The sequence below is a fragment of the Mixophyes fleayi genome, chromosome 5 (genome assembly GCF_038048845.1).
Source record: "Mixophyes fleayi isolate aMixFle1 chromosome 5, aMixFle1.hap1, whole genome shotgun sequence".
NCBI lineage: Eukaryota > Metazoa > Chordata > Amphibia > Anura > Limnodynastidae > Mixophyes > Mixophyes fleayi.
The window spans coordinates 156,142,151-156,214,239 of record NC_134406.1 but is presented as its reverse complement, the minus strand read 5'-3'; positions in this window follow the sequence as shown (position 1 = coordinate 156,214,239).

Here is a 72,089-nt window from a genome sequence, read left to right as displayed (position 1 = left end):
TGGTTTGCAATGTGAACTTAGGGCTACATTTACTAAACTGAGATGTTGCCTATAGCAACCAATCAGAATATACCTTTACTTTATTTATTGCATTCCACAAAATGACAGCTAAAATCTGATTGGTTGCTATAGGCAACATGTCCACTTTTTAAAGCACGCAGTTTAGTCAAAATACCCCAGCATGTACTACACAGAGGGAGTACTAAAATAGTATTAGTTTACCCCAAAGCACGGTCTAGCAGCATTTGGATGACTAAATTTTCATATTTGTAGGTTAAAAATACTTTGCTTATTTAGCCCCCTCAACCATACATAGTCCAAATGATAATGGGTATTAAAAGTATAATAAGTGCATCCTTAAGCAGGTAGCATAGGACAAGAAATCAGGAATGGAAACATTGTGAAAGAATCTGTAGTTGTTAAAGATTATTCTTTCCTATCCAGTGTTCAGAATGCAATATACAAACATATTATATCCTATATACTTACCGTCATTTTTCATACACAGGGCCCTCTTCATACCAGGCACCTCAGGCGGAGTCCCTGCAAATGTCCCCTGAGTCAGATGAGCAAACCATAATCACCCTGGAAACAGTGGATGCCCCTGTGTCTGGCCTCCAGGATGTTGCACCTGGCCCTGCTGAAGCCCCAGCACACCACCAACCTGCACCTCCAAGTATGGACCCAGCCAGAGAAATGGCGCTGTCTATTGGTGCATTCCAGCAGCAGCAAACAATGTTCATGGAGAGCCAAACTCGCCACATGTCCCAAATTGCGGGCCATTTGAGGCGGTTACACCGCACAAATAGCCAGATACCTGCTGCAATCAACCGTCTGGCTAATGCATGGGAACAAACCAATGTGTAGATGGCCCAAATGACTGGGGCTGTGGAGGCATTACATTCATCCGTTCGTGAGGGGAATGCGAACGTGACCCGGCTGGCAGGCCAACTACAGCAGGAACTCATTGCCCGCTTGCCGGCACCTTTTTCATCCGCCACCACCAGTACAGCTAGTACGCCAAGCAGATCGGCACAGAGTACTCCTCCAAGGAGAGGTGCTCGCACCAGGGGTGGGCGGGGGAGAGGAGAGAGTGGGCCAAAACATAGCGATATGCCAGCAAAAAGGCACCGCTAGTGCTAAAACATTATTATTACCTAATAGTTTGTGTAAGTATTATACTTTCTTATTTATTGTGTTGTAATGCAATAAATGCAGTTAAATTTCTATGGTGTCAGTGTTTCTTTTCTACTAATTAAACAAGAGTATACTGATGTTTAAAAAAAACTATGCACTCAAATCACTTACACATTGACCTCTGACTGTCACTTTCCAGGGATGTTCATATTTACCACATGAGGAGCACACACTATCCTCATTTTAAAGGTTCCAATGTACAAAACAATTTAAATAAAAAAATCCATTGCACTCACATCAAACACATTTTAGAGCAATAAATGTTTTTCCTATTCTGCACTTACATGTGAAGTAGTTTGTAATGAGACAGACTCTAATCTGCCTTTCGCCCTCTGTGCTCTGCACATCACCAGATGTGACACGGACCCCTTCTTCTTCACTGTCTACTGCAATAATCGGTGGGGTAAGTTGATGTAATGCTAGATTACGTATCAAACAGCCAGCCAGGATAATATCAGACCCCTTTTCGGGTGCATACATAGCCACCCAACCAGATTATTCTAGTAACCTGAACCTAGTTTACCAAAGTACAAAGGTACGCTATAACACACCTCTACTAGTGGGTATGTGCCTCATTGAATTTGTGCTGTGCAGATGTGTGAGGATGCAGCAGAGGAGTCATCAGCCAGAAACCCATTCTTTATTTAGTAAATTTAGAATTGCTTTTACACTTTGTTAAGGGATTTGTTGCAATATTAAAATAAAAAACAACAAATGTGGAAATCAGTAAATAAATTGCATGGTGGGAAAACACAAGAGAAAAAGAAACCAAAAAAACACTGCAATTACAAGACACTGGCCTTTTAACATATACAATCCCAAAGGAACAAACTTTGTACATGAAATGGCCCTTTCCCTTCTGTTCTGATTGACCAAATACCTGAAACAGCACACTGTTTGAACAATCTCGCCGCTCACAAGCAGCGCTTTCATTTTGGTCTTTTTTCCGGCGGCTTTATAAACCCCCTAATAGTAAATCTGTCTGTTTGTATGTTGAACATTGTTGAAACGATCATGGCGCTTTATACAGAGGTGGGTTTGAAAACATCATTTCTGGCTGTTTGGACGGCGGGTTTAGCCTTAGCAAATCCGGCGATGGCTAAACCGCCTCCAAACCCACCGAAAGTCGACGGGTTTACAAACACGCCTGTTAGTAAATCTAGCCCCTAGGCTTCTCGCTCCAAATGTATATTTCATCCCATTAGACATTGCTGTAATTCTTAAGTTAGGTAACAGTACACGTCTCTGCTAACCCGCATGTGTTTACAACATTCAATAGGCATGTATTCATTTTTTTTTTTTCCTATTTCAGTCCACAAAAATACCTTCTTCAGGCCATGACAGTCGCTTTCCATGGGGAAGATATGTGGCCGCATCATGCGGTATTTGGGCAAGATTCCCACATATCAAAAACAAATCAATCAGGATCTCAAATTATTAGACGACCTGTACGTTTGATTTTTTTGGTTAAAAAAAAATTATATATGTTTTTTTGAAAAAAGTTGTTATTAATATATTCTATTCAAACACAATCATTGGCGTGGGTGTCTTTATTAATTTATTACAATGTGGTTATTAGGACAATATAGAATGGAGATTTCAAAAATAACATTTATTTAAAGTGGATAGTTTTGTTACTACTACCTCATCATTTACACATTTATATAGCCCCACTAAATCTGCCTCCCTGTACAGATAAGGCAATCTGTTCCACATACATAAGGCAGGAACCAAACTCATGACCCCAGAACTGGATGGCAGAGGTGTTAAACCCTAAGTCACCATGCAGACCCAATGTTGGCTGCAGTGTTTTTCTGGACAAGATTGGGACATAACATACAAGCAGGATTTGAAAAAACAAGATTGACAGATGCTAATTGCATTTCACAACAACACCCCCCCCTCCAAAAGGTAGATCATTCATAGTAAGATCATACACATAAGGTGCCCTGGGGGCGTGAAACATTAAGGAAGGTATATGGCAAGTGCCAAACCAAATTAACACCTTCCCCAAACCATCTTGCATTGAAGGGGGAAATTAATGTGAAATATATGATTTCCGATTAAAATTAGAAAAGAGCATAGCCTACATCAACTTAAAATCAAAGTAAACCAACAAAAACATGGAAGAGAACATACAAAGTCCACATATATAAGGTAACAAGTTAACCCGTGCATGATACTCATGCATTCTAGTCAAATCAAGCTACTTAAGGTATTAAAAAGGTTCTTGTCATGCATTTGGGCCATAGCCCAGGCCTCAACCACCAACCACTCCCCATTGTCACCCCAGGCAACCACCAACCACTCCCAACTGTCATTTCTCCTTCAAGAAATATATATATATATATATTTTTTACATCTTTATAAACACTTTTAACAATTAACAAATTAAATTAACAAATTAAAACCATCTTAGTATACCAAATTTCAGCCCTTTCTGAATTTTTTTTTCCACACACAGACTAAGAATTTAGTAGTTCAGTGTATAACTCCGCCCAGCAGGTGGCGCTGCAGCTTGGTTTTATTTTTTCAACACACACACACACACACACACACACACAGACAGACAGACTAACACACGCCACTAGACATTTATATATTAGATGGTTGGGAATTGAACCCCAGTGCAGTAAGGCAGTAGTCTGAGTGACTAAACCACCAGGCTGCTCAACTGTGATCTGCATTGATGTTTTGATAATCTGAGTACCTGACATAACACATACAAGTCGTAGATGGAGAAAAAACCCAGAATTCCAGACAATGTTGCATTTTAGTTCAAGAAAGACCCCTAAAAATAAAACCCGCCCACTCTGAGTCTTAGGCCATTCATATGGATGCACATAATAATGTGAATGTGACATGTGGGGCATCTTCCATTTTGAAAGTAAAACATTGTAATAAAATCAAAATGCACCTTGGCCTAACAAAGTTGCATTGGAGGGTGATATACATCTAAAATAGGAGGACAGATTTATCATTGTGGTAGAGCATGTAGTAGATCACATTTGAATGACAGAGTAAATATTAATCTAGCAAGTGTTTGTGTGTTACATAAAAAGAAAGCATTATTTTATCTAAATACTATCCTAATTGTACACCTTGCGAATTTTCAAAAAAATGCCTGGTTTGTGCACAGTTCCTATTGTGTTCCTTTATTTAATGATTCAGGCCCACAAACTGCACACAGATGCTAAGGCCATGTTTGGTATTCGAACTTATGACTCCAGTGTTGAGAGACAGAAGTGCAAACCACTAAAGTACCTGTGCAGATTGTAACTGGCATATATTTTTTAATAAAAAGGAAGAGTACTATTATCTAGCTCTTCCATCTGCTGCACGCATGCTGTATTGTTGTGCTTCTCACTCTATTCTATAGAATGTATTTATTTTACCAAATGAATGTTGCCTTAGTAGTTAGCCAATCCACCTTCCAGCAATGGAGTCATGAGTTATATTCCTGACTCATGACCTTTATCTGTATGTATTGATTATGGAAGAGTAGGCTAAGCATTTTGTAACGTAGATGATATACATTTTTAAAATACACTACTGTTTATTTATTTATTTTAATATGCATGTTTATTTATGCTATAGGTTTATTATGAGATTAATCTGCATCCACATACCTACTTAATCAAACTGTTTATAAGATCTTTCATGTAGGTGATTAAGATGGTGTGTTAATTTAGCTCATTAAAAACAAATCAAAATCATTTGTCCAACATTCTATAAACTTTTAAGTGTTAAACATAAAAATTAGGTTACAACTGTGTTGCATAATACACTCCGATTGTGTTTTTACATTTGTAAACAAGCTCCTCGCACCTCCCACATTTGCTATTATATAACACACCTTCTTGACTTAAAAAAAGAAGCGAAAATTAAGAAGATGGCTAACATCCGTTGCATGTTATCTTCCATTGCGTAAAGCACTGAAGGTGGGCGTGTTTTTGAACTTTTCGTTCCTTATTGATTTGCAAATTTATTATCTCCCCGTTTGTTCTTAACATATTCATCGCAACTTACAATGAGAAAAGATAAGATCCGATCGTTAATGAATCAGTCCCTAAATGCTTAACCTTACTTTTATGTATGTTAAACTTCACCTTCCATGTGGCGACCCAATCATCCAGTTTACTCAAGTCTCTCTACAGAGAAATTACATCTTGATTTTATTATCTTGCAAAGTTTGGTGCCAGCTGCAAAAATGGAAACTTTGCTCTCTAAACCATCACCAAGATAAAATATATAAAATATATTAAAATAAAATAAATAAAATAATATAATATAATAATATAATCATAAATAAAAAGAACTAGCACCAGCACAGAACCTTGAAGTACACCACTTAAAACTTTTGACCAATTAGAAATTGTTCCATTTATCATCACTCTCTGTTCCTTATTCTCCAACCAGTTTTCGACCCAAGTAAAAATGTTGTTCCCTAGACCCAATGTGTTGTAGACCCAGTGTGTTGTACATGGATGAGATAATGTGGAGGTTGTTGATGATTGTTTTGAAGTATGGCAGCCACCAGTGTTACTACCAGCAGATTTCCATGATAAGCGAATTGTCATGCCAGGGCTTAAGATGAAAAAAAACCACATCTTGTCTTTGGAAATATTTTTATCCAAAGTCAGACAACATTTATCAAGGCATCTGTAGCCTATTTTAGACCAAAATGAGTAAAGGTAGTGGCATTGAACATCTAGGCACCACCTCCCTATTATGGCATTGCAGCGAGTTTATTCAAGTTGTGTTTCCAAACTTGGCAAATTATGAATAGTAGCAAGTAGCCTTGCATCAGCTACCAGCTGAATGGATATACATTTGCAATCCTCACCGGTGTCAACACCTTCATCATCATCCTCTTCATGAATACATAGTGCAGCATTCAATTATCACATTTCAAATAAATCCCCTAATGCAATAGATGAATCCTAAGAAACATCCTTGCACACTACAGCTGCTACTGCTACTGCTACTAAGGGTTAGAAATCTATACCGAAGAGAATCAAGATGAGTAAGCATTTTACACAATTGTCTGTGAAGTAAGTGTTTACAAGAGGAAACAAGTATAACAGTCAGCATCCTGTTGCACAGCAGATCACTAATGCCATACAGCTATGTTAGCATTGGATGTGCATCCAATTTCCATCACCAATGCATCAGGTTATAGACAATTAGTTGAGGCCATGTGTCCATTTAAATTCCTTCTCTCCAGAATATCAATTTCACAGCTGTACTGTGATGTTAAGAAAACATTCAGTCCATAGAAAATGTTACTGCACCGGCAGTCCACTTAACTATGGATATGTGGATAAGCGGTCCTAGTTAAAATTAAGACTATATGACTGTAACAACCCACCATCGCCATCAGCAGCAGCATCAGCACCAGTAGATTCACCATCATCCTCCTCATACTCTCTGCGTAGTAGACCTAGCACTCAATGCCAGGTCATTCACAGGCAAGTTAATCTGTGTATCGCTGGTTCCATAAAGAAACATTCTGGTATCAATCTGTTGGAAAAACTAAGGAATGTGATAGAAAAAAGACTCACCCTACTAAAGACTCTCCTCATTGCTGATAATGGAGCCAACATTGTGTGTGCATTACGACTTGGAGAATTTCAGCACACACTATGCTTTGTACACACAAAAAACTTGGTGCAAAATTCCATAAAAATTGAGGTGCAGTAGATGCTGTTTGCGGCCTTTAAAATTTCTGCCCATTTTAGATCACGGTCGCATGGAGAACGTTGCAGTGGCTGCAATAAAAGTGTCATCTGCCATGCTACGAACTGAAGCAAGAGGTAGTAACAAGGTGGAATTCCACACATTATATGCTTCAGCGACTATAGGAAAAGCAACAAGCCATCAAGACCTTCACAGATAACCATGAGATTTAAAGAGCGGGGACATATTATCATATGCCAGCACATTGGAGATTCATTACTGTTTTATGCAAGTTACTGAAACCCTTTGATTTTGTAACAAATGAAGTGAGCTCAGACACTGCCAAAGTGAGTCAAGTCAAGAAGCTGAAGGAGGGGATGAAAGCTAGCTATTCGGTAAAGTATGTTGGCCTGGTGGATCAAGTTCTTTATTCACTTCACCAGGGTCCAAGGGTTTGCAGCATATTAAAATCAGATCACTACATTTTGGCAAACATGCATGATCCTAGGTTTAAGTCATATGTCATGTCAGAATGACACAAATTTTCACAGATGTAAATAGCTCCTTGTGAGCAATCTGTGACCTCAAGTCAAACTAGACATGTTCCATGCTTCGGCTTACACTAATTATGAATCAACAGCACAGCAGCAAACAAATGTGAAAAGTTATGACATCTGGTCAGGCTTAAAAGACATGTCCAAATATATGGACACATCTACCATGTCTCATTCGAATATACCATGTCTTAGTAGAATGGTGGAGGATTACTATAATGATAAAGTAGAAGTTAGCATCGCAGATAGTCCCTTTTAAATTCTGGGAAGGAAAAGGGGATATTTGAAGCCACTTGTACAAACTAGTTATTGTGTAATTAAGCTGCCCACCCTCCAGTGTGTACTCGGAAAGAGTGTTTAGCGCAGCTGGGAAAGTTGTAAGTGATCATCGGAGGAGACTACTTCCAAAAAATTTAGAAAAATGGTGTTCATCAAACGGAACTACATATTGTATGAAGAACACCACCAATTACCAACTGAATGTGTAGACTCCAATGGGGATTAATTTATATTGTGTAATGATGATGATCATGATATCAGTGATGAGGATGATGATGAGGATGATGACATGGCCATTAAGATAGAGTAAGATGACTACTGATAGCCAAATGACAAATGGTAAGTTGTAAAAAAATAAAATAAACTGCTTTCTATTCTGTCTAGTTTATCGACCAACAACCAAAATGTTCTCTTTTGTGGTGGCCGAAACAAATCAAGAACTTCAGCCAATAAAAGCCCCTGTCACTGAAGTGCTTGGTTTGTTAAACTATGTGCATGTCCTTTTTAATATATCAGTGTGTGGGTGAATGGGCTTGTGTAAATGTTGACAATTTAAGTGTCAGTAGTATTATTAGGTCACCAGTTCACATTGTGGGCAGTATGATTAGGTAGACAATTCAAATGTTGACAGTATTAAAATACAGTTAGGAACAGAGCTAGGTATGTGGTTAAGGACAGAGAATAGGGGCAGGTCTAGGGAAAGGGATATGGACAGGTCTAGGGACAGGGTTAGGGATAGGGACAGGTCTAGGGACAGGATTAGGGATAAGGACAGTGTTTGGGATGGGGACAGTGATAAAGTTAAGGATAATACTGTCTACATTTGAATTGTCAAACTAATAAATACTGTCTACATTTCAATTGTTGTCCTAATAATTCTGTCAGTGTCATTATATTGTTGACTTCATAATCCTGTGTATTCTGCTGCCCACCAATCATATTATGTCAATCCTGTAGCAGTCAAACACATGTATGTATCACACCTGGATGGGAGGCCCCAGTGCAATGCCATCTTGCACCATTCTACATTGTGCTCTTATTGTGTCATCATTTGTTAAATAATATCCACTGGTGCTGACTCTGTCTGTCTAATGAGCTCTGATACTGCCGCTGCTGTCCCCTTTTCAATATATTGCTACTGCTGACCCGCTCTAATATATTTCCTGCAGACCCTCTCCAATGTATTTGCAAATGACCCTCTCCAATGTGTCACACATGCTGCCTAACAGGTACCTAATTAGTGTATCTTCTATTTTCAAAGAAAATTGTAATTGACATCTTCTATGAGGATGATGATGAGGAAGATGACCACTATTATCCAAATGCCCATGATTCATTTGTTGACATCCGTATCTAATCGTTTGTCGGAGCCCAAGCAAATGAAACACTTAAGCCACAAAAGGGACAGTCCCTGTCACTAGAGTGCTTGGTTTTTTAACAATGTACATATCCTTTTCAACATATGGGTGGGTAGCTGGCACCAAGACAAATGCAATCCTGCAAGATTTTGGCTCCTTCTCTTTTCCTCAAGAATCTTCTGAAGCCTTCATTGTAGTACATTCTTGCATCAAAATTCCCTTTTTTGGGGGGCTTTTTGTAACATATTGCAATGACTAAATGTTTTCAGCATGTTACTAGTACTAAAATAAATAAAAGGAGGGTGCAAAACAGATATATACATGGTTAAATGTTTATAGCTCTTTTGTGAATGTGTTGAATATAGATGCATGGAGGCAAATCTCAATCTTGCAAATGAAACGATGTGCCAAAGTAAGATGAAGAATTCTTACCCTACAATTTCCCTATCAAAGTCCCGGGACCCAGGATGCTATAAATTTTAAAATATGAGGAAAAACAGCTGAAAATGACATTATTTTACCAATTTTTCACAGTTTTTAATTAAATCCGGATCCAAAATCTTTTGCAAAACTGGTTCTGAAGCCGAAACACGAGGGTCAGCGCATGTCACTAGCATTTACAGTACTACTTAACACTCCTTCATTTCATGTATATTAACACATAAGAAAATCAACTTATCAAGTCAGTGAGAACAGTTAAACAATTTTTGAGAGCATTCGCCCCATTTCATAATTCAGAAAAATACAAAGAATATTTGAACTGGGACAACAGTATAACAAGGTAAAAAAAAATAAAGAAAAAGTGGTATTCTGACATTGTCACACCGTGAACTGACAACTGTTTTTGTTATTTTATAAACTGTTGAGCATCAAATACTTTACTTTATTGCAAATAAACTGAAATGGCATTGTTTCTATAGAGGGCAACTATTTCTGTGGAGATTAACCTAATAATAATTTATTATGATACTCGCCTACCCTCCCAGAAAGTCTGAGCATGTCCGGGAAACTCACAATTTTCAAGTAGCTTCACGCGATTCCTTAGGAGAATAGGTCTTTCTCCCAGATCCCACTTACTTCCTGGCGAAGAGGGTAGAATGGCTGCCTCACTAACGCAATTCACTGCAAATTGCCTCATGTCTTACATTGGCTAAATAATGCAATCGCGCCATTGTATCATGGGGCAAGATATAATTTACTCGATTTCACACCCTTTTGCTCTTGTCCCTTTTCCCCCCCTGGGATCTCCTGGAGAGGACAAAATAAAATAAAATATGGGGTAAAATGTGAAATAAAGTGTCTTAATTATAAACAGTTCATTTGGGTGAAACAATTGAAACACATTCAAGGAGCACTTCTGTCATTTAATAATCCAATAAAGACATAAGGGACTTGGTTCATCAAGGAACATAAATGACAATTTTGTGTGTATAATCGGCAAATTTGATCTGTGCATGCGCAGAACAAGACCAAGCGCAACGAAACACAGTAATGTTCAATTCATCTGCAAGGACACTTACTACTGTTTACGATTTCTGGGAAGGAATCAGGCGATGAAGTGCATTCACTCGTAATCAATGTACAGTAAGGCATGCCAAACTCGAGTGCACACAATCACGTATGATTCAAGCTTTCGATTTTGATTTTATGCCATATCTCTTCCTAGAGCTACAGGGCTAGTCTAAGTCTAATAACCTGTGTTTGCAAACACGTGAGACTGCAAAAATGTATTTTATGCATACTTGCCAACTCTCCCGGAATGTCCGGGAGACTCCCGAAATCTGGGTACGTCTCCCGGACTCCCGGGAGAGCAGGCAAGTATCCCGCATACTGGAATTTAGTTGCCAAAATGAAGTGATTCACGGAGAATCGCGTCATTTTGGCCCCGCCCTCGGTGACAAAATTACGTTTCCCTCCCTTGGGTGGGACCAAAATGACTCGATTGGCCGCCCCACCCCCTCCCACTCTCCAAACACGCCCCCTGTCCGGGGTCTCCCGGAATTTACTTGTCAAAGGTTGGCAAGTATGATTTTATGTTCAGAAGAAATTAAAAGTTTTATCATGGAAAAAATATTTTATAAAACTTTTTCTAACTGTTTTAACAATAATACCTCTGTTATTAACAGGTAACTTTTATTTAACTTTTTTTTTACCATGCAGTCTTTGAGAATTTATATTCCACATACGTATCGGACGTATCCTGCAGTGTTCTATGTAGCAGAGTAAAGCATACCTACACCCATATTCATACGCACATGTCTTCAGATGCGCTCCTTGTTGAATTTTGGCGTACACATGCCCGAATTCCGTTCGCTCAGTATGCGTACCTTGATGAATCAGGCCCCTGATTTGCAGCCAAATATGTTACAGGAAGTACTGCAAGTGCTGGTTTGATGTGGTGCAATTTGTGAAAAAACATCATTAAACAATACCTTTGAGTTAGCCGTTAGTGTCTGGGTCACAGAATGTTTAAACTCTACATGCTGCAACGTTTTCCTACCTAAAAATAAGCACACCAAAATTAGAATCAATGGTCTGATACCACAAATGGTCATTAGAAGTATACCGTGAGAAATTAATCTCTGCTGAAGACTATAGGAGTTTTGTTTGGAGGGACAATGGTGAAGCTAAGCTATGTTTTGGAAGATGGATAGCCAAATCAGAAAAGAATGTTGAGTAGGGTGCAGCAGGTTGACTGAAAAAAGAACAGAAATGTGTAGTGGAAAGTGTCTGTATAAATTAATTGCAGGAAGGAGAGGCAGATTAAACACCTCCCACAAAGTCTTTATAATGTGTCGATGTATGAATTATTATTATTTGTAAAAAATCAGTGAAATATATTCTGTGTGCAAGTGAACAGAATATTTATATAGTTTTTATATATTTATACATTTATTTTACATTGTGTTCACGATTTCAACTTAAATTATTGAAGATTTTGTAGAATATGATTAAAAAAAAATTCAAAATTTTTGCTGAAATTAAATAAATTATGTAGAATGTTGTTGTTCAGATGTGGTACATACCTATTATAGGGGTATTTTTTATGGTCTAGTCTAATTATATAATTTGTATGTTCAATTAAAAACTCAAGTGTACCAATTACAACATTTTTCAAAAAAAAGAAATTAATCTCCTCTCAGGTTTGAATATCTTACTGGGGTCTGTGCGCTCCGTACGGTCTCAGTTTTACTTGTAAATGCACAGTTATCAATCCACACTCCTGCCAATAGTCCCAAATTTCCATGAACTGTGATATTTTATTGGGGTCAAAAGGGCCTTGGATTATTGAAAAGTGAGTGAAGTCTAAGCTGATTGTGTTTTGAGTGGGTCAGGGTATGATTTGGTTGAACCAGTGAGTTTAGGCATTCTAGAAAATGTTTTGTAATAAGGAATATTGGCAGTTATGAATAAAAGTAGAGCTCCCATACTCTCAGAGTCTTACAGTATACCTCCTCCCATAGCCCAAGAGTGGGAGCACGTCACTTGCAGGATGCAACCACTACCACTAAACTAGTAAACATAGACAAAAATGATTTCGGTCCAATAATTCTGGAAATCAGATAAATGCTCCCTGTTGCTCCCTACAATCGCCAACATGCCATGCAAGTAGATATGAGCAATATTTTTAAAACTATTTCTTAAAATGTTGGCCTTATTCTAAATTTAGGTGTGGAATTTCAGTTTCTCAGATGCTAATTTGGTCTTAAGTGATCATTTTAGAATTTCCTTTCTTTTTTATATTTTAGCCTGGAATTCTCCCTTATTATATGCAAAATTGCAATAAAACATAATGGACACCTCTGTGAAACAAGTTGTTTAACCACAAAATTTTATTGGCACAAAATTGAACATGCTCATTGAAAACACTCAAGTTCTATAAAAAGTTTTCAATATTCAACCAACAAATGAAGACAGAACGAATTCGCTGTACGTTGAACTTATTAAGCATATGTCAACTCCACTTAACAAATGTGAAACCAAGGTTCAAGACTTTTTAAACCTGCTCAAATAGGCTCAAATCTTTCGAGAAGATTATTTAAAATTTCACATAGATTTGACAAACTAGTTTGAGAACTGTCTTCAAATCAGTTTGAGCTTTGTAATGGGATGGCCAATAGCAAGGCAATTACAATATGATCATTTAATTACTTACCTCAATAAATAGCAACCTGCAAATAGAGTTTCCTTTTTGAACCCATAATCTATTATTTATAAAGAGCTGCTATATTACGCTGCTCTGTACTTTGAGTGAGTCATGATACAAGCAAGATATATACAATGGCTTGAAACAGAAGGTAAAGAGGAACCTTCTCAAATGAGCTTACAATCTGAAAGCTTTAGGGAACCCTTGACACATAAGGTACAGTAACAACAATCATAGCTGATGATGTCGAAAGTGCATGTGGGTACTGTAAAGCAACAGCATTATTTTCACCAATAATAAGCAGTCATTGGCACCTGACATTTCTCAGCAGCTACTTGTGGTGCTGCACGGTTGGATCAAGGAGAAACAGCAGGAGGCAGAGACATGAAACATGAAAGTCTCTATAGAAATCCTAAAACAGTCAACCATAACTATCCCTCACCATTTATTCAAACTAACACTCCCTTTTTCTCGGCTCCAGTTTCTTTGCTGCTCTAAATTAACTCTGTGTTAGACATGTGTAGCACTATATATTATTCAGACAGATGCAATAGAAGATATCCTAGATGTGAGATTTACAATCATACACACACAGAGGCGCACGGAGGATTGTCGGGGGCCGCCGACCCAAAAAAAAACCAGAGAGAGAGCGCCGCGGCTGCTGTATAGGACAGTGGCCACTTAGTTAGCACAGGGGGGGTTTCTAGAGACTCAGAAACCCCCCTGCGTACACCACTGACACAATGGGGCTGATGCAGAGCTTACTGTATAAAAAAAGCGTAAGCAAACCTGGTGTATCATTGACCATATGCAGAGATAAACACATCTCGAGAAGTCAGCTCCACATTGTCAGCATATGCGACACATTTCCCCTAAATGCTGGAGTATTTCCAGCCATATGTAGAACACATGCTTACAAGCAGCAGTCAGTATTTGTAGCAATTGCACCTGGTTTATGGCAGGCGTATTTACACTTCAGCCAAAGCTGCATGGAAATGTTTATATCCTCAATTATTTATATTACATTATATTATATTATATTATATTATATTATATTAACCCTTTTGCATGGGGATTTATAGTTTACTTACACATCCCTATTACTACCCTATTATTTTATAAATCACTTTACGTTTATGAATTATATTGTAAAAGCTATTTTTGGAGCTACTTACCGTGCTAATTCCCTTGTTGCCATTAGGGTCTAATGAAGAAACAAATATACTATTAAAGCTAATATCATAATAACCATTTAAAAACTACCTTCATTATCACTCACACATGGTAGATTTCAATTTAAACGCAGTTTTTAGAAAGATAATTCCATTTCAATGTCTGCTCTATTTACTCTGATTACCACAGTATAATACAGGTAAGAATGAATAATATATTATATAAAGAAAGGAACTCCACAAAGACTCATTAAAGATAATATGTATTATTAACGATAGGTAATATCATTAACAGTATTTACACATATAATAACAGTGTAGAACGCATAATTCATTTCACATGAAATACAATGCATTACCTACTACAGCTATTTTATACATGTTTAAATGTTCCAATCTTATCTATGTTACTAAGTAAACATGATATTACTATATGTGTATATGTGTGTATATCAGATTTCAGTGTGTGTGTGCAATCAGATTGTAAGGTACACATACAATGTCTTAAAATCTAATTGTACACATGCAGTGTTTTACAATCTGATTGCTTACATGCACATGCACACCCTTTAACAATGTTATTGTGTGTGTATGTTAGTGTGGGCACAATTAGATTGTTAAAGTGTGTGTGTGTGTGTGTGTATACAATTAGATTGCAAGTCACTGCATATGTACAATTTGATTGTAAGACATTGTATGTGTACAATCTGATTGCATATAGATTGTAAGACTGTGTGTGCAATTAGATTGTAAGACAGTATATGTGTGTCTTAAAATCTGATTACACACAGATTGTAAGACAGTGTGTGTGTGTGTGTGTGTGGAATATGATTGTTAAAGTGTGTGCGAGTGTGTATGCAATCAGATTGTAAGACACTGTTTATGTACAAATAGCTTGTAAGACATTGTATGTGTACCTTACAATCTGATTGCACAGATATTTTATATTTTAATAATGTACAAGGCAATAATTTGCTCTTATGAGCTATTCATTTTGTAATAAAATCATTTTATAATTATTGAGAGATCTGTGCTGGCTCAGAAACGTATTATGCTATGGTAATCCTTTTTTGAGTTTCAGTACAGTATGGTCTGCAAAGAAGACTTAGGACTATAATAAGATAAACCCTTTACTTATTGATTTTTCGTGCGAGGCCACTCTTATGAAATTATAATTCACTTTAAAGTCTACAGATTTACACTATGTTTGGCTCTTCTGTTTTTTGTATCCATTTTAGGCATGCATCTGCAAATAGGTTCTCTGTGATGTGAAGCTGCCTACTGTATGTGTTTTTTTATTTTCATTTTTATTATTGAACACTTGTTAGTCACTATTATTATTACTGCAGAAGCACACGCAAACAACTTCTTCCTTTCTATGCAGTTTTATTGTCAGTATGGTAAATGTATTTGATACCATAACCGCTAGCTATACAAAGACCAGCCCACTTCCCCAGCATTGGTCTCCCTAAACAATGAAACAAACAAGGTTTTATACATGATACTCCTCCCAAAGCCCTAGCTTGATGGGCAGGTGACACACCCACCTTCCCTTTAAGAGGAAACTCCCATCAATGGTTCTATTTGCACTGACACACCCTGTCTGTTTGCTGTGAGGAAGGACTTTCCAAACCATGTAAGTTAACCAAACTTTAAACTATAGTTTGTCACAGAAGTCTTTACCTGGTTTATTTTCAATCTACTAATCTAATTTTACTCTGCTTGCATGCGTTCCCTGCATATTGCCAGCTAAATACCTCCCTTTGCTACTATATATATATATATATATATATATATATATATATATATATATATATAATATGAAAATTTCTGTAGTTTAGTATGTTACTTTATTTATTCTTTTTTTCATCCATTTTTTCTTATTGTATACCTTACTTATTGTTAATCTTATTATGTGTTTTTTAAGATCCATCAATACACACAGTTATAGTGTGTAAAAAGTTTGTATTTATTTTATTCAGGAAGACAGACAATCTAATTAACTAACCTACACATGGAGCCTGATTAATCAGTGGGATGTCATCTTGTGTAGCTCATAAATAGGAATTTTGTTTTAATGACAATTCGCTTTGGGAAAGTCTTCCTTGATCGAAATGAAACGTGTCAGTGTTACATCCCAGATGCAAAGACCCGACTTTCTGACAAATTGGCAGTGTTTGTCAGATGGAATTTAATACCTCTGGTCCATGTTCTATCATCTGAGGATCAAAGAGGTCCATGTATCCGCTACATAGTCGCAGTTACCTGACTGAATTGAGTGCTTGCGGTCCTTGTTCTACTATTGGAGGATCAAAGAGGTGCAGTCACCCTCTACCTAGACGGTAACCTTTTTTTGATGTCATGGCTGTGATAATTATGCATGCATGCTTAGCGTATATGTCCCTCTGTAGGGTTGGCCATGAGTCGAATCTGGGTAACATGCATTTGCACTTAATTATTTATTTGAACTGCTAATACCACATTACGTGAAGGACTCAGCCCTAAATACCGAATCATGAGAATTTTGCTGTTCTAATATCTCCGTTCTGTTTTATCAGTGGGATCTGTGTGAACACAATAATTTTCTATATTGGACTTAATATCTTCTCCCTAAATATCAGTGTTTTGAGGATCCTTTAGGAGAATCTCCATATGCAAAGTTCAATAGGACTGTGTTGGCTATAAATTTTGATCAAATTGTTGGGAATCTGCCCTGGATTGTTCATATTTTATTATTTTTATTTCTTTATCTATTTCATTTGGTTTATATGTTGTTATTGATGGTATGTTTTTTTTCTATGTAATTATTACATTTTAATTGTATAGAGACCCTCTTTGGTTTTGTTTGGATACTGAATAGTTTATCTGGACATTTAGTACTTTCATATTATATCCATACAGCGCAGCTCTGGTTTCTTCATTTTTGTTCCACATGATGACTGCCTTTGAGTTCAGCTCAGTGGCCAACCTAGCTTACCATTGGGTTTTATGGCTGTATAAATCTGGTTGGCCTTGATGGAAAAGAGCAAGTCATTCTTCTTACTGGCAATGGGATGATGTTTCCTACACAGGGGGGCCTGGCACGCCTCACTATGGGCAAAATGAGGTTTTTACCTTTTATACCTCTGAATATCACCATATGCCTTTGTGCCATTATCACCACATGGTTGATTTTGTGGTTGAAACTTTTGTGTGCAGAAATTTGAGTTTTCACTCTTTTATAGGTTTATATTATTGCTATTAATATGTACTTTCCATAAGGCATGTTTCATAGCCAACACTTTCATTATATGGCTACATTCTGACAAGCTTATATGTACATTTAAACATCATTCTATTAAAGGCAAGCAGATAATAGGAAATATTTGATAATGGCAGGTGGGAACAGCTATAGCCAGGGCGTTATCAGTATACCTGATGATTGATGATTGGTTGATACAAGTTTATTTGTCCAACTTTATTATCTTTCGGTTTGACTTGGCATAGCATATTACTTTGTCAGGGCAAACAGCGAGCGTCGCATCCACTAGGGATATAGGGTCCTCCATTTATATGTCCATGTTACTAGAGCACTAATTCATGTGTCCTGCTTACCTAAACTTATAGGTCACTAATGTGGGTTTACAATGCGGATGCAGCCTGCGAGGGTCGGTGAGGATCAATCCTTATAATCCAATCTCCATGTCCGATGACTCACCCATGCTATTTTTCAGTACATCTATCACTGTATATGGATATTCTGAGGAAGTTGCAAAATTTTAGAGTAGTATGTGTATGCCGCACAATATGCGAGGACTAGCCAGTTTTCCTCACCTACCCACCACTCTGTGGCTTGTGTATTACTGGTCATACCTAGTCTGCAAGAATGAAACTATTTTGGGTGTTATCATAATAGAATCAGAATTTGCGTTGACTCATAAAACCATTGTGCATAATCTATATCTCCCTTTTTGGGCTCTCAAATCCAATGTTCCTGGTTGGCCCAGCCTAATTTCACCTGATTTGTCCAGTTTCAAATTTGGTCACCCAATCTAGAGACTCATTGTTCCAATAATTGTGTATATCTAAAGCATGTCTGACAGCTCTTCATTCATTCTTTACTAGACCATACATACCCTATATTGATTCCTAATTTGTGGACATATTATGCCATACTTTTTATGCAGAGCCATAAGAACGTGTTTATGTCAGATTATAGTTTTTCACTCAATATATTTTACACAAGGGGAGGTTTTAGTGGATGCTGTAGATTAACGGGGTTGTCATGCATCCGTGTTTTACTAAGCAGGATAACTGGTGCTCGCCATCCATTTAGATAATCTCTCTAGTGCTCTCTGGTAATTGTGCAACACAATGTAACACTTATTACCTATACTTATTTTGATTCCAAGGACCTATTATCATGGCTGCCAAGAGGAATTCAGGGCCCTGGTACGACAAATTCATGGGGCCCCCTTTATAGTCGAGCATGCTAAAAAATGTTTCAGCGCAAAATTTTTCAGTGGTGTGGTCATGCATTTGGGGGCGTGGCAATGCGCCATTGGGGCGTGGCTAACACATCAAAATCACTAGGCTCTGAATTCACCGGAGCGTTACATATCTCCAAGCACTCCTGACTTTCAGGACATCTAGCATCACAGTGTAGTATAGAAAGAATGCAGTGTGTACACAGAGTTCAGTCTTGGCCTGCACCTTACATTGGGCAGAGTACTCGCCAAAAATTGGCATTGTCCCTACTAGAATCCAAACATTTCACATATGTCCTGCTCTCTCCTACCTGTTCTTCTCAATTTCACCACCTGTGGCTGCAGGTTTATTTAGATGCGGCTTGTCTGGATGCTGGAATGCTGGGGGCCCTATTTGGGAAAAAAATGGCTACATTTAGATAATTCCAAACAACCCTGGGGTTAAATCAATACCACCCACGATTAATAATTAGGCTTTCCTCCAGCTCCAACATTACAATAATGTGCCCCTTCATCATCTCCATGCCTTATGCTCGCACTGCACCGTCCATGCTGCTTTTGCCCCCTTCATCTGGCTCCCCTTCATCACAATATACTATGCTGCTCCCCCCCCTTTTTCAATCCCACTGTGCCATGCCTCCCTCCCTTTTTAACCCCACTGTGCCATGCTGCTCCATTTTGTAACCCCTCTGTTCCATGCCCCCCCGTTTTTAACCCCACTGTGCATTACTCCCCCCATTTTTTAACCCCACGGGGCCATGCTCTCCCATTTTTTAACCCCACTGTGCCATGCTCTCCCCCGTTTTTTTACCCCACTGTGCCATGCTCTCCCCTGTTTTTTCACCCCACTGTGCCATGCTGCCCCCCTGTTTTTTCACCCCACTGTGCCTTGCTGCCTCCTGTTTTTTAACCCCACTGTGCCATGCTGCCCCTTTTTTTAACCCCACTGTGTCATGCTGCCCCCTCCGTTTTTTAACCCCTCTGTGCCATGCCCCCATTTTTTAACCCCTCTGTGCCATCCCCCCCATTTTTTAACCTCTCTGTGCCATGCCCCCCCATTTTTTAACCCCTCTGTGCCATGCCCCCCCATGAAAATGATATGAACGTGATATGAGGCCTTTACGCCCGGCATTCAGTCTGAATGGAGCAGAGAGGAGGGACTCCGGCGCCGCGATCACATGAGTATTTTTATTTTCTATTTATTTTTTTAACTACCCTGCTCCCCCCACCAATGACCAAGACCCCCCCCCCCCGCCGCAAAAAAAAAAAATAACACAAGAAAAAAAATTTCGTTTTGAAAATAAAAAATTACAAAAAAAAAATCATCGGCAGCGAGGGCCCGGGCCTGGCCCCCTGGCATGCGCGGGCCCAGGTAATTAGTACCAGCTCCCTTCCCTTCTCAGCGGCACTGCTTACTATAACACACTGTTAGACAATACTTTAATAATGAGTTCATTCCACAGTAAAATATTTTCACATATTGCACTTTCCACAATTCAAATACTTTTTATGACACACTATCTTCAGTGCACCACTTGTCTTCTCTTCTGTGTTATGGTCTGGGTGGTAATACTCCCATTACTATATATACTGATCGAATGCACTGGAGACATTCGCCTTTTGACTAAAATTCAGAGGAATGAGAAGCACCGTTTGCTAGACAGAACCATATGTCAGGTTTATTTGGCATGGAGTAAGTAGCCTTAAACTGCAGGATCCCTACACACTGCTTTTCTCCACTGATTAAACTACAAGAGGGAGCAACCTTTCCACCATCCATGAAGTTTTTTCCAAAGCTCCAAGGCATGCAGCACCCATTTAATTAGGATTGGGACAGCTACCCCTGTGGCTTTGGACCTGTCTTACTTTAAGACTTTAATAAGAAATAGGCAGCTTTTAGTCCACAGGGAGATGTTGCATATACTGTTACACATGGAATTTTCTACCCTTAATACATTTAGCAGCAATTTCTATACAGACCATTGCGTTAATCGGCTTAGAACTAGGGCACCCATTTTATTAGGTTTGGGGCAGCTACCGCTGCCCCAAACGGTAGAGTGGTCTTCCTTTGAAGTGATAAGGCATTCATGATGATGATAGCCTGTTAGCTATAGGAATTCGTAGCACAGTCTAAACATGCTGCAAGGTCCAGGTTGATTGTTACATACAGGTTAATCAAAGGCACATATATTCCAAATTCACAGGTCCATGAACATACCCCTGATGAAATGTCAATCTGATGCAATTTTAGGAGGTCCATGGATTTTATCAGCTTGGACTGGAAGCACAATAACTCCCAGTTTAGGATTGTGAAAGTTACTGCTGTAGCTATAGATGGGCCTACCATAGCAGCGTTACAGAACTTAGGGTGGTAGAAGTCAGATGCCTCCTTGACATTTATCAGGCCTACTGACACTGTGTGGAGGTAATCAGTGAATTCAAATGAAAGCCCAGAGTGATCTGTATGTATGATTTAGTTGTGTTCCCCCTTGAGGGGGAGCTCTGTTTGTTTCATGCCTGTGGGCCCCCTTCACAAAATTCCAGTTTAATGCACTATTGAAGCATTTATTAAAGTACGCGGATTTAGACCTGGCCTTCTATGGCACCCATTCCGTTCAGATTGAGGCAGCTACTGCTGCAGTCGAGGAGAGCCGTTCCATTGCCGCAATTAAATCACTTGGCAGATGGAGGTCTGATGCCTACAAGTTGTACATAAACCTGAGAAGTACTGCACTTGTGTTTGTTTTCCCCTTCCCCTCCTTCGGTGACCCAGGGAGTGGCTGCTTTTGATTTTAGCAAGGGCATTTTCCCATTTTCTCTTTGGATCAATGCCTGATAAGCTACGTGCCTTTGGAGTTTTTCAGAGTTTTTACCTGCATTTGGGTTACCACTCACCCTAATTTGTTTTTCCTCCTTCCCAGGTGGTTGCCCCACTTTGGCGTGGAGGCTGGTGTTATGCAGATACAGCCTTGCTGAGCTTGATGTGTGCCTACATTTGTTTTGGTTTTAGATTCAACTTGTAAGATGATTCAGATATGGTTGGTTAGACACTCCTTTTGTGTACAGGTCATTTAGGCATGATGCTGGTTCAGGATTGGTCTGCTTTCTCTCTGCTGGTGGAAGTGAGATGGCTAGGTAGGAGAGGTGAGGTTTAGGTAGCATTTCTCCCCTTTTTGTCTGAAGCAGCATGTCATGGAGGTTCCCCTTTTACTGGACATTCATTTGGGGGTAATGATTGGTAATGGCAAATTCTTGGATTTCTTGATCTCCATTAGAGTGGATCTGTGCCATTCAGTCTTGATGGCCAGGGGTGTGCTTTTGCTGGATATGGTGTTATACCCAGACACCTGGCGGGCCAGTAACCTTTTTCCTCTAATGAAGATCTTTAGCACATGTAGTTAGTTCCCTTGGGATGTAGTGATTCACTACCCATTAATGACGTTGGAGCAGGCTCAGCTGTTTCAAGCTTACTGATAAAGGCATTTTTTTGTTCATTGAGCAGTTGTATTGGAAATTGAGGAAGTTAGTGTGGCAACTTGGTGGCGGACTGGGTGTCATTTAAAGAAATGCAGCATTGGCAGGAAAATGTTTGCAGTCAGCGACTAATACATATCATATGCTATCATAATACATATGCTATCGCTTATTGGCCACAGGTCACTGCCATTTTTGAACTTACGTGGCTCTTTGTCCCTTTGTGTGGGTTATCCTTTGACCTGCTTTGTGTGGGCACGTCGTTGAGTCCAGAAGGGGAATAGTCACTCTAATGCCAGATTTAGCACCAGTCAAATTGTAATGGAGCATATATTGGGGCCAGTGGTTATTGTTGGATAGCAATACACTGTTTTGATTCAGATATTAGTTTTTAGCTGACCTGCAAAGGCCATAATTTATGCTAATCAATAAACTGTGACCTTTTTGCAAAAATTTTAATTTGGGTCAGTGTCTTTATTTCTGATGTGTGTATTAAGGGTTAAAAGGTAGAATGGTTTGTGCAATGAAGAGAGGCATCAACAATATTTAGTTTATTTGTTTTTAGTTGGTATATGGGCGTATATGGGTGATATTCGGCGACTTTGCAGAGGAAATTTAAAATGGTAATCGCTTTCAAGGCAAAACTTTCCTTGAAAGTGATTGCCATTTTAAATTTCCGCCGAATATCAGCGACTTGCAGAATCCACTACTTAATACATTTATCCCCAGGAAGCACTACAACATTTGGTAATTTGGCTGACAATGTGCAATTAAAAGTAAAACAGCTGGATAGACACATGATGCCTACCTTTGAGATAATATATAGTGGTCAGATATTCATCAGCTCTTCTGCCCACTATAAAATTCCACCAAAACAAACCCAAAAAATATTTTAGAATGCTGTCAAAAACAGTTAAAAATTATTAAATATATGCATAATACAGAGCTGGACATCATGTGGGCCTTGCAAAATCGTAATGCAGGTGTCCTAAAGCGAGCTCAGGGAAGACAAAAACCTCCAGTGGAGCAGAACTCCACGGGAGATTTCTGTCCTCCCTGAGCAAGCCTTAGAAATAATAATGGCAAAAATATATTAATATTTGGGTCAAAGAATATGTATGGGTGTGTGCAAAGTGTAATTGGAAAATATAGAAGTAGATCATTTCCATGCAATTTCTTTGAAGAATGTAAAATGGTAGCAGAAGAAAAGAAAATTTGTAGATGATATCTCAACATAAATTTAACATGCATAAAAGTGATGTAGTATACATACAATGTTATAATGAAGTAGAGGGGGTGGAGAAGCATATTTTAGAGAAGTAAAATCTTATGGATATGTCCTATATATGGACACATGGCCTTTTCCATTCCACAAAAGGACTAGAATGTAATCAGCTCAGACATAATGGTTTTTTGGTCTCACTCTATACTTCAATGGGATCCATTCAGTGATATTCCACACTTTGGAAGAGAAATGCATTTCTAGGCCTACCCCGAGCAATGTAATAAAAAGCTTTACATACAATAAATGTACACATTAAATATCCAGCGTGCATTATTCTCTGACTAATAAATGCAATAAATTAGGCTAAAATGAGCAGTAATTTAAGAGAAAAGTTGAAAACTATTATTTAACAAAGGAGGCAGTTCTAAAATGGCAGGAGCTTGGACTTTGAAGTCAGGTTTACACTTTTGCACAGTGTACCTCTGGATATTTTTTCACATCTTTGCATATCTAGGCACACTTTAAGTTTGAGTAGCTGTCTCCTCAGAGCAGAGTGTAGGTGTTCACCTTGATGTGTGCTGCACATGCATAAGTGTAACACCAAGGCATTTTGTGATGTGCCTCAAAGAGAACTTCATAGGTAAGGTCCATAGTTTGCAGGGGCCACTGTCCTGACACTGTCGCCACCTGCAAATACTTGAGAGATATGGATTGTATAGAGAAATTATGAGCAACAGGCAGCCCTGAGAGCCTTTCCCTGGCACCCCCAGCTCTTCTATGCTATATGCCCCTTCAAGTTTCACCTACATCCCCAGCTCTTATTAAATGAAAGATGTGACTGTGGGTAATGCCCAGCATGTTTTATAACAGAGAATGAAACTAATGTTAGTATTGTTATTTGCCCATAACAGCTACCATCACATGACCTCCTCCGCACATTGTGAGCAGCACATCTGAGTTCAGAGGAAGAGGGACAACACTTGGATTGCCTCATTTGTCAGAGTTGTGGGTTGAATGTGAGACACCATGGAGTCAAGCAATCAGCCATTTTTTTATATGTTTAAAATAAAATTCATTCTAAAATTATATACCTTACGTAAGTTATTTATGACATCTTCATATTTAATTTTAATTTCTTTGAAATTAAACAGTTTTTTTCCTTTTCAGTCACTGCTATGAGAAATGGCTTAATAGCAAAATTAGGAATCTAACTAATCTGATTGCTTGTGGTTTGATTCATGCAATTTTGTGTAATTAACCCACCTCCAAGTGCTGTTAAAATAAATGTACATTTTTACACAGTATCCTTGGGTCTAGATTTGATGGAAGGATCTGTGTTGCACGTATTAAAGCTTTGTAAGGAACAAAGACTTAATAAAATTATACCACATCAGCTGGAAAGAGTTATGTGATTCCTTCCTAGCAACAACAGGTTGACAAATTGAAACCTCTCTACAGAATTACACTGTGACTGTTTCAACTACACCTAACTTCAACAGCTGGTGGATAATCTGGTTGTTCAGAAGTCACACTAAATTGTTAGATTTGTTTTCTATAGCTTGTAACAGTTATTTACCTTACAATAAAAGACTGCTGATATGGTATTCCAAATTGGTGTATAATTAAATATAATGTTTTAATGTATTAATGAGATAAAGGGGAATGTATAGCTTTTATGAAGGCTAGTGGGCCATTGAAGTGCATCAGATTGACCAAGACTGATATAGCCAAAACAGCTAATATTTAGGGATTCCACCACACAAAAATCTAAAGATATTTTTTTGACAATAAAAAAATATGTATATACCAAAAGAGGTTTCATTTAATTTAATAACCAGAAGAAAGAGACAGGGGAATTTGGCAAAAAAAAAAAAAAGAGGAGCTGCTCTTACTAATGAATAGCTGTATATAGAGGTATTGGTATAAACATGAACATAAGCAAAACTGTAAAAAGCACTTTGAAAATGTGCAGATGTTGCCAATAGCAACCAATCATATTCTAGCTATCGTTTTGTAGAATGTACTAAATAAATAACTAGAATCTGATTGGTTGCTCTAGGCAACATCTCCACTTTTTCAAACCTGCAGTTTAGTAAATATACCCTTTAATATCTCTCAGATTCCCTTCTTATATACCACCCAAATGCCAGCACACAGAACTACATTAAATGACTATTTATTAACTATAAAATAAAATAAAAAAAAGTAGCTTAAACATAGAAAGCCTAATACATTGTACAAGTGGCGCCGTCTTAAAATAGCAGGTTAAGAAAAGCAAACCTAATGTGCAGCTTGAAAGTGATATCACCGTTACCTGGCAGCTTCTTCATTCGTCTGCTGGGTTTCTGGTCACTGTTTCCAGCTGTCGGTATTACTAGTGTGCCGGGGAATACACCTTTGGTGTATTCCTGTTGGCGAATCTGGTATTGGCGATCCGGTCATCGTAAAAAGATACCCCACCCCGATCACCATCCAACCTCATGGAGCCTGAGCAAGTTTGCCAAGAAGAATAGACTAAAATTCCAGTGTCTACATGTACAAAACTGAAAGACACTTACCCAATTAGACTCAGTGCTATTATTGCTGCCAAAGGTTGTTCTACCTAGCAGCATTTTAGACACTATGGGCCTGATTCATCAAGGCATGCATACTAAGCACACGCCTGAATTCGACAAGCAATTAATCAGAAGATATGTACCCTGATGAACTCTGGTGAAGTGTGATCTGCTCTACTAAACAAGACACTGCAGGATACTTTCAATGTGGAATATACATTCGCAATTGAGGGCACAGAACAAAAATAATTAATGTTACCTGTTAATAATAAAGCATTGACAAGACAGTTTAAAAAAAAGTTTATTTTTTACTTTTTCCGTGAAATACATTTATTAGGATTATCTTAAAGTTTACTGAACATAAAATACATTTTACAGTTGCTTCTGATTGCAACAAACACATGTTATAGCATGCATATGAGATTGTTATCACTAGTGATCAGTACTTAGCCTAGCCCTGTAGCTGGAGCAAGAGATATGGCAGACAAATGGGTAACTTTTTTAGATGCCTGAGGCTTAAATCAGACATGTCTGTGTGCGCTCGAGTTTGGCATTCCTTACTGTACATTGGGTGGGGAGAGGTTGTTCACCCGTATTCACAGTACTGCATAAAGGTAATTGCCATTGAACACCAATGGAGCTGAATAATGGAAAAAAATCAGCTTGTCTTTTGAGAGGTTTATTCACTACCATAGTTGAAAATTTGCATTAAACCCATAACAATCAATCAAATATTTGCTTTCTTGTCTAGCCTGCACCAAACACATGAAAGTTAATTAAATATTGATTACTATGGTTTTGTGTTGTAGGGTATTATTGATGTAATATTTTTTGCTTTGTTTAGTAAGCTAACACTTTTGTGATGTATAATATGTGGCAGTGAGAGGTTGTTTATAGTTATATATTCTGGACATTAACAAGTCATACAATGTTACTTAAACATCTTGGTATGATATTTGTACCTGCGTCAGTTGACACCTTCATTCTAGGAGAACTATTCTTTGATTGTCAAGCAACATTGAAATACAAAAGTGAAATACAAATACAAAAGTGTGGTGTCCCTAAGCTGCCCTACTAGTAATAGGAAACCACCTTTCCATATGTGAGAATATAAAGTGAAAAAGGAATCTATCAATGGAGCTAAACAGTAGATACAAAAATGAAAAAGAATAGTCACTAATGTCTATAAAGTTTCAAAACAATGAAAAATAAAAAAATATAGAAAGAACATATAGGGACTAATTCATCAAGGGATTATTACGGTGTGCTTTGTGCATTTGTTTCCGAGCGCATGTAATTCGGTTCTGTGCCAGAATTCAACTAGGAGCGAATCTGAAGATACGTGCACTGATGAATACAGGTGTAGGTCTGTTCTGCTGTACTATACAATACACTGCAGGATACATCCAATACCTATGTAGAATATAAATTCTAAAAAGACACAGAAAAAAAATTAATTATTGTCACCTGTAAATAATATAGGCAAATTTCCCCCAGACTCCTGACCTAAGTTGGAGAAACAGTGGGAACATTTAGACACTTATACATAATTAGTGGGAATGAACCCTAGACGCTCAGTACTGGTTGATAGTCATGAATTTAGATTATCAAATAACGAAAGCCAATTAAATAGTTTAACATAAATGTGGATAAGCTCATCACTCACATAACTAACTCCAGGGACAGGTTGGGCCAGACCAAAAAAAGACTACTTTGGGCCGGTCCTTCCGTAGTCTCTATTGGTGGCTGGCCCCTCCTCTGGGACCTTCTCCCATTGGCTGTGGTCCATCCCCCCTCCCTCCCTTCCACTTTCATTTAGGTATTTAGCTTGTTGAAATTTCATCCCTGTTCTTCCCTGGACTAATTTAAATCCTATTGGATAATACAGTAACTTATTCTATAGGATCTGATTTACTTCAGCTCTCCATATTTTAACATTGGGATGGTTTTAATTAGAGATGAGCGGGTCCGGATTTGTCAAATCAGAACACCCCCGAACAGTGCCGATCCGAGCCTGATCCGAACACTGTTCGGGTATTCCCGCCGATCACAAAACTCAGAACGAGGCAAAACCTCATCATCGCGCCGTCGGATCTCGCGAGATCCAGATTTATATTATTCCCCCGCTTGCCGCCGCCATCTTCACTCGGGCATTGGAGAGGGAAGAGGGAGTGTGTGTTAGTGGTGTCCTCTGTCCTGCTCAGTCCAGTGGTGGTGTCCTGTGCTCTGTCCTGCTCAGTCCAGTGGTGGTGCTGCCATAATTCCAGTGGTGCTGTCCTGTGTCCAGTCCAGTGGTACAACCATTTAAATCCAGTGGTGCTGTCCTGTGCTGTGCTGCTGTATAAGTCCACTGATCCTGCCGTATAAGTCCAGTGGTACTGCTATGTAAGTTCACTGATCCTGCCTTATAAGTCCAGTGGTACTGCTGTTTAAGTTCACTGATCCTGCCGTATAAGTCCAGTGGTACTGCTATATAAGTCCACTGATCCTGCCGTATAAGTCCAGTGGTACTGCTATATAAGTTCACTGAGCCTGCCGTAAATTATTGGTTTGTTAAAGTGCGCATGTCCTATTTCACCAACATAAGGGTGGGTGGGAGGGCCCAAGGACAATTCCATCTTGCACCTCTTTTTTTGGCATTATGTGCTCTTTGGGGCCTAGCTTTTCAAACTGCCATCCTGTCTGCCACTGCAGTGCCACTCCTAGATGGGCCACGTGTTTGTGCTGCCCACTTGTGTCGCTTAGCTTAGTCATCCAGCTACCTCGGTGCAACCTTTTGGCCTAAAAACAATATTGTGAGGTGTGAGGTGTTCAGAATAGACTGGAAATGAGTGAAAATGAATGTTATTGAGGTTAATAATAGCGTAGGAGTAAAAAAAAAAAAAAAATCTGGATTTTAGCAGTTTTTATGCTTTTTAAAAAATAAAAAATCAGAACCCAAAACTCAAAACCTTGGGGGGGGGGGGTGTGTTTTGGCAAAACCCATTAGAACCCAAAACCTGAAGGTAATCAGAACTCAAAACCCAAAACACGAAAAGTGGCCGGTGCACATCCCTAGTTTTAATGAGACCTATTTCTATGGGACATATATCTTCTCAATTTCGGTCAAGGATTCCCTAAGGAAAGTAATAATGCATTTTGTGCTGTAATTTCTGGATATATATTAGTCCTAGTGGTGCCACATTATTCTGAAGCCTTCTGCTCAAGACAATTTGATTTTATATTATTTTATGTTTTTTTATTTTTCTGTATGGTGGTGTTTTTATATTTTTACATTTGTATGTATTAGTTTGTTTATTGCTATAGGTACTATTTCTCCAAATTGTTTTGCCCAATAAATTATACTGTGTTGATATGAGATAACTATTCATACAGTTGCAATTACTCTATTAACTGGAGACTCCATGACGGGTGTTTTTATTTTCACCGTACTTTTTGTTTTAACTTGTATGGTTTTATATGCAGGGCTATACAATGGGTCCTGAAATAGCAGCAGTGTAAATGATTCCCCTGGATATTGTTCTGACCCTGAGAAAGCCCATTCTTTATCCCTGAATATTTGGTATTTTAACCCCATCTAATAGCGCAGAAGTTTATCCTTTTGGAAGTTGTTTGTTTTCACATGTGATTGTGTTAAACACTTGTGTATTTGGTTGGGTTCCTCTGGTATTGGTTGCCCGAACCCACCAGCTAGTTGGGGCAGAAAGCACCATGAGTAACTGCAGTTATGGACTCCAAAGGCACCCTTCACAAGAAAATGTAAGAAATAGGCCCTTCTGATTTGGGATTTCTTGCTAATCAAGTATGGTTTGTCTCCACAATGGAGTACCTAGCCAGATTACTCAATGATAAGTTGTCTGTCTTTCACAAGCCTTGAAGTATCTGGTACCAATATAAAAACTCTCCTCTTCCAGAAAATGGAGAAAAAATTAGATACTCTGGTTTCTACTTTACCAATCCTAACCTCATTCTCCACTCCTCCTCCTTACAATCACTTTTATTTTCATTTCTTGCTCACCCTCACCCACTATCCTATACATACTGTTCAACTATTATTTCATTACGCTGTATTTTCTTTTCTTGTATTTACCTACTTGTCAATAAATATAAAAATATAAATAAAGAGATATTAAAAAAGTATTAATTTACAGGTATTACATTATCTTTTTAGGGATTTACTGACGTTATAACACTAGTAAGCAATATAAATGGAATCTAATGAGATCTGACATGCAATGCATAAGAAATAATAACATGAATGTAGTGTATGATGCCAATAACAAAATTAATAAGTGCACTTCACAAAGCACACAGTGATACAATATACAATAAAGAACAGCATGAGTGTAGTGTAGTATATTATATGATTAATAATGAATTAACTGTGAGTTAGCTTCCATGAGCTAGCTTAATTGAAAAATTTGCCATATGCTCCGTGGCATACACCTTGCTCTGAATCTTCACACAGCCATATCTTGTGCTGGCCTCATATGTAGAGGTGGCCATATATATGTTTGATGTCATCCTGTGCCAGTATATAGTATTCCACTGTTGCAGACCTGGATGCATCTTGAGATTTCACATGTGTGTTATTTTGCCATATATTGTTAGTACAAATGCGTCAACTGTGCATGAGTCATACTGTTTACTAATAGCATTTCTTAAAAGTAATTTAGCTAGCTATCCCAGACTAGTAACCTTTCGTCTAAAACATATAGGACCTCAAGAACAGATAGATGCATTTTACATAAATAATGAAGACATAAAATATGTGCAAACAACCCTCCCAAAATAGAAGTATACTGAGCTCCATGTATCTTAAGATAAGTGTAACTTAGCATATTAAGTAAAATATGATGCTGGAGGAATATATGTTTAAAACATATTTTGTGGAAGAGAGACTCAACTTGATGGTGATGACTTGCGTGTTAACCCCTTGACTGCTAAGGAAGAGTGATTTTTTTTCCTCTACATTGCATGCATACAGTCCATTAAAGTCTATGGGAAATGTTAGGGATAAGGGAAGGCTAGTTTAGAGTTTCGATTTTAAAGTTCCTGAGATTTAAAATGCTGGTGGTAACCTTATTTAAAAGAGGAAAACCCCTTATGGTACCCCTGTTTATCATTTTCTGATCAGCAGACAATAAATATGGGATGAGCCCAAAAGTTCTGAGAGAAGCTTCTGTGGCAAAGGGGTTAATGTGGTAATGTGAAACCACTTTGACTCTTCCCATACACCTGGGGTGGAGGTTGTGGTGTATAAAATATTTATTTGATGTAAATGTATTTTTTACTTGTATAGTACTGGTTCTTCTAAATCATGGCACCTCTATACTGCTTGTGTATCCTGTAGCACTTGTAGAACTACAAGTGCAAGCAGGGCCTACTGAGACCTGTAGTGCACTTATTAAAAAATACAATGAAATAAACAGGCATCACCACAAGTACTTTAGTAAGAAAAAAAAAAGACTCCTCACCATATACCCTCTTTTATCAATTTATTGCTCACCTAAATTCACTGGAGCTTCTCTTGTTCTTTCAGCTTCAATCCATTGGGATACAGAAAAAAAACACATGTACAATGAGGAAATGCTCTTTGTGGAGCTGCTTGTCATTTTCTATAAAATATAGAGCTGCTATGCTCTGACTGGATAGGATTAATCTCAATGACCTATATTGATACAATGTTATTTCTTGATAAAATATATCAATTGCTAAAAGTTGCAAATCTGCCCTAATCTATAGCAACAAGGCAGACATTTGCATTTTGTTTTCTAACTGGTACTAGACAGATTAAAGCTGATGTTAGTAAATAAGCCTCATTCTATATTTGCAGTAATGAACCAACTCTAAGGCTGGGTTCACATTACGGAAAAATTCTCATGATTAGATATCATTAATGATTTTACCAATGACTGAAAAAAACAAGTCTCGATCAGCATGTAGATTCATGTGTACACACTAAACACTTTTTGCAAAATATACCTTCAGATCTGTGCTCTTCACCTGTCATAACCATCGGCTGAAAAGATTGTGACTCTGCACACTCTTTAGAGATCTAAGGACACTGTTGGTCGTGAATACACACGCTGAATTGGAACAACATTGTTTCTTTGTTGAAGAGGATTTCTACTTTGGTTTAAAAATCAAATTAAATGATAGGATGTGCTTTGGAGAAGTAATAGTTCATTGCTGATGTGTACACACTATTATGTTATTGGGGCGAATGGTCGTTTATTGTGTGGTTGTCCCGATAATCAACTGAAAACCCTGTAGTGTGTACTCAACTTTAGTATGTAATCACTCTACAATCCAGTTGTATATTGTGGCTGGATCACTTATAAATAACTTATTGTATAAATATAGTTAAATTATTAGTGCAGTGCACCAATTTATATGATTGCAAATGTACTGATTTTGATACTGTGTTATATTTGTATATTGAAAATGTACGAATTTCTGATGCAGTAGCCATGGTGGAGAAAATGTTTTATGTAAGAAAGGAGGAAAAGAAATCCTAAATTAAGTTAATTAATTATTTCATCTCAGAAGTGACAAACACCTGCTTTGGCCTGAAGGCTCGGCAGGAGGTTGTTACCTTCCTTTCATGTGTAGTTTTCATCCTGTATCTTAAAACCTGTCTGAATAATGCAACCAGCAAGTTTAGGAGATAACAAGTGGGTGTAAATTTTGTAAAATTTGCATTGCATTTAAATCCAAGTTTGAAGAACATATTGCATCCGGATACTAAAGATCTGATGTAATATCTTCAACTTTGCGGGGCCATCTGGGATCAGGGGGAAGTGTTACACATTGACAAGATGTGTGTCAGAATGTGTATAAAAATAGCACTGTTTGACCATATAATGTTTCACTTTCCATCTGTACACTTCAGGAACATCACGAGTACCTGAAACTGGTGTGTAAAAGTTCTTGTCAGGAATCTTGAGCATTAAACGATACTGCATGAAAATTCTGCCTGCGGCCTGTAACCAACAGATAAGAACTTACATTCTGATACATTCCCCAACTGTCCAGTATTGAACCCAATGTTCCAGGGGCAAAGCTCTGCAGTCCTGATCCATAGTAAGTGGTCAGGAGTTTACAGGAGTTACCAGCCAGCCCACAGCAAAGAGGCATTACAGGAGCTATACCAACTACCCAAGAAGTAAACGGTTCTGGATGCTGCAAATGAGTCCAGTGGTGGCAGCTGAATTCTGCTATAACTATTGCACAGTTGTCAATCGCAGTCAGCAAATGTCTGGTGGTAAGGTGACACCAGTAGGATTGCTCAGTAACAGTTGGTTACTGATGGTGAGAAGGAAACCAGGATAAAATGTGCATGAAGAACATCCCTCCATTCCTCCTTCCCCCCCTACAGACCGGGTGGCGAAGTAAGCCCATTGGGTCACATATATAAAGAAGATCTATCAGGTGAAGCATTTTATGTGTAATTTGTAAATTAAGCTGTTTATATAATTGTATTATGACCTGTAGTTTGACTTGATTATAGATACAGAATATGACTGTATGAATTTATAATAATTATATTAACTAAAAAAACAAATCACTGTTAGACATGTCAACTCCCCCATGAATCAATTGCCATTTACAAGATCATAATTAATTAAAATAAAAGTACTTTTTTAATTTCTGCCCGCCAACATTATTTCATTAACATTAAGTAGTGATATTTATGTATAAACTCAAATTGCCAAAAAACAATAATAAATCACTGTAGTCATAAATTGCAACAAATATAATATGTTAATCCTAGCAAATGGAGCTTTAAGTTAATCTAGATTCTTTTATCGACTTGTATACGACACTAAATAGAATGTATAGGAACATGTCAAGTAATAATATTAAATTGAATCCATTAAAGTACATTTGCATTTTACTTACATATATTTTTTTTTACAGAAACAGGTATTTGAATATAATTCAGCTTATTCCTTGTTCTGCTTGTCAATCACTCCACAATAGCTTATTCCAGTGACCCTTCTCTAAAGCTGTTTTTAATCTGCATAATTTCATATTTTGCTATAAAATCAAGAAAAGTCTCCCTTTGTCAAACAGGTACATTAGATTTGACATTTTACTAGAAACTATTTTGATTTTAAACCATGCTGATCTACAGTGTTTAAATTATATTGTGAGTAGATCTAAATTGTAGAATGTGAATTGAGTTTCCTTTTAAGATTTAATTAATGATATTTATATTGTTTATATGAAGTAAATGTACTGTCATTAATGTTCTATTGTTGATGTAAAAACTCCTTTGTTTCATTGTGAAATTATCATGTACTTTGCATGCATTATATACCTGAAATTTTATACACATACAACACATGCAGCTGTCATGTAAAATGCTATATGCCATTAGCGAGAAACAGAAGCAGTGAGGAAGAATCTGACCCTGTTGCATACAGCTTATTATGTATAGTAGATAATGCACATAAGGGCTTGTATCATAGATAAACACAAAGGTTGGATAGCTACTGGTGAATTAATGTCCTTTTATGGAACAGAAGATATTGGAAGACATGAAGACTTAGGATTTGTTTAAATTTGTGACTTTCAATTTGTTAACGTATCCAAAATCAACTCCGGGGTAGCAATATGACTGTGAAGATCCAATATGTTTTTAAGTGCTGGATTACTTTGAGGTTAAAATGAGAGGGTAATGATTATTGGGTCACCCTCTGCTACAAAATGTTCAGTTCCATATAGATTAGCACTGATTTTGACTGCTATGATAAAGAATGGCCCAATATTAGACAAAACCATTATGGATGGTGTATAATCGATACCTCTTGGGGGCTTATTTATTACCCTAGTATTTATAGACACCAGAGTACTTGGCGCTCATTATATTTGCATAGATTTTGAAACTACATATTTAAATGTGAATGCACATTCTGAGAGTAGAAAAGACCCAGTGGTGGAACTGCCAAGGGTGCAGAGGTTGTGGCCGCTATGTGGCCCACAGGTGAGGAGGCCCAAGCAAGGACTGCGCCCATCCCCTCCACCACGGAAGACCCTATTGCACTTTTGGGACCCTAACATCACTCTCCACTGCATGATTTTTTTATCTCTTTATTTATTTATTTATTTACTGTACTTTGGTTTATATGTTACTGAACTGTGTCCTTAAGTGACCAGGACTTCAATTAACTCCTCACAACCATTCCAATGCAGACATCCATTTTCTGTAATGCTTACTATGCAAATAAGAAGATTACTGTTGAATATCCTATCACTTTCTGCCTGTGTACCAGCTCTTCCCCCAGTCATTTACCAGTACAGAAATAATAACTGTAATGTTATTTGTAAACTTATTGGTTTACAATTTGTCTATCACCCATTCCTGCAGTTATTGCCATGTACAGTAAGATGCAGTTAGGAGGCAGAGTGCTGAAAAGAAGAAGCTCCAAAGGATCAAGTGTTGTCTCAATTTATGTAATATTAAAAGTATAAATACAATGCACGTACAAATGAGTATAATAGGCAGAGTGTGGTTTAACTCTTTGACCAGTGTCCTTTTGCTATGCATTGTGGAAATGGTCTACTTCAACAGGCAAATGGAGAACACTTTGTGGTAGTACTAATACAATTTAAATAGAGTGCATACAAAAAATCTAGAATTTGCATACTAAGACCCTGATACAAATTCAAAAACATGAAAGACATAAATATAAACTGGAAATGATTTAATCAACTTTCTTTCATTAAAACCAAAATTGTCATTAAAACCATTCGGTACAAGAGTGTTAAGAGTGTGGATCCAAGTGCCATATTTCCTAAAAGTAACTAAAACAATACGTCTTCCCTCTCCCCGATCATTCAGAGGGATATTTTCAGTTCCAAAACATGTAAAATGTATTGGGTCAGCATTATGAACTAGAATAAAGTGGCAACATATGGCATGAGTAGTTGTTTTAATTTTATTATTCCATTTATATTCATATATACTCTCACAGAGTGTTCTGACAGTCTGGTCTGTTTCCCACATATACATTGCAAGAGATAACTAACATAAGAGGACTAACAGTTTAAATTCCCTTTTAAATAAACATTCTAAAAAATATAAACTGGTACTAAAAAACATAAACTAGTCTAATTTATTATGACCATAAATGCATATTTTACACCTGCATGAGTGAATTTGTTTAAGCTAATGATATTTTCAAATTTATTTTTAGTAGGAGCAAAATTGAATCCCTTTGGAAAGAACTGAAAACCAGTGAGAATTAATGGTAAAATTTTAAAAATACCCATATCATTTAACTCTTGATAACTGATTTATTTCTTTTTACAGCCTATTTTTTCACCTAGGGTTCTTTTTTGTATAACCTGTTTTTATCAAGGAGAAAATGTAACAGATAAAACAATTCAAACTTAAAATATCTGGGACAAATAACATACTTCATCCTCAATTTTTTAAAGAAGTCAAACAATAAAAATAAGATAATGGTAAGTAAACACATGAACAAAACAAGTTGGGGAAAAGAAGAGAACGAAAAGGGGAATTGAATGACGGAAGACTTTCTGGGCTAATAAATAAATCAAATAAAAGTACAACAATATATGTGTTTTAATAATCCAAAGTCAGCATTGAAAGTTCCTATCTGGAGAATATTAATCAAGCTAATAGCCTCATTCACAAGTGAACAGTAAAAAGGTGATTCTTTACATTCAATCCAACGTAACCATAGTGCTGTGCATTCTGAGAATTATTCTTTGTTGAACATGGTAAATTCATCCATAACTCTATATAAATCAATCCATCTAAACCATTCCTTCATACTTCGGGGATTGGGAAATTTACAGTATATCAGAATTAACAATGTGGCAGCGGTATTCAAATGTCTTAGCAATGCATTTTTATATTTAATAATGTGGACAGCTGAGAGAATGAACAACCAAAAATCAAGTGTTTAGAATGGCTAACAGAATCTGAGTGATATAAATGTTGATTGTGTGGGTAGTGCAAAAAAAAGTGCTGATTGTGCAAATAATGGGGAATTAATCTGTTCTCTCAAGATCACAGAGCTGATTGAAATCTTGGTAGTGGATAACCGAACACCACTACTAGGTGAATTATTCACACCATGCGCTGTGGTGCTTATAGTGAGTAATGTTGAAATTGTATGTATAGTAAAATCACTGTTCTGATGGGAAACACAAGAATAAGATGTAGGGAATTATATAGAAGAGAGACATTTGATTCTAATATATTACTTTCACCCACTTTAACTTTATCCAGTTCCTAAGTTGTTATTCTATTTTCCTTATTTTTATTATTTTCACCTAATTTTTATATTTAATATTTGTGGTCTCCTAATTCAAATCCCCTTCATTTATGATAATTCATCACATTTTCTTATTGGAAAATTGTACTGCATCACTATAGGAGAGAGATTTTTGTGGAAAATTGTCAAAGGCAAACCCATTGTACCCTATATGAAGACAACTCCATTTTATAGAATTTCCATTTTTATAATTACTCTCCCTGTCAACTGTATTATTTATTTGTTTAATGATTTCATTTTCTAACTGTGATTAATGGTCAGTAAGGTCAGTATTTAAATGAATAAATTTATAAGAGTTAATATGAGGTATATTACAAATGTTTCCCAGCTCTTTCTGAATATGATTAAGGGCTTTAATCTCTAATTAATCAGATTATCAATTAACTGAAAGACACACTGATTATGTGCATCAGCCCACTTACCATTAAAATCTGCATCATTTAATCCATGTGCAGCCATTTAAAAAAAAAATTAAATCCATTGAGGTAATATTAGTATCACAATAATTCATGAGTGCATATTTGTTCCAAAAGCATTACAATTCTTTCTCTACTAAGGTGGAACACATCCTAAAGACGCTATCTATATCTAAACAAAATCCTCATTATGGTGGCGTGATTCAAGTACAGTACACATCTTTCTGTGTACATTGAATTTAGATTTCCTATATAACACATTGCACAGTACATACAGCTTACTGTCCATACAGTATGCTGCAGTTCTATATATTATTTCAGCTTAGAAACTCAGTGGAAATTTACAAAAATTGAAAGTCATGTTTTTTCATTTGCAATTTGCTGGTTGATGTCAAACTACTGTACTTTTCAGTGGTAATTGTATCACCGATGCTAAAAAATATGACACGCTTTATTCCTACAAAAAAAAAATCCGAAATGTGAGAAAAACGTTTTACTTTTTGTCTGTGTAGGTTTTTTACAGGGGGAAGGTTGATGTCTGCTCGGTGGAATGCACATGTGAAATTTTAAGAAAACCTTCTACCATTGTGAATCTCAGTTCTCTGCCTAAGACCATATTTTCAAAACAGATATTTATATTTACTGTACTAATTAATGTACACTTACAAAAGAAATGTGCCATCTCCAATACTGGACCTTTATACGAGGGCCCTGCTATCATTGGAGTGTTTCTACACCACCAAACATTTTGATATTTTGCATGTTTATAGTAAAAATATTACACAACTTACTTTTCATGTTTGTGTAACTGGGAGGTGTTTTACAGGGAGGTGTTGTCAGACTGGTGAGGGATGTTTTACAGGAGCTTGTTATCAATTAGTTGTGGGGGTATTTGTATGGAGTTTTACTGTAGTTTTTTATTAATTGGGATGTTTGTGGGTGACAGGTATTTTATTATAATAAAATACAACATATTTGTTTGTTTGCCAGGAACTACTATTTTACAAAAAAAATATGCAAAATGCACACAATCTTTTATACTGTTAACTAGAATTATAAAATCATACATTACATTTAAGGGTGATGCATGTACAATTTATTTTGTAAAGTACAAACCATGATATAGTGGAGAAACACATAATGGAAAAGTATTCATTTAAAGTATAACATTTATTTTTATTTTTGGAAGATTGCCTTCAGCATTGTGTTAGTGAGGGATTCTCTCAAATATCAGTATCAAATATCACCTAATGCAGTGTATCAGTGCTTGTTAGATTGTAACTATTACTTTATTATAATGTGCAACAGTGATTGACTGTTACATCTGCTTCTAGTATGGAGAGCTGAGCACACACACTGATTGTATGACTGACCTGCTTTGCTTTCTATTCTGATACAGTTAATACTGCATATATTAAGTGGCAAACAGAAACTGGTTTTCGCCACTCATAGGCTGGATTGGTTTTGCTATTAGAAATATTTACTATTGAATGGACAGAGAGGTGCCTACTCCCTAACGTATAACATAATTGTTACAGCATGCAAGTTTAGATTAATTGCCAGCCAGCTTCATTGGGTAATAACTGGAGCTTTGAGTCATCTTTTGATCAGTGAGGGACTATATCTTCTGGCCTGTACTAATGCTATTCAGTACATAACAATTCTATAAGCATTTACTGGCAATCCTCTTGGTATAACAATATTTTATATTGGCATTACATTATTATATTTGAATATGTGGAAATACTTTGATAATTTATTTTAATTGTTATCCATAAATGTTATATCTTTTTTCTATATTTTTATTATATTTATTGAGAATGGTTGATACTTTATATACAGCCATTATAAATATTTTCAATGAAATCAGTGTATTTTGTTTTATCTGCATACTTCTCGGTATAACAATATTTTTTATTGGCCTTACATTATTAAAGTCTAATATGTAAAAACACTTAGATAATTGATTTTAATGGTTATACATAAATATTATACCTTTATTTATCTTTTGATGACTCTTATTGGGAATGGTTAATACTTTACACAGCCATTATAGATATTGTCAGTGCTCTGATATGATATCCTTTCCTAGTGGAAATTTATTGTACTAATTTATTTAAAGAACTGTAATTGTTACAGTGTGTGTTGAGATTATATATAATAGATAGAACTAACCAGTATTAAACAGTCCATTTTTGCATCTGGAGCGCTGCTGGATTTGCCAAGCTGGGACTTAAGGCTGCCTCTGGACACTCCAGCACATACCTGGTTTCTCAGGAACCTCCATGTGACTCCCACAGTGTTCCCACAAGAAGGTAAGAGGACTGTTATATGACCACCAACTGGCAGTCAGAATCCAACACATTTTACTCCCCACCACACACAATGTACTCTAAAATAAACTATCTTCTAGCTGGACGACAAATTTTCATATCTATCAGATGACATGGTATCACCATGCTTCTATTTAAACATCAATTCTCCTAGAAAATACCCCATCCATAAAATGATCCTGGCATTTTGATAAATGCTTAATTTAAGATACAGGACTCAAGGACCAAATTGACATAGCGATTGGGGATTATATTTCATTTAATGACAAACAAGATGCATCTAATATTTCAATATTTGAGGCACTCAAGTGTGATATTAAGGGTAAAGAAACAAAGAAAGGCCCAAAGAATACAACACTTAAAAAAAAATAATCTTAAAACACTGTATAACCCAGACGCATGCGTTCTCAACACCCAATAGGAAAAGCCCAGGCCTTGACAGGTTTTCAATATTCTACAACTTTTAACTTTATCTCTGTTGTTACAATGATCCATTAACAAAATATCGAAAGATGAAATATTTTCACCCCAATCTCCCAAAACCATGTAACAGTAATTAATAAGGAGGGGAAGGACCCATCACAATGTTCTAATTATAGGCCAGTTTCTTTGTGAAATATTGATATCAAATTATTTACTAAATACCTCATCATGCATCTTAAGACGCTTTTAGGGCCGGACTGGCCATCTGGCACTTCTGGCAAATGCCAGAAGGAAGGGCCGATGGCTGGACGGGACGGCCCGACAGTTCTTTGCTTCCTGGTGGCTACCTCTGTTGCACGCTGCTCTGCTCTATCCCCTCTTATGCTGCTTCCAAATGTATTTTTCCTGAATGGAGGAGGGGATCGCAGGGGGGGGGGGTCGTGGGGGTGCCGCGATTCTCGCAGGAGGGGGAGGCACGGGGGTGCCACAATTCTCATGGGGGGGCGGGGCCTGTGTGACTCGCATGTAGAAATTTGTGTAATTAGGTGTGAGTGGTGGTCTAGTGTATGTGCCACACTGAAACAATGAGACATAAGTAGTCCAATAGCTATCCAAGAGGATAGGCTTGCTAAGTATGTCAATCTAACTGATTAATACATTGGGCCACTTTAAACAGCTCTGTTCTTTCCTCTTGCCAATTTTAATGTATTTCACATAGGTAAAATCACTTATGTTCAGTCTATTGGATAATTGACACTTGTAGGCTTGCTGTTACGCTAATACCTACTACTGTATAGTGTAACTGATACCGTCCGTTAAAAGAAAACTTCAATGTGGTGAGAATTTTACTAAAGTGCCGTGATTCTCGTGCGGAGGGCAGGGGGGTGCCACGAGAGGGGGGGGGGGGGTCATGAGTGTGAGATAGCCAGGGGGTAGGGGGTGCAGGAAGAGGTGTGAGAGAGCCGGGGGGAAAGGGGTGCAGGGAGGGGGTGAGAGAGCCAGAGGGGAAGGGGGAGCAGGAAGAGGTGTGAGAGAGCCAAGGGGAAGGAGTTGCAGGGAGAGGGGTGAGAGAGCCAGGGGGGAAGGGGGTGCTGGGAGAGGGTTGAGAGCCAGGGGAGAAAGTGGTGCAGGGGGTTCAGTGAGAGGGACAAAGGAGAAGATGGTGCAGGGGCATAGGTAAAGGAAAGTGGAAAGGGAAAGACATCATAAAACACAAGTAGTAATGAAGAATGGGAATGCACAGAGGGGACAAGTGTTAAAAAAATACAAAATCAAGCCTTCATAATCCATTCATTTATATTTTCCATACCCCCACTTCTAAATTTCTACTTCGACCACTGCCCTCTGTTTCTACTCCCGACTTCCTGTGTGAGTTAACAGCTGTAGATCCCTCATCGCCCTCGTCTGCAATGTGTTTTTAACCATCCTTTCTTGAACTGGGGGCACTACTGTGTATCCAATGATGCTTAAAACACTATGTATTGCTCATTATTGCGCTGTAATGTTTCTTGCTGTAATCTGTACAGTGATTTTTAATTAAGAGGAAAAAACACTGCTTGTCATAAATTTTATCTGTGATTGTGTCAATATATCTATTTTTGTTTGCATTGTAAATGGTGTATTAACCTGCTCCTGGGACTCACACTCTCAGTATCTGATATGCTGTACCAATTTTTATTTATGAAAGAGTTTTTGTCTGGGCACTACTAATGATTTGGGGGCACTACTATGGCATAATGTGATTTGGAGGCACTATTGTGGCATAATATGATTTGGGGGCACTACTGTATGGCCAAATATGAATTAAGGGTAATACTATAATATGACCTTTGGGCACTACGATGTGGCATAATATGAACTGGGTGCACTACAGTGTGGCATATTATTGTCACACGCCGGTCCCTTAGCTAGGTGCTAGCGTGTGACTTGTCCTTTAAGGAACTATGTTGGTGCTTGTCTTTTGCTTCAGAGTCTCTACCTTTCCATGGCTGTTTTATGTTATCCTGATTGGGACCTCCTTCTGAAGCTTATTGGTTCCTGAAGACTATTTCAACCTTCTGTGATCAGGGACTCATTGCCTGATCTTCATGTTACTCACACTGCCGTGGGTTCTGGCTGCATATCTGACTTCCTGACTATCTCCTGGATGCTATCTGTTGCCGAGTTCTGCTGGTCATCACCGCTCTCATCGGCTCTGCTGTTTACCACTTCGTGATCATTTACAAGCTGATATTATTCGTTGATCTCCATCTGCACACCGAACTGTCTCGTGAGTTGCCTATTACATCTGCACTCCTATTTGGCTCAACTATCTCTCGACCCGGCTGACTGTATTCTTCATTGAACTACAATCAAGTTCTTGTCATCTGTGGTTCTATGTCTGGCACGGCCATATTACTACTCTGCTGATTATTAGTTGCTGGACTGTTTACTAGAATATATATTGCCGAGCTAGTAGCCAGTTCCGTTATTCAAGTTGTGTGCATTATCAGCTGTATCCTGTTTAATGATGAACTCTCGCCTCTTGGTGAGCTGGGATTGTATGTGACTCCTAGTGTTACGCACGGTTGGACTATTATTGCCACGCTGTACTTCTAAGCAACATTCAATTGCATGTTTCCTGATTGTCCAAGTTCTTGGACTGCATTAACATCTCCTGTTCCGCTGTTTGAACCATTATGTCACCTGTACCATCTGCTAAAGTGAATAATACTTCATCTGGATCAGCCAAGTCTATTTACTACTCATATTGGACTTTCAGCTGTGTCAGTGATTCTCCTTTACTGCTGAGTGTGTTCTGAAGGTTCAAGTGTTCTATATCATTATCTCAGCGTTGAACTGTTTCTGCCAATACATGCCGTTGCTAATGGTCACCATCTGAAGTACTGCTGTAATTGTATTGTTTTATGAACTGCCGTGTACTCAGCCCAACTGAGTTGTATTTATATATATTTTACATCTGTCATCTACTGTTGCTGAATCATCTATCAATATACTAATTACAACACTATATCATCGTCTGTGTATCCTTCCTTGTGCTTCTCTCAAGTTGAACTATCAACCCCAGCGGGTTCTGTCTCCACCATCCTCTGCTTTTACCACCTTGATAGAGGTTGGGGATCCTCAAAATATCCATAGCCGTGACAGTAAGATCAGGCCAAATGTCTGATCCCCTGGTGGAGCCCTCCGCAAGGGATATGTTACAGCATTTGATTGGTCGTGTGGAACGACAGGATAATACACAGCATCAAGTATTACAGTGTCTATAGGCACTTGCTGGTTGTATGGACTTGTTGCAAACTAATCCACCAGTAGTGGCAGTTTCTCCCCCGATCAAGTTTCGGGGCACCAGGCCTCCCTCGTGACTTCATCTATACTCAGGTAACCTGCTCCGGCCAAATTTGATGCGGACCCTAAAATATGTCGTGGTTTCCTTAACCAGTGTTCAATTCACTTTGAACTTCAATCACAGAACTTTCCCACTGATAGGTCCAAAGTGGCATATGTGGTTTCCTTGTTGGATGGCCAAGCCCTAGCCTGGGTATCTCCACTCTGGGAAAAGAATGACCCACTTTTTTCTGACTATGCAGCCTTTTCTATGATGTTCCGCCGGATTTTTGACGAACCTGGTCGTCTCACTTCTGCTTCAATGGCCATACTTCGTCTTCGTCAAGGGACTCATACAGTGGCACAATATGTAATTGACTTTCGTCTATTATCATCTGAACTTTCCTGGAATGGAGAAGCGTTGGTAGCTGCTTTCTGGCAAGGGCTATCAAGCATTTCATAAGTGTCAAAGGATTTTATTGACAATTACATTACGTTTTTGCAAAGAGTCAATATTTGCAATGTTGACCCTTCTTTTTGAAGACTTCTGCAATTCACCCTGGCATGCTGTCAATTAACTTATGGGCCACATGCTGACTGTTGGCAGCCCATTCTTGCCTAATCAATGCTTGGAGTTTGTCAGAATTTGTGGGTTTTGTATGTCCACCCGCCTCTTTAGGAGTGACCACAAATTCTCTATGGGATTAGGGTCTGGGGAGTTTCCTGGCCATGGACCTAAAATTTAGATGTTTTGATCCCCGAGCCACTTAGTAATCACTTGTGCCTTATGGTAAGGTGCTCAATCATGCTGGAAAAGGCATTCTTCGTCACCAAATTGTTCTTGGATGGTTGGTAGAAGTTGCTCTTGGAGGATGTTTTGGTACCATTCTTTATTCATGGCAGTGTTCTTAAGCATAATTGTAAGTGTTCCCACTCCCTTGGCTGAAAAGCAACCCCACACATGAATGGTTTCAGAATGCTTTACTGTTGGCATGACACAGGACTGATGGTAGCCCTCACCTTTCCTTCTCCGGACAAGTGTTTTTCCAGATGCCCCAAACAATCTAAAATGGGTTTTATCAGAGAAAATGACTTTACCTCAGTCTGTAGCAGTCGAATTTCTGTACCTTTTTCAAAATATCAGTCTGCCCCTAATGTTTTTCATGGAGAGAAGTGGCTTCTTTGCTGGTCTTCTTGACACTAGGCCATCCTCCAAAAGTCTTCACCTCACTGTGCATGCAGATGCACTCACAACTGCCTGCTGCCATTCTTGAGCAAGCTCTGCATTGGTGGTGCCCAATGCCTCAGCTGAATCAACTTTAGGAGATGGTTCTGGGGCTTGCTGGACCTTCTTGGGCACCCTGAAGTCTTCTTCACAGCTATTAAACCTCTCTCCTTAAAGTTATTAATGATCTGATAAATGGTTGATTTATGAGTAATCTTACTAGCAGCAATATCCTTGCCTGTGAAGCCCTTTTTGTGCAAAGCAATGATGACTGCACGTGTTTCTTTGCAGATAACCATTGTTAACAGAGGAAGAACAATGATTTCAAGCACCACCCTCCTTTTAAAACTTCCAGTCTGTTAATCTAGCTCAATCAGCATGACAGAGTGATCTCCAGCCTTGTCCTAGTCAACACTCTCACCTGTGTTAATGAGAGAATCCCTCATCTGATGTCAGCTGGTCCTTTAGTGGAAGGGCTGAAATGCAGTGGAAATGTTGTTTTTGGGATGAAGTTCATTGTCATGGCAAAGAGGGACTTTGAAAGTAATTGCAATTCATCTGATCACTCTTCATGACATTCTGAAGTATATGCAAATTGGCATCATAAAAACTGAGGCAGTAGACTTTGTGACAAATAATATTTGTGTCATTCTCAAAACTTTTGGCCATGACTGTTGTGAAGAAACAGGGTGCTACTGGACTGAGAGCTTTGTATTCATCATCCGTTTCTCACGGTTTAATGTACTTTTTAATCCTTGGCCCAGTTTAAGTATATACACCAGAGCATCAGTGTATTATGTGTACTATTATTTCATGTTAGTATTAGGTACATTTTGACCTTGCTATTACCTGCATTATTGTATATAGTAGAAATATAAAGAAAATTGCCATACTTTGTGAAAATAACAGGACAGCAGAAGTCATTTTGCTTGTGTTAGCTAAGGTAATTACCATTTGTCTCAAAGGTCCATTGTTATGAGATGCAGCTTAGATTTGGTTTGTAATCAGAACAATGTCTGAGTTAACTAGCTAGAAGCCCAAGGTAATTAGCTAGGTCAACAGGTAATTTGAGAGGTAATTAGGTTAGAACTTCTAGATGATATGCATTGTGCCTCCACCGTAATATATTGGCTGAAATTGCATTGGGAAATGTATCAATATAAATGTTATTGTATCAAAATGTATCACAGACTCAGATGGCGTAATACTGCTGATACAATGTGTCAAAAGTCTTGTTTCATGTAAGCGTGCAGTGTCATTCCATGATATAATATTGTAACCCCATGTTTAGTGTATCCAGACAAAATAGCTAAATGAGACAAGCCATTCCATTGTATAATCAAGGTAACAGGGACAAGATGTCTAGCAGCTAAAGTGTCCACTGAGATACCCCTGCTGTAAGGGGGAGGTTTGAGACATTTGACCTGACTTCCTGTGTATACAGCGAAGAATAGAGGGAGAGGAGAATGCCAAGGGCGCTATTCTAGCTTGGAGGATCCTGGTGTACAAGACATCAGTGAAAAGGACTTTGGGCCAGACATTGTGGTGCCGCTGGAGGAACCCTACCAGGACAGGGTCTGGATAAGCCAGCATCCCAGACTGGGCAACACCATAACTGTTTTGCTAATCGGTAGTGGTAATATTGTGGGAGGATAAGACTCTGAAAGAGACTAAGATTATTACTTTGGAGTGCTGACTGCAAGAGGCTGCTGGAGGATACATGCTGCCATTTAACCTGTAACTTGTGAACGTCTTTTTCTATCGTAATAAAATCTTATTTTGGCTATATTCTGGTCTACCCGAGTGAGATGAATCCCAGAGAGCGTAAGTGCCATCCCAGCTGAGGGTGGTATACTCACAACTGTACATCAACATACAGGGAGATAGACAAAGTATTAGTCCAGGCTTTTAAAAAATTATCCCATAGCATGCCTAATAAGAGGTTAATGGAGCAGACAAAAATATTCCTATTCATACAAAATATTTGGGAGAAGATTGGAATAATGATAGGTATTCTAAAATACATATCTATAGAAATAAAATCACACCAGGCATTGGTTTGAACATCAGTTCAGTTAGCTGTCAGGGTAAATTTAATACGAATGGGTGTGGTAGTCTTTGCCTTAGCAGAAGAACATGATGAGGTAATTGATTTGTGTGCTCCGCATAATCTGAGTAGGCAGTGACTATAGACTCAGACCTAATCAACCCAAAAGGGAGCATTTTTCATGATTTTTTTTGTATGCATCAAGCATTCAGTAGGCATACTATGCATGTAAGGGCTACATGAAAACATAGATCTGCATAGTGTGATTTAATTGCAACAACTAAAAGTGTTGTATACCTTTCATGCTGATTTCACTGTTATGTTATAATTACACAAATATATACTAATTCCTTCATTATACATCATTTTGTCTTCTCTGCACTAAATAGATAAAGCAGTAGAATAAATAATAGATATAGTTATAAAAGTAAAATAACTGAAATACTTGATGTAAGATATATATTAGTTAATTTGATTATGAAACATGGTTTTATTTATCTATACTTTTCCAATGAGCAAAGGATTTGAAATTGAGACCAGGTGGAAAAGATGGATTATTCCACGGTGGGAATATCTGTTTTGGGTTATCTTTGAGTTTGAAAGTGTGAGGGTAGTATTTCCATATTGAGAGAGAGAAGTGCAATGTGGGGAAGGGGGCGAATGGAGGGTTGGTCTTTAGGATCTAGCCACAATAGAATGCTGGGAGACAATGACCGAAGATGATTATCCTATGCGTCTACCCATAATCTAGTGTGGGGAGGTGTGTTGGCTATAATGGCCTGAGCAAGAGGAGACTAAAAATAATATTTGTGAAGGCAGGGGAGACCCAGGCCACCATTTTTAATTGTAAAATACTGGGTCTTTAAGGACAATCGATGAAATCCGAAGCAGTAGAGTTTGGAATAAATAGAGTAATCTGAGGAGGATAAATATTTTTACAGCGGCAACCCTGCCAATCCAGACAAATTGAGGATTCCAGGAATGGAGATTATGTTTTAAAGAGGCTATTAATGAGGGAAAGTTAGCCGCAAATAATTTGTCATAACATTTAGTTAGATTGATTCCTAGGTATTTAATCTGAGAGTTTAGGGTTTAAAATGTTTGTGCTTCCTGTGGGCAGGGTTGGAGAAGGCTGCCTATCTAATAGACAGATTGTACGTGTTAGATTAGGGCTATTACACTAGAAATATTTTGTTAGTGTCATCTTGGATGTGCCAGTATCATAGTATATTCTGACAGCAGCACTAGCAAAATCATTAATGGACTATATGTAAATTCTAGGTTTCTGAATTATGTGTTTTGAACTAAAAAGGGAAATTTGGGAATATTGTTACTGTTGAAAGTCAGTTTTCCAAAGTGTTTGGCACAGGTAAGTGTCAGGTAAAATGGAGTGAGTGGATAGAGAAAGAGAGAGAACACAGCTATTTATTCATAAGTGATCTAAACTTAACATCTGCTAATTTAGAGATTACACATTAGTGTGCAATGCATTTGTTGGAGCCAGACTGGCCAGGATTTCTTTTGTTGTTTTATTATTTTTCATCTTTAATAAAAATGTCTGTGGCTACTTGAACCAGAACATTTGGCTGTTATGTCTTTGGCAAGGGCTCCAGGAGATGACTTCTGTATCGTGTTCTTGTGACAATTTAAATATTAATAAAACCAAACCGTCTTCCCACTAGCAACAGTTATCATATAGATTCATATATTTCTAGAAGAAATGTATTAAACTTATTAAACTTATTAACTGTGATCAGCTAGCCCAAGGAAAAGTAATTATTTTCACTTTAGTGAGCACTTAAAAAAGGAAAGCTGTTAAAAGTTGTGTGTTAAAGTATTTATTTTAAAACATATATTAAGTAATTTACTCTATGGGGCATATTCAATTGTCGGCGGGACCACCGAAAATATTACCGTTTAAAAATATTACCATTAATACGGTAATCAGCGAGTAAATTACTGTATTAACGTTTTTTCCACGCATGATTACCGTAACATCGGTAATCGTGCGCGGACCGCGGGATTTTCTGCAATCCCGCCGACAATTGAATACCCCCCTATGTCTTAATTATGGTTAAAAAGCATATGTCCAAGCATAAGGTATAAATATCCTCAGTGTTACTGTCTTTGCAGCAAAAGTTTATAACTTGATGTTTTAGATTCGGGGAAAATCCCGGAATGTCATTATTTAGTTTTGACACATACATTTTTGAGTTGATAATAGTTAGAATATTACAAATGTTAATTTGTTAATTTCTACAAGTAGATTAACTCCTACTGAGAGGGGTTCTCCCTTTAAGGTATAAACCTATCTGATCACCATACCACTGATGACTCACTGTGCATATATTTGTTACATATTTCAATCATTTTTAATTTCAAAATTATATTAGAAACATTCATGTAGATTATTAAATAACAAATCAGATTCTATTCAGGTCCTATAGACATTTTCTGATTGCATTAACAATGTAAGATAATAGCCTACTAATATATGCATTGCATACAGCTGCAGGAACCAGACAAAGGATACTAATTATGTCATGAGCAGTTTTCCTTAGAGACTTAATAGTCTCTGATTGTTTTATATTTTTTGGGAAGTGTGAAGTTTACTTAATTTATTTTGTAACTCACATTATATTGAGCAACTTCATGGTATGATCTTTTATTTTTGGCTTAATATCTTGGTGATGATTAACTGGAAAATGTTTTCGTACAATAAAAATTGCTTAAAGCACTAAGACAAATAAAACATTCAGGGACAAGCATAGACAGTAATTTATTTGTATATACTACATAGAGTGGTATATATACATTTACATGCTGACACTGACTTTTTTACTCTTTTTGAAAATCCATATTTAAACTTAACAATCACTTTAAAAACAACACATGAAAAAACAAAAGTAATTTCAATAATAATTAGCAAGTTATAAATGATAAGTACAGTATATCCATTAACATAACATTTTACAAAATATCAATCAAATGTTCATATGTTGTACCCTAATTAACAGCATTTGAGTACAATTTCCAGGGATGCTGTCTATGAGGTAGGTATATCTATGAGTAATAACAGGGATAATGTATACTGTTTTTTTGAGTCCTGCATTTGTGTTTTGTCAACACAAATACTTATGATATCCTTTGTTTTCAAAACATAATCATAAGTACACTTTATTTACTATATATGCCACACACACACATACAAAGAATATTTGCTAAGATCAACCTAATATCTTACCTACAACTGATTCATACCTTAGAAAGATCTGTACAATGCATACCTAGAACAATAAATTCAGCATCAAACATGACATTATTGTTGTAGAACATCATGCTATGCACTGACTTTTTAGAATATATTTCTATATGTGTAAGTTTTATATGTTAGGACAGATAACATTTTGCTCTGCAATTTTACCCTTTCTCTTGCAATATCATAAAATATGTATGCATAATTTGATAACCAGGGTTAACTAGCTAAGGTGAGAATAATATAGATTGTTCTACAATTATCCCTCATTTTAATATTAACAGCAAAAAACCTTGGAGATTGATATCATAATCCACTATTATGTGTTATTGCTATAACTATTGAACTGGAGCTTTGTAAAAGGTTACCTGGAGTGAGATATGATTTCTTTTTATAATATTACACAGCATGCCTTGTGTAGCATTCCAACACTGACAATGTTTAGACAAAAGACGGCATCTTTCATTTTCTTACCTATTCACTATCACTTTTCTATTCATGATAGAACACCCTCAATAAAGACAAGAGCTACACTTTCACATTAAAGCTGTTGTACAATCTATAAGCACAAATTTCTTGGTATTCTTGCAATTTATTGTTTGATTAAAGTTCAATGGACCAAAATGGTTACAGTGTGATATCATGAAGTATCAAGAAACATACTAATCTTGAATCTGAAGGTTTATGGGAAGAAATCAAAATTATTTTCATGGACCAATATAGATTGCTTCACCTCTGACTTTACATGTAAAATGAAAAATTGGCTCCATCTTTTTTGAAAAATAAAAAATAAATATGTTAAAAGAAAAGAACTGTTTGACATATCTTTCATTTCTTTAAGTAATGTTACACAAAAATTATATCAATACGAAAAAACATCAATAAACGTTTTCATTACAGGGAATTGTATGTTTCGCAGTGAAATTAAATTATAATTTATACATATTATAATGGAATTCAAATCAATAAAAATATCAATAATGTTCATATTTCTATATTGGACCTTAAATGAAATATCTGATACAATTACCATTCTCATGGCTAAAAAAAAGGCATTCAATAAAATGTGACTGTAATTGAAATGTAGCTTAAATCAAATACTTACATATGGATGCACATATGCACATAAATATTCTTTTAACTACATAACAAAACAGTTTACAAGGAATATTTGATAACATATTAGTTCATTTCTATATATTTACATTCCATTGTTTTTCTGATGGTTTGGTCCCATGACCAATACAGTCTAATTATATTTGAATAAAAAATATTGATATATACATAGTAATAATGCTAATACCACCCACTAATGACAGGTGCTGGTTTCTATATACTATGGCTTTTTAAAACCAATAATGTGAAAAGCTTCTGGCTATCTGCTGACAAATGCAATTATCATTAACATCATGTGGAGGAACAGTTTACATTCTAAAAATATGTACAGTGTCCTTTCTCACTAATGGTTTCCTCTTTTAAGCTCTTTTAAGGGCCCAACATGATTTATTGAATGACTAACAGCAAAAAAAAATAGCCTAGATAAATTGGTCCCTTTTTTAATTTATTTTCAATGTTTTGATGACCAATATTAATGTTGATAACATATTGGCTTTTTTATGTATGTAAAACATATGGAGCCTTCCTTTATATAAAATTACTTGTAATGCAATTCTAGTAATAAATATTCTGTATTATGTGCCATTATTAGGTGCCCTTGGGGCACATGTTTAACTGTACATATCATTTGAAATTTTAATTTAAACTTGTGAGATGAATTAATATATACCATTGTCTAAGCTGGTTCTTGTTACTGATTTCAATGACTAATTGAAACTTTTAATTTCACCATTGCTTGCTTCATTACATTTTTCCTTTTATACATCAACTCTTAAGTAATGTAAACCTCTGATGCAATAACTAGTGACATTGTCATATGCAAAATAAAGCCTCCGGTTAATAATTACAAACAGATGCAAATTGGGTAACATTTATTATAGACATGTTCTTAAAAATTTCTGATCCACTCTTATACAGACAAAAAGGAGGTTTAATAGGAGTGATAAGAGGTGCATTGTATTATTTTGTGTGCTCCCCTTACTGTACACAGAGTTCTAAGCCCCATTATAATTTTTGAAGGGCATCTGTGCAGATGCCTTGTATGATATTAAAACAGGATTGCTGCCATTCATAGAATTTCCCATGCTGGAAAAAGATGTCATTTCAAACTGCTTCAAATTCTCCCATTTTATGATCTACCTATATTTTCATTTTAAATGCTGCTCATTGGAGGTTCATTAATATATAAACTAAGTCATGGGAATAAGGGGACTTTAAGGATGCCCTATTTGATGTTCAACATTTGTTCATTTTAATGTTTTGCTTACATTTTAATGTTGTAATTGTACTGGATTACATGAATGTAGTAATAAAAATATAAACATAAAAAGTCACTATGTATTACAAATAGTCTGGAGCAATTATTGTAAATAAAGTAATCATATTTACCTATGCCATGGATATTTTCCTCACTTTAAATGAGGGAGAGCAACAGCAAGGATGAAAAAGGTAAAATATGAATAAATTGTCAGCCTAAAAAATCTCAGGTAAGTACTTACAGGTACTACTGTACAATTGAATAGGGAATGCTCCACTTCTACTACTTAGATCATCCTGACATTCTACGGCTCTAATCAGTAAAGAAGCAACCAGGTGTAAAGAATTGCCTACATGGTCCCTGTGACCCGAGAGCTGCATACAGAAAGAATTAACAAAAAGGAGATTTTTTTCATATCACATTAAACCCTTAAAAAAAGAAAATGAATCAGCCAAAAATAAAGTTATTGTGTTGCATGGGACCTACTTATCCAAATTTTCTCAGAAAATCGCAAGGAAGCATATCTCATGTCTGTGATCCGAACCTCACACCAGCAGAAAATACCACAGGTTCTCTCTTTAATAATAGAAGACGGTTTAGGACTACTTGAGCTTGTTGTTGTAGTGTTTTCATGGTAGTGCTGCTGATGGTAAAGATAGGAGGTTCCGGGTTCTATTATTTAGATTGTTCCTTGGCTCAGGGTGGAGTTCTCTGTTTGTGGGTTTGCATAATGAGAAGAAGGGTGTTAATGTTGGGTGGGAGCTTACCTGTGTGTAGCTACCCTCCTTTGTTTGCTAGCTACAGGGTGTCGGTGAAAGTATCCATTTAAAACTAGGACGTATCAATTGTCCTGGGTGGGATGTACCAATTCTACTTGAAGTATGTGTTATGCTGATGATCTTCTGTAGATGATGATTGGTGATCAGTTATCTGTGAAGGGATATATATCAATTATCCTTGTAGTATGTCCCATATAACGTGTGGTTCTTCCGGTCTTTAGATCAATGCTTGTTAAGCTGTAGGTGAAAGAGGAAGAAGAAAAAGTGTGTGTGTGTGGGGGGGGGAGGTGGGGGGGGTGGAAGGACAGTTAGGGGAAGGAAGGAGGGGAAGACTAAGAGGGAGACTTGGTAAAGCTCTGATACATTTATAGCTTAGGTAAGTTCACTGTGGTACGATAGAGATAAAGGAAGGAGAAGAAAGGTATACAAATTATTGGCTCAGAAGGAACAAGGATACGATCACATGAAGCAGTAAGAGGGATGAGTGGTAAAGTCAGTAAAGGGGGTTTGAGAACTATAAAGCTGATAGTATATCACCCTAATGGTCTAGGGTAGTTAATACAATAAATGTATTGCAAAATGTTTAAGCTACGCTAAGTAATCTTATGCTCAAATCTCTAAAGGACACATTGTATGTAGATCAGATTGCTCTTAAAAATGCAGTTTGTTTGTTTGTTTGGTGCAGAGTTATGCGCCAATTGTATGCTGCCTCCTGTTGTTGAATCCAAGATGGCCACAGTGGAATGCAGATCTGGAACAGGAGTGCACTTTCTGATTCTGCTTGCTGTAGGAAGCAGTGCCTCTGTGGAAGAGCCTGCTGGTCAGGTAGGTACTTGGGGTGTTGTGTTTGAAGGTATATAACTTGTTTTTTCTATGCCGTGAACTTCTTAAAGGAGCATTAAAGACACATACTTCAAGGGGAATTGGTACATCCCTACAACAACAATTGATACACCCTACTTTTAAACAGATACTCTCACCCACACCCTGTACTCACCAAACCCATGAGATTTGTTACACACAGGTAATCTACTACCCCCCATTAACACCCTTATTCTCATTATACAGACCCATAAACACAGAGCCCTATCCTGTGCCATGAAACCTCTCTCTTAAAAAAAAAAATGGACCTTTTAACGAATTCTTTCCAATTGACAACACCATGCATCATACTTTATGACAGCAACCACAAAGATAAGGACAGTTTGCAATTATGCTACGCATTGGGATATTAAATGCAATGCTTTAGCTAGAAAGATGCTTTGACTGAAGAGTATGATGTCAGATTTAACAGGTTTTGTAAGAAACTGCATGGCCTGGCAGGTTAAAACAAGAGCAAGTAGAACCAGAGAAGAGGGCAATGTTGACAACAGCAGCTTTACATTACAGAGGTCTCAATATTATCCCAATGATGATAAAATGGATATTTTTTCCATGACCCTCGATAAGGAATCTTTTCCAATGGCAGGGGCCAAATGGGCAACATTGTCTTCAGAGGAAGATGTCATTGACCAATAAATGATAATAAGCAACCCAACAGCCGAAAAGTGCCAAGAACAACACAAGCATTGAGGAACATACCAGGATTGACTCCAGTTGCACAAGCAATGCTCCAGACATGGTATGCCTAGAAAGTACTTAGGAAGAGAATGCCTCTGAGGTAAAAACAATTCAACATGTGTACCTACAACAGAGACAGGAGAGAAGCTGAACTTTCTTAGGAATTGCTGTGAAAATGAAGTTCATCAATTTGCTATTATACTGTTCAGGCACTAAATTCTCTAAGAACTATGTCAAAAGTGGAGATTTATTGTGCATGGGGAAGGCTCCGGTAAGATACTCAGAATGGACAGACATGTTGTCTGACTGTCCTCAGGCTAACTATATATAATCCGTACACATTGGGGCTATTTTACTAATTATCACCCAGAATTCGATTGAGATGGCAAAGTGCTTGAGTATCCAGCACTGCTTCTACTAAAGAGTGCCTTTTTGGAGCAAATAAGATAATCTGTGACTCAAAGGCCTTCAATGCTGCAACCCAACCAGCAGCTGACAACTTGTAGGACCAGGGATGAAGATAAATATTATAACACCATTATGACACTAGCATGACCCCATAATGCTCTCCACTGTCATGTTTCCATGTCCGTAAATAACCTTGCTACAAATGATCAGGATATCAGCAAACTGACAACAAACTAAATACTATCAGATGCAGCAAACTGTAACAAAACAGGAATAAATGGGAGCATTGCCACAATCCACATATGAAACCTTGGAACCCAACTTGAACACAGGAGATCCACAATCAATCAAAGCCACTACCATAAAAGATGATAAAACACTATGGAAATTGATTTCTGAGCTATTGCAGAGGAATTTAAAAGCAAAGGGGCTGCTCTCAATACCCACATTGCAGAAAAAAATTACAAAATGTGTAGTTTTCAAGAATATGCGGACCAAGAGGCAAGAAATATTAGATAGTTTAACAACCGAAGTTCAACAACACTCAAGAACATCAGAGTTAAAAACATTCATGGAGCTATAACACTGGATACGCTAACATCTTATTTGAAAGGTTTACATAAAGTGATCATTGCGGGGTCATCCATGCAGCTTGATAGAGCGCATCATGCACTAAAACCTCACCAAAATCAACCACCCCGAGATGTCATCATCCACTTTCACTAATATAGAAAAATTACAAGCAACTTTCAGGAAAACTCCTGAAGGAAAAAAGCCTTGCCACTAAAATGCAAATATTGAGTAAAAGATTAGAATGAAGGTCACTACTGCTCCCATGGATACCAAATAGATAAAATATGCTATAAAATTAATGTTGAGGATAACAAGAACATTAAAACAAAAGACAAATAGTACAGATCTGGCAGCTGAGAATACACAACCTTTTTGGCTCTCTGTTTAATGGACATGCACTGTGACTTTTCTGTTTTTACCTTTGACATTTCTTATTTGAAACATTGCCCTTTGTTGATACAAAGACTATAGTGAACTTAAATCAGGGGCAGAGGGGCATCGGGCCCCCGGACCGCTCAGTCTGAAAGCTATTTGGGCCGGCCGCCCCCCCATTTAATACAGTGTTTCATAAATATAACAAGCGGCCGCATCACAAGACATGCGATGCGGCCACGTCAGCGCACAGGCGGCCGCATCACATGACATGGCCGCATCGCTTGTCATGTAATGCGGCCGCCTATGCGCCCCCCCAGGCTGAACTTTGCCAGCCCACGTCTGACTTAAATAGTCCTGTACTGAGACTTAGGGGTATATTTGCTAAACTGCAGGTTTGAAAAAGTGGAGATGTTGCCTATAGCAACCAGTCAGATTCTTGCTGTCATTTTGTAGAATGTACTAAATAAATGATAACTAGAATCTGATTGATTGCTATAGGCAACATCTCCACATATTCAAACCCGCAGCTTAGTAAATATACCCCTTTATCTTGCTATTGGTCATTGTTGTTATCTTTACATTCCTGCGACTTTTCTGAGTGAGGATTTCCTGAATTTGTTACATTTTTGTTGATTTATTTTTACATATTTAAAGCACTAGTTTTTTATTCAAGTTTTCTTATCTCAATTAAACAATGTTATCAGTGAACTTGTTTTGTGATTTCATCATCATTTATTTATATAGCGCCAACATATTCCGTAGCGCTTTACAATTGGGGACAAATATAGTAAAACTAATAAAAAAACTTGGTAAAACAGACAAAGAGGTGAGAAGGCCCTGCTTGCATGACGAATAGTCTCCCAAGTAGATAGATGAGTGTACATGATTATACTGCATTTCAGTGATGTTTAAAGCACAGATCTCAGTGTAGGTATTTGCAAATAAAAAGCTCACACTTAGCCATTTCTTTATATCTCCTTATGGGAAACTAAGATCCTTTGGTCTTTTCTCTATAATTCTTGTATGCAAAGGGGTATAATTTTTATTATGTTACGTTCCACCAATGTATTCACATTTATAATTGGCAGGCTGCACTACTACAAGATAAAAAGTTCCTATTGCATTTATAAAGGGGTAAATAATGGATTTGAATTACATTTTATATGGAGATTATGACTTATTGCAAACACTATCAAGACTTACATTTTATTCCAGTGGTCGAAGTGGGCAGTATGTCATATCTGCACTTCTCCCCACTGCCTTTCAAGCTGCTCACATGTTCCTTAGCAGGAACTTTGTTGCAAAGCATGTGAGCATAGAGATACTGCTGCCAGCAATTAAGGGATCCATGACAGGAAACAAGAGGGGCGGCAGAGCTGGTGTCAATGCGCTGCAGGATGTGGGGCCATTAGAGACATAAGGAGAGTATCTCTGGCACAGGTTGATGTAATCATCAGTGGGAACGGGGCTTCCACAGCACAAAACTGTGACTGCCTGCAGCTTCGTGTGGCACTTTGTATAGTGATGGGAAATCTAGTTCATTTTGGGAATTAGTTCATACTTGCCAACCTTTGAAAAGACAATTCTGGGAGATCCCGTTCAGGGGGCATGGTTTGAGGGCAGGAGGGGGCGAAGTGTGTTAAATTACATCATTTTGTCCCCGCGGGGCCAAAATGACGCGATTCACCGTGAATCGCGTCATTTTGATGGATGAGTTCCGTATGCGGGATACTTGCCCGCTCTCCCGGGAGTCCGGGAGACCTACACAAATTTCGGGAGTCTCCCGGACATTCCGGGAGAGTTGGCAAGTATGGATTATTTCATTCTTATCTAGTTCGCTCAAAAGATTAGTTCATTTAGTTCAGTTAGTTCATTTAGTCCAATTTGTTCACTGGCTCTGGAGCACTGCTGAGAGGAGTGATTAGAAACATAGATCTAGTCTATTACACATGCAGTAGACATGTCTACTACTACCTGACTGTGTGAGTTATAGTCCATGTTAAAATATGTCTGACCATTTTTAATATTTAAAAAAGGGCAATCACTTTGCTTATACAACAAACTAGCAGCGGCATTTTGAGCTCTGCAAAGTTAATAACATTTTCATTATTATTTTTTACTTTCATAAAATGCAAATGAGAATTACCCAAATTTAGAGTATTATAAAGTGTCACTTTGCTGTTTTAAAAATACAGTAATTAGAAAAAATACTTAACTTTTCCACTTTTTCTTTCTTGAAGGTGTAATACATCTCCCCCTATATATGGTGGAGAAAACATAACTACAGTATATAGCATGCAGCATTCAACACTGTGTCTTTAGCTAACAGGCAAGGTGTCCTGTGACTTGTGAGCTACATGATTCAAAGAATTGAAATAACTCAAATGATCCAAATAAGCGAAACGAACTATTTAACAACTGAGCCAGGAGAAAAACTCATGGCAATATAGTTCAATAATCAGCTCCACAGAGTCCCACACAATGTCTGAGCATAGCAGTGCCACATGTGGTAGTTTAGAGGTACTGACTCATGAGTCTTACATGAGAAAGCTGAATAACAGTGCTGCTGTAGTAGTACCTGCAAACCCAGTAGCATATTTAGCTCAGATGAGGAGTGTAGGGGGAGGGGAGTTCAGGTCCCAGTACCAAAGCCAGAGTCAAGACTAATAGGACAGTGATTTTATCTCAAAAAGGTGAGTAGCATGAACATACATACTTTCACTCACACATAGGCTTTAGCTAGTCAGTGCAATTTCAGATGTTTTTTTTAACTAGATTTGTATTTCATGGACTGTGTTTTGCTTTCTATTTTCCTTTTACAGATAGGGACTAAAGAGCCAGTGTGTGAGCCTGCTGGAGCTACTGCACTTTATGTTTGTCTAACTCATCCCACTTGTTTTAGTTCCTGATCAATTAATCTTTGCCAGAGTTGTGAACTAAATAAATTAGTTCACTTTGAAAATTAGATCATGAACCTACCTATTTTATATTACCAATTATGCAGCCAGTCAAACAAGGAAAATATCAATTCCCAGTACCAGATGATTTTGTATTTAAGTGTCACTTTTATGGCCTTATAATGTCTGAGTCTCTGTGCCTGTGCTATTGTTTGTGATACTCTGCTGTGTTCCCTATGGTTACCTTACCTGAGGTTAAAGTTCCAAAGACTAACTTAGATCCTGTATTATTTTATATACAGTTCTCTGAAATGATTGTACAGTGTTCTGTGAAATGCAATGCACCACTCCTCCTCATCTCTAAAATATAACCTATGACAAGCTAAGACTGTTGAATTCAGCATAGTTGTACTGATACACTGTGATTAGTGATACCGTATATTAAGTTAAACAATCCCACTCTGCCGCTCTCAGCAGCACATGCTGCTCAGCATGTGATTTACTTTATAAACATTATATATTTGTTCAGTGTCGGACTGGGGCATGAAGGGCCCACCGGGGGACTACAACACTAGGGGCCCACCAGAGGGGGTGTGGTCAGCCATCATAAAGGTGGGGCCAGACAATAGAGGGGGAGTGGTCAGTCTACGAAGGACAGCTAGCACCTTAATGTAGTATATAAAGAATGCAGTGTGTGAATAAAGAATACACAGTCTTGACCTGCCCCTTAGATTGGGCAGAACAGTCAACAAAAATCAGGATTGTCCGACTAGACCAGGCTTGGCTAACCTGTGTCACTCCAGGTGTTGTGAAACTACAAGCCCCAGCATGCTTTGCCAATATATAGCAGCTTATTGCTGGAAGGGTATGCCCATTTAATAAATAAACCTATTACCCTCCATTCAAACAGCCCCAGCAATAAATTAATAGCATTTACGTTTAATACATCCATTTCCCACGACCATTCCTAGCATTAAATAATTAATATTCACATTTAATAGATAGCCCCCTCCCCACACTCAGCCCCACATTAAATTATAGACCCAAACCAACTCAGCATTAAAGCTCGCATCACCCCCTCCCTATAGTGTTCTCTGTGCAGCCCCCACTCACTATAGTTTTGCATAGGCCATGCCCCCTCACAAGAGTTTAGTATAGTCAGCCCCCCTATAGTTTAGTATAGATAAGCAGCTCCCCTATGCCACATAGTAGTACCCCAAAACAATGTTATGCCACACAGTAGTGCCCCCAATGTTTTTCCACACAGTAGTGCCCCCAATGTTATGCCACGCAATTGTCCCCAATTCATATTATGCCATGCAATAGTGCTCTCAATTCATTATATATATATATATATATATATATATATATATATATATATGCATCATATTATCAAATACACTTAGTTTTTCAAAAATCTACATTCAGGGTGCCATTTAGATGGGGCCTGCAGTATGTTTGTATGGATCCCGTGTTTCCCTCTGCCTAGGGCCTCTCTGCTCTTTTGTGTTTCCATAATAAAAAAAACAGGCTGGCTGGCTTGGGAGCACATTGAGTCACTTACCTGTGACTTTGAAAAGCTCCAGCATCCTGCTCCTCTAGGCGGCCACTGCTAGTGACAGGAAGACAGCTGCAGTAGAAACTCCATCCTCCTCCCCTGCTGAAGTGAAAAACACACTGCCGCGCAGGTGCAGAGAGCCGTGTCTGGGCTCTCTGCACCTGCAGGGCAGTGTGTTTACTACTGACACTGCCGCCGCGGATGTCGCCAGTCAGGTGTTCCCTATAAGCTCTGCCCTAACATCTGAGGGGGCGGAGCTTCAACACGGCCGGGCCTACTGGTGAATAACCCGGCTGCCCGCCAGGCTAGTCCGAGCCTGTATTTGTTATTTTTGCATTTATACCTCTTGCTTATGTTCAGATAGAAATATCAACAGGGAGATATACAGGCACTTCTTCACTTCACATCACTAGTGAGAGGGAAAAATAGAAGCAGGAACAGGTATGGATAGACAGATGGTAAGGGAGAGAAAAAGAGAAGCAGGGGTTAAGGCACCGACAAGAGCAGATTAGGAATGAGATAGAGAGTTACCTGGGATAAAGTTAGGGTACATAGGGAGTGTGGACAGACCAAGGAAACAGAAAAGGGAAAGGAGACTGGACACATGGACACAAGAGGTGAACAAACACAGGAGAGACATTAAGGAAAGTTGAAGTAACACAAGATACATGTGAGAAGTGGGAGGATCAGGGTAGATGGGGGACAGATCGGATAGCCTTATATTATTTAATATGTTTTATATTAAACTATATAGTGTTAAAATAATCTAAAATTAAAATTTCACACTATCAAAATTCCTAAAACTTCTAGGCGCCAAGATAGTCCCCAGGACCCTGGCCATTCTCTTCAATTTTCCTTACCAGCACTTCCAAATTCTCACTTCCACCACTGTTAAATTGTGTATGAATGTCACTTCACCTTCTAAATCAAGCCATATCTACCTCTACACCTCTGAGGGGAGTAATTATACACAATTGCATATCTAACATACACCAGACGTAGAATACTTTTGTGTTTTGACCTGACATGTCTTGACATACATGCAATTCAACATATACCTATAAGTTTGCAATTTGTTCCAGGCATTTTTCTTCAAATCATTGAGAGCCATGGTTAGGAGATAAGTAATTGTGTGCCATTTAAAAATGTCAATCTGCTATATAGAATCAGCTAATGGGATTTCTCTAAAAGTAATTGCGTGTGAGTTTAATTTGACTCTATTTCTATTTATTGTATTTTTACTTTTACCTTGGTATTTGTCTTTTGTAAATATTAAGATTTGAATGCATACAATATTCTTATTACAGATCTATACTTAGTTTGCATGAGAGTGTTAGAAATTCTGTCACAAGCAGGTGGCTAAAGCTCTTCTACAGGCATGTCACAATGGAAAATTGGGCATGATGACAATTGCACAGGTGTGATATTATGCAGGAAATTAAATATGAAAAAATGTTATATCACAAGAGCTATTGTCAAATGCAACACCTATCAGCCATGTTTGACCACTACTAAATGCAGACTATTCTATAATGCACACCACCAGGCCCTTAATCTCTGTTGTTGACGAAATCAGATCTCAGATATCTGGTGGTGAGCCAAATAAATTACTTACCCAACTTGCAGTCTAGCCATCTACTGGAGAAAAGGTTTGGCTGTTCTGGGATGCCACAATTTACAATCAATAGCTTTGTTCACATCAGTGCCACCCACCAGTTTGCTAAGTACTGTTTATTGGGTCTGGCAACATAACCAACTTTGTGGCAGCAGAATGCATAACCATGGCTGGTGGACGAGATACAGAGAGAAGATACTCGACTGCCATTTTAATTGTGTGGAAAGCTTCCTATGCCTGTCACTCAGTCACAAAGCTATGCACTGTGCAGCTACAGGTAGGCTGGACCAAAAATACACAAGTCAGCCTGTTCTTTGAAAAATGATTTGCTCTATCTAATTTAAATCTAATCTTTGTGTTTTCTTAGAGAGCCTCCTGTTAGTTTTATTGCTTTGTGTTAATCATCTCACAATACAGTAACTTTGGAAGTGGTCTTGTGGCAAGTGTAACCATTGGGCCCCAAAGATTGGGGTATGACATACCTGGAGCTGTGGTTCAGAAAGGTCAAAACATATGATAAAAAATGCAGACAATGCATGTGGTAGACATAATGTAGTAGACAACCTCCAAGTCTACTTATAGGTTGCATAGAAGGAAACATAAAATAATGTTTAGCATTTATATTCTCCTATGCTAGGTACAATGAGAATATAAGGAAATACAATTTATTTAGATTACAGTACCTTTAAGATATTTTGTTGCTTTAAAATTTGTTAAACCTACACCTTTCAGCTTTAATTATTTTATTTTTTTTCCATTGCACACACAGTTGGAAATTTGCACTTAAAGGTTGTGACAGAAAATTCTTAGGGGTATATTTACTAAACTGCGGGTTTGAAAAAGTGGGGATGTTGCCTATTAGCAACCAATCGGATTCTAGCTTTCCTTTATTTAGTACTTTCTACAAAATGACAGCTAGAATCTGATTGGTTGCTAATAGGCAACATCCCCCACCTGTTTCAAACACGCAGCTTAGTAAATCTAGCCCTTAATATCCTTTGGAGAGCTTTTATAGTTCCTGCTGTTAAAAGCTTTGAAACTTGTCACAGTGTTAAGAGTTTTTATTCAAAAATGTAAATGCTGCTTTAGCAAAAAATGTTAATGTTTTATTTTTTAAAAAGTATATGCTTAAGATGTATCAGTTTCAAATAATGCCAAACAGATTTAAATGAAACAGAATTTTGAGTCAGGTTGTTCAAAAGAGTTTATTTGTAAACAAAATTTAATTTTATAATGTTTTATAAAGTACACTTTATTAGATACACGGGACACACACTAAAAGAGACCATTGAGAGCCTACTTCATATGTTACCTAAGATGTTGTTTATTTATAGCCATAAATACAGCATCAATAAACAAAAAACTAGATACAAATAAAGAAGAAAAAGTGTCACAGTCCCACTTTTTCTCCATATTTGTCTTGGGACAATTGCTTGGAGCAACAGTCTGTTGATGGGTGTTGCCAGTGTGGAGTTAGGGCAGTGCAACTATCTTTGGTTGCATTTATTATTATTATTATTATTTTATCCAAAATGATGAATAGTAGAAAGTAGCTATGATTTTATTTTATTTGTTTAACCTAATTTAAAATTGTATTTAAAAGTAGAAAATTTTTATGTTCTCATTATCAACTTGGACATGATTATTATGAACACAAGGAACCACATTTCTAAGATTATTATATTTAACTGTATTCATACTGCTCATAATTTGAACATATTTACACTATAATATGTCATTCACTTTTTAAAAAATAATGTGGAGGTGAATTACCTTAAAAAATGTACAGTGAAGGAGCGATCGCTCCTGAACGCGCCACCAGCAATAATGTCATCATGGTGTGGTGTGAATTGGCGCATCTTTAAATGTAGACTGCACATGCGCCGATTACATGTGTGCAGTAGCTAATTATATGTTGCCCACTGTGTTTGCAGACTGTCCACTGTGTTTGCAGACACAGAAAGTATTTCTGCAGTATTAAAGGCAGGGCAATAGCGCATGCCTGGGTACAAGGAAACACAGACCTCCAGGGGGTCAGCAGAGCTCTGCACATTTCCAAGCCCCCCATTCAGAAAACTAGTTTTCTGGTGTACAAATTGTAGCTGCTTAGGTCATTTGCTTAATTAATACATCTTAAGATATCCTGAACTCTGGCTACCTTTGGGGGTCAATTGTATGAACAGACACACACAGGCATTCTTTTGTGGTTCTTGCTGCTGACATGAGAACATCTAGGAACATACAATACAGAAGTGGAAGTTGCTCAATCAATTTATAGGCTCCTAGCAGGTGCTTGAAAGCGTGGGGTTATCCTGAAAGGAACAAACACAGAGAAAAATCCCCCAGCACACTGCTATAACCAGCAAAGGAGCTTGTACATAAAAATGCAAAAGTCTCAGTTGCACACATTCTCAAATGTATTTTAAGCCACCTGCCACTCCACAGCACTTTTGCTAATAGGGTGGTCTTAACTCTAAACAGTGAGAGTCCCATATATTTGGGCCATACATATGTGTTTTTAAATTGAGAGCTAACTTACCAAAAGGTACCCCAGAAGCCTCCAAATGGCAATAAAGCACCAGCACTCCTCCTCAGCTATTGACACCAACATGTATCTCAATCAAAGAGCTAGGGACATCTCTCTTTCCCTGCTTATACCACGTGAAATCTGGCCCATGGAATTTTAAAATAAGGCTGAGTAGATAAAACTATAGTTGTTGTAACATGCAAGATAGGTACTTGTGATATTGTTAGTGTAGTTGATTTGTGTGTGATATTGTTAGTGTAACGCATGCATATCAAACTCTAAATCCCAATTGGGTCAAATAATCAAAGTCTAAGATTGTGTGGGCTGCAAGGAAACTAAAACTAAATGAATAACAATCGTTAGCACAAACGGGGAATGCACTTGATAAACAATTAACAAACTGTCATATAAATGTACTTGGACACCAACTCACCAAACAAATAATGATAAAGTTTGAGCAAAAGCAGTCATAAAGTACCAAGTACCAAGCAGTTCACTTGAATTACGAACAACGCACTGTTCTGTCATATTGAGTGAATTTTAAAGTGATTTTACCTACAAAAAATAAAATGCCGGTCGCATTCGATTTGTTTTCCCATAGTACTGTGAGGCCGCTAAATTTGACACATCTGGGGGTAAATGTATCAAGCTGAGAGTTTTCCGGCGGGTTTGAAAAGTGGAGATGTTGCCTATTGCAACCAATCAGATTCTAGCTTTCATTTTGTAGAATGTACTGAATAAATGATAGCTAGAATCTGATTGGTTTTCCAAACCCGCCAGAAAACTCTCAGCTTGATACATTTACCCCCTGGTGTAATGAGAGAGTGCATAGATTGTTCAGTGTAAAATTTGGCATAGACCGTTGGTTTAAATGGTAGTAATGTGTATGGGAATGCTTTGCAGATTGCATGGATTGTTCAGTGTAAGTGCATAGATTGTTTATTAAAGAATATTCTGAGATTTTGACTTAAATATTTTTGGAAACTAAAGAAAATGATTGATACATAGCAAGTGATAAGATTGTTTTGAAAGTGAAAAAAAAGATTGATACTTAGATGGGATTGGTTTAGAAAGTGATATAATTGATAGAAAGGAGTTTTATACTGAAACAGTGCTTTACATAAATATATTGTGGATTGTCAATTCAGTTTAGTGCTGGATAAATTGAGTGGAGAAAATGGCTCCTGTGTGAGCTATGTGAGAGACATGTGTTGTGCTTTGTTCAGAGTCAGGGCCATCCTGATCTCCATTTTGTAATGTTGCTGATATCTGCTCACCATGTTGTTATGCAATGTGATATTACCTCCATAATGCATGCTCTTCTCTCGTGCACACAATGTCTTACAATTAACACACACACACACACACTGAAATCTGATATTAATACATATACACATATAGTACAACCATATTAACTTAGTAACATGGATAATAAAGGCACACTTATACATAGTCAAAACAGCTGAAGCAGAACATTTATTGTATTTGATGTAAAATACAGGGGCGGGCTGGGCTATTTTGGGCTGGTCCCTCCCTAGTCTCTATTGGTGACTGGCCCCTCCTCCGAGACCAGCCACCTTCTCCTGCTGGCCGCAGTCCGTCCCCTCTCCCTCCCTTCCACTATGTGTGGCCGCCTCCTCTTGCTGTCACATGGGATGCGCACTACATGACAGGTGCCTTCCCATGTGAAGATTACACAGCGTGCGGCGCGGATGGTACCAGATAAGTGCGGGGTGATATATTGTGTGTGTGTGTGTGTGTATGTATGTGGCAGTATAGTGTGTGTGTGGCACTATAGTGTGTATCAGTATGGTGTGTATCAGTATAGTGTGTGTGTGTGTGTGACAGTATTTTGTGAGGGGGTCAACATACTGTGTGTATGTGTTTGTGTGTGTGTGTGTCACTATAGTGTGTGTGAGTATATAGTGTGTGTGGCAGTACTTTGTCATGGGGCCAGCATATTGTGTGTGTGTTTGTCAGTATAGTGTGTGTCAGTATAGTGTGTGTGTGGCAGTACTTTGTGAGGGGGTCTGCATATTGTGTGTTTGTGGGTCAGTAGTTTGCGAGGGGGCCAGAATTTTGTGTGTGTGTCAGTACTTTGTGAGGGGGCCAGCATATTGTGTGTTTGTGTGTGTGGGTCAGTTCTTTGTGAGGGGGCCAGCATATTGTGTGTGTGTGTGTGTGTGTGTGTGTCAGTACTTTGTGAAGGGGCAAGCATAGTGTGTGTGTGTGTGTGTGTGTGTGTGTGTCAGTACTTTGTGAGGGGTCCAGCATATTGTGTGTTTGTGGGTCAGTACTTTGTGAAGGGGCCAGCATTTTGTGTGTGTGTGTGTGCGTGTGTGGGTCAGTACTTTGTGAGGGGGCCAGCATAGTGTATGTGTGGGTCAGTACATTGTGAGTACATTGTGAGGGGGCAGCATATTGTGTGTGTGAGGGGGGCAGTATATTTAATTTATGTGTGAGGGAAGGGGGTGTTAATATAATGTGGGAGGTAGTTTATTATTTAATAGTGGAGTGCAGGTGGGGGATAATTATTGGGTGCTATTTTATTTGTGGGATGATGGTGGGGCAATTTTAATTTAATAGTAGGGCCTATGAATTTAAGATGGGGTGATTGGACCTTTAATCTAATGATGGGGTGGTTTGGGAGCCATTAATTGAACATGGGGCTGTTGAGGAAAATTATGTCTATTTATTAAATGTGAAAATTAATTTTTTAATGCCTGGGATGGTTGTGGGAAATGGTTATATTTATTAAACATAAATGCTATTTAATTTATTGCTGTGGCTGTTTTGGAGGGAGGAAACAACATTTGTTTATTAAATATATTTGCTATTAATTTAATGTCAGGCTAGTTGGAGGGAAAATATCTATTTATCAAATGTGAATACTATTATTTTTATTTTGGGGTTGGGATTAGGCCTATTTATAAAATATGGGTGCTATATTGATTTAATGTCGGGGCTGGTTGGTCTTTTTCTAAATTTCATGTACCCATTTTTTCCCAAATAGGGCCCCTAACATTCCAGTATCCAGACAAGTAGCAACTGATCTAAACAAACCAGGAGCCACAGGTGGTGAAAGTGACAAGAACAGGTAGGAGAGAGCAGGACAGTCTGCCAACTGTCCTGAATCTGGTGGGACAGTTCCTGAATTTGGGTGACTGTTTTCGTTTAGGCCAGTTGGGAGATATATTCCGCTTCACTGTGTACTGCTCATAAAGCCAGAACTGTGTGCACCTAACAGTAGTGCACACAGTGTTGCCTGTGTATTTGTCTAAAATGATAACCATGCTACATCATAGGCGATTACCCTGTCTAAAGTTCCCAGGCCCCCTAGAGTCTTAATCCAGTTTTGGGCCTTGGCATAAAAATATATATATGGATTAAGCAACACTAAAATAGCCTCTTTTTATATAGATAAATATATATTGTACCAAAAAACACTCTTTAAGGGTGGGCTGCTACTTATGGGCCATTGCTGTGTGCTTACCCACTGGGCTAAAGTCTGGCAGCCCTCCCCTGGTAAAATAAAATATGCTTTCTACACTGTGTTATTACACGGGTAAAGACTGTTACTGAAAATACCTATTGTTAATAAGAATACATATTATCTTAAAGGTAACTTTGTGGAAAACCTTTCTTGATATGATATGTGTTATTACCTGTATTATAATGTTGGATATAGAGTAAAAAGAGCAGACATTGAAATACAATTATCTTTCTAAGAACTGGGTTTAAATGAGAACCTAGCCTTTGTGAGTGATAATAATGGCAGCCCTATACTGAGTCTGGGGTGAAAGACATATGGGGACAGATGTGAGTTTTCAGCACTAAGAGCCTAATTTATCCAGTTACCTATCTGCTGATTTTGAGTGTATTGTATGCAAAATCACTCTGCACATGCCCAGAACCGAGGGATACGTCTGTGAACAAAGTCCTGTGTGCTCCTTCTTTGAATGCAATGGTCACTTAATTCAGCCTACAATTTTGAGGAGTGAACAGGGTGGGAAGGAGCATTTTGCTATTGTCTTTATACCATAAGAGTGTGCCAAGCTCAAGCACACACCACAGAGGTGTCAAGTAGGGAGATATTTTGAGACAAGTGAAGAGATGAATGTGTTGCGATCCAAGGTGAAAATAGTGTTTTCAGAACCGACTAAAGGGTGTGTTCACCTACAGTGTTCTCCCCAGCACCTATTTCCCTGGTGCTCCACCCGGCTCTTGGAGCCCAACAGAGTCCAATTATAATAGAATAAACCATTGTTTCTCCTATTAGAAAAGGCATTATGTGTGCCAGCAGTGTGTGTTAGACCAATGACCACCAGACTGACCAGTCCTGGTAGGTGTGGGCAATAACCTCCAAGATTTTTCAATATTATCGCAAAGTATAACAACTGCCCCCACTACTTCTTAGTGCCACCCGGCTGGCAAAATGTTCTGGGGACAACATTGACCTATAGGAACCGCCCTTCTTTAAGAGTGTAATGTGCTCGCTTGTACTCAGATGCCCCCAAGACTTAAACTCCAGTGTTGCAAACTTACTTAATCAGGTTATTAGTTTGTAAGGATGAGACGCACTAACATGAAAAAAAATATAATTATTATTATTATTCCTCAGTTAAGTAGGTGGGGTGTGACATCCCCCAGCGATATTTAAACTTCTAGTGCTTTTTAAAACATACTGCACGCAAGTTGCTGATTTTTCAAACTCAAGCATCTCGGAGTTACTTGTTTATCTGCCGTATCTCTTGCTCTAGCTACCGCCATCACTATGCAAACTGGCAACGTCACAACTCTAGCTACAGAAAACAGAACTTTGCAATTACTGGTCTGTGTCTGTCTAGGTCCCGCTCCCTCTCTGGGCCCAATCTATGGGCCCTCTCAATTTGAGGATCACCTATCTCCACGCGGATACCTAATGCTTCCAGTATGGAGACACCCACATAACACAATAACTGCTCTCCTTTAATAGACTCTGGTATGCCTACAAAATGTAAATTCTTCGATGCCTATTTCCTAGGTCATCCACCTTGTCTATCAGGGATTGTATGGTTCTTGCTTGAGTATCTACCAAATTTAGTTGGGCATGGGATTAATCGTCTGCATCAGTGACTCCTTGTTCGAGAGTAGTGATCATAGTACATTTAAATTCAATTTTGAGCAGGGTAGAATCATAGCGAGTTAGTAAATCCTCCAACTTTTTATTTATGAGGGGCATAAGAATACTCAAAGTTTCTGATGCTAACTGTGACAGATGGAATTGATGGAATTGTCAACATCCGGCAAAAGTTGGTAGGGACATCAGGACTGTTTAAGGGGTTCGCCTCCTCTCTTTGGGATGATAGATGGGCTGACTGCAACAAAAATTATATGCTTCATATGCACTATTGTCCATGTGGATACCAATATATTGGTCGAACCACTCGCAAATTTAAAATATGATACTTAGAAAACACACGTAATATAAATATACAAAAAGCAGATCATAGTGTCTCTCTGCACTTTAGGGATTTCCATAATGGTAACCCAATGGGCCTTAGAATGATAGGATAGAAACATATCCCCCCTACTGCGAGAGAAGATGATAGATTCAGATGCCTGTGTCCAAGAGAATCGTATTGGATTCATTGTCTGAACACACTAAGACCAGATTGTCTAAATGAATGCACAGACTTAGATTTTACTTGAACTATTTTGGTTTCTCATCTCACTGTCAAAGTCGTATAATTGGATGAAAGAAAGAATATTGATTAATATTGTTTTACTGTGCGATTTTGATCAGTACGCCACATGTTACGTGTTATGGCGCAATCGCACGATAAGTCACGCATGCATAAACTCGCACTTACACATTCATATATATATATATATATATATATATATATTATATATATGAAAAGAAAACAGGGATACTCTGCACTCTCCAAGCACATAATTAACGCTATACCAAGTACTGTTCTATATTAAAAACCGGGGAATGTTAGTTCCACATATTGCAATATATGTTAAGCTGACCAACTGACGCCAAAGTATTTATATATATATATATATATATATATATATATATATATACCCTATTTGCTGGCGTATAAGACTACTTTTTTGCCCTGAAAAACATGCCTCCAAGTGGGGGGATCGTCTTATACACCGGGTCTAGTATCGCGCGGTATTCAGTGCGGCCGCGGCGGGTCATCAGCGTGGCTGCGGCGAGCATCAGCAGCGATACAGGGGTGCCAGCCTTTTCGGCGTGACTGGCCCCGTTCTGCTGACAGGGAGGGCAGACAGGGAGCAGGGACCAATCCAATCAGGCTTTGTATACAGCCAACAGCCAACTACAGTACTGCACCATTGTACAGTACAATACAGCATAGAAAATGTCCAGCAGTCAAACCCCTATCAACCCTATCATGGCACCAGCAAAAAGAAAGAAATATGATGCAAGTTTTAAACTTAAAGTTGTAAACTTTGCCATGGAACATAATAATTGTGCTGCTGCAAGACAATATGGAGTAACAGAAAAGATGGTTCGGGACTGGAAATAAAATGAAAAAGCATTAAAGATTATGCCAAGGGGTAAGTGTGCACTTGCTCTCTCCCTCTATTTGTTATCTTCCTTCTATCATTGACTAGTGAATTACGTTTAATAAACTTGCACTGTTTTATGTTTACTGTACATGTTTGATAACATACAGCCTTGTGACAGTTTTCCTGCATGTCATAGGCATTCGAATATAAATTAACATGTTGAAATCAAATCTGATGTTCTTTTACGTTTTATTTGGTGTGTGCAAAGTGTGCGGAAGAGGGGGTAGTCTTATACGGCGAGTATATAACAAATTCTATATTTTGAGTGGAAATGTTGGGGGTCGTCTTATACGCCCAGTCGTCTTATACGCCGGCAATTACGGTATATATATTTCATATTTATAATGGTTCCACTCCACTGTTGTTTATGAGCAGATGTTATTTGGT